This window comes from Punica granatum, chromosome 8, assembly GCF_007655135.1.
Source record: "Punica granatum isolate Tunisia-2019 chromosome 8, ASM765513v2, whole genome shotgun sequence".
NCBI classification, from domain to species: domain Eukaryota; kingdom Viridiplantae; phylum Streptophyta; class Magnoliopsida; order Myrtales; family Lythraceae; genus Punica; species Punica granatum.
The window spans coordinates 14,903,654-14,975,742 of NC_045134.1; the positions used below are offsets into that span (position 1 = coordinate 14,903,654).

The window sequence follows — 72,089 nt, forward strand, 5'->3', positions numbered from 1 at the left end:
AAAAAATCCCGGTCAAAGTCCCTAGGTCCCCCCGGGCCAACGGTCCCCGACCGATGACGACGATCCCACGATCACCCACGGGGTGAAAGGATCGCCAAAACGAATGCAAGAATGCACAAAGATCAATCAGGGGTCGAAGGACACTAAATTCCACTCCGAACGTCCAAACAGGGCAAAACCGACCCTCGAGGCGCCGAGTCGCCCGAACATCCGTCCACACGATGCACGGCGATATTAGGCTCGTTCAAATCCTCGTAGTTCAAGCATTCCAAATCTTCAAATTAATTGGACATCGGAGACCGGATACGAGCTCAATCAAGTTTCAAGTATTTTCTGGCTTTTCTCTCAATCGAATGGGACCCACAGCTCAGCCAAGCCAAGCCGTCAAGCCGCGGCTCAACCCTCGGCTCCGAATTGACGGCCCAAGCCGCGGCTCAAACCCCTCAAGGCCGGCGGCTCCATCTCCAAGAGCTTCCCTCCACCACCCATTTCAAATCTTCTTACACACTTACATCCATCCATCAACTCCCATCACTTCCTATCACTTTTTTCTTGCTTTCCCTACACACTATGTGACATTTTCCCCTCATCAATGCTCCTCTAATTTTTCGGCAGCCCTCTAAGTCAGATTCGGCAGCCCATTAACCCATAAAACCGCAATCAACTCCCCTTAATCAAGCCATTAACACATCCTATAAGTTCCCATTGATCATTAGACTTAATCACTTCTCCATTCTCCTTCTCTCTCAAGCCAATCTCTCTCCAAAAACCTCTCAAGCTCCAGCCCTCTCCCTCACTTTCGTTCAGCCCGTGCCAAGGCCAAAACCGGCTAAAATCGCCGGAAAACCACCCGGTATTCCGGTAACCACCCGACCCGACTTAAGCCAAAAATCATCAAACTTCCTAGTCTACATATTTCCCACCCCCTAAGTCCATTTCCGGGCTTAGATTTTCAATTTGAGGCCTCCAACACCCCGTTCCAGCAGTGATAACTTTCGGGTCCCGAGACTTCCCTAGCCGCGCACACCGAGCAAGCCACGTGCCATTTCTTCCCACGACTTCGGCGAGTCGTGCCATCACGTTCAAAGGGTTCCTCACAACCCTCACTCTCCCCCGTGAAGAGGTGGTCACGGTCCGAAGGGCCGATCAACCGTGCACAACCGCCATTCACCCGTTTCTCTCTAACCGGGTTTTCCTCATTTTTACCGAGTTTTCTCTCACATTTTCGGGTTTGTTCAGGCCTTGGCACGCTCGGGTCTGCCCATGGTCGTGTAGATCCGCCTCTTAGGAGTCCAACAAACCCGACCTCGCACCGTGCCGTGCCCAGAGCTCGCGTGCCGACCCATTTTTCCACGGACTGCCGCGGCTGTCCACATTCGGGTCACCCACCCATAGCCCTCTATCCGAGTCTTGTGACTCCCACGGCCACTTCCCCGACTCTTTTCCTCGTACATCGGGGCTAGGTAATGCTCCTTTACGACTTAGACAAGTTAGAATCTTTGCTCTTTACTTGTACGAAGTGTTTATGAGTTTTAAAGGTATGGAATGCTTGAAAGTTTATGTTTTTTTCTTCGGATCCATGTTTCCCATGCATTTTCATGCACGCACGTCCATCATGTCTCGTTCATACATTCCTATGATGTTTGTGCCATGAGGAGAAAGGGCTAGAATCGCGGTAGAGGAGACACTCAAGCCACGGTTAGACCATGGGAGCCCACGGCATATGCCCAAAGGAGGGGACCCGTGGGCTCTCTTGGTCCCTCCGAGGCTTGATCGGCCTCCTCTTCCCCGAAACTTGTCGGTTCCCGGGTTATTATCATTGTTTGATGCATGAGATTTATTAGCATGGCAGGAATGAGCTTAGATCGGGATCGGAGAACCTCCCTTGACCCGTGTGAGCCATGAGGACTCACGGCCACCTTTAAAAAAAAGTGGCCGAGAGTCCCGTTGGACCACACGGGTCCAAGGTGGTTTCTCCCTTTCCGAAATAAGCCGGTTCCCACATTTTTATGCTTTCCTAATGTATGAGCCGACGCCGTCTTTGTCGTTCCCGTTTAAATACCCCGTTCGTGTGTGTTTCTATCACGATCATGTGTCCATGATCGTGATAGTCTTGAGATGATTAGAACATGTACCATTAACGTGTTTAATACGTCATGCATACAAGGAATGGCCCGAACCGAGGTGGTAGACCACCCGTGACCCAAGGCGGGTCAAGGGGACCTCTCGGCTTAGTCCCTCGGAAGATGGCCGAGTGTCCCTTGACCCCTCCCGGATCTAGGGTGGCCTTCTTCGTCGTTTCGTGTTCGTTCCTTGGAGTTGAGTGCACTTATGCTCGTGTTCTACCGCTAGCCATGCATCAATTTCACGACGGATAAATTGACCTCGGGCCGTTACCCATTAAACCCATGGCACCTATAATATGAGATCACTACCATCGAATAATGTCACAAACGGGATGAACGGGACGTATTATTTGGATAATTAAATCATTTGGACTAAATAATTGGGTGAATCAATCCTCAATTTGTAAACGCATCGATGATTTACGGAACGGTGAAAATGCCCTTTTCCATTAAAAATCTCACAATTTCAAAATACCGAGATACGTAACACGAGTGGAATTGATGTCTAATGAGTACTCGCGTACCATGACTCGAGTCCGGGCCCGATTTGAGGCGGCTCGAGTCGAGATGCGCGAGTCCTCCTTAGACTCCTTCGTGTGACGTGATCTCCAATTTGCATACAAACACCAAAATTTTATTCCAAGGGCATAATTGTCATTCCGTGACTCACCGATACCCTAGGCGCTAGGGAGCCGGAAACGCCTCGATCTATGGACTGAAAGGGGCAACCCATCCGGGTACGAGTCTCATTCGTATAGCCCATTCCGTCCATTTTCGGTGTTCCTATCTTCCTATCATAGAATCGGTGGGGAGCATTTTACTTCAATTACAAAACACGAACAACCGGATTAATCGTACATTCGACTTAATCGAACCCTAGACAATGGATAGGTGGGATAATAGATCCCAATCTAGAGTCAAAACACGAGTTTGGCTAAATCGGTGAAACCGCAGTGACACTTAACTGAATAAGCGTCTTAAAGCGAACACACGCATGTAATCGGCTTAGAACCCCATTCCAATCCGCCACTTATGCTTGCCTAGGATAGATACATTGCTTGCTAATCAACCCCGGCTAATAACTGATTAAATCACGTACAGTCGGCCTAATACACAATTCGTTTGTATTCACTAACACTTATCAGTTGTTGTCAGTTGCTTTCTGTATTGTGTCAGTTATATCAGTTTTCTTCTGTTTTATTCTTGCTTTTGTTGATTTATTGCGGTTCGGACCCGAACCCATAGGTTACATGTTGCACGGGGTCCAACGCCCCAAATCACCGAACACGAGGTCCAACGCCTCTTAATTCATCGAGCGCGTGCAACCCGAGTGCGGAATGGGATCTAGCCTCGAGTCACCATCACACTCCAAATATGGCCTATGTGGAAGGCAATTTGGATTGAATGCGTGAAACGTGTTTAGATATCACCCGGGAGCTCGATCGGTCCAACGGTTACAGTAGGAACTAATCGGTTCTCCCGCAAACCGTCGGTTCGATCGGACCCGACCCCCGGCTCTTTGAGCCCGCGTTGCCTTAATTTATTTATCAGTCATTCAAAACACACGGTGAGCCGGAGCGGAATATTGGCCCAATGCAAACCGATCGGGATCCATTTACTTATTCAGTTGCACTTTGTAATTATTCGAGAGAACATCGCGAGGATTTTATTTGTATATTCATCCACTTGTAAGGATCCCCGATCGGTGAATGAGAGGTCCGAGTGTCGAATCGGTCAAGTTGGTCTATTATCACCAAGAGATGAGCAAGCTCGAATACTCGCGGTCTCGGTTCGCGCAGGGAATCGGCCATCACGGTTCGATAAACTGTAACGCTAATGAGTATATTCTTTGAGTTGCCGTACTGGTGTCACAATCTCGTTAGACATAATTTAGACGTCATGCATATTGAGAAAAACGTCTATGACAACACATCGGTACTATGCTTAATCTTGTACGGTGTAACAAAGATAACGTTAATGCCCATAAGGATCTGCAAGCCATGGACATTAAAAGTGCGCTTCATCTAAGAACTTGATGGTAAAGAATCGGCTTCTTACACATTTCAACCAAAAGAGAGAGAAATGTTTTTCTAAGTTGTCAAGTCGTTGAAAGTACCGAATGGGTATGCATATAATATCTCTCGGTGCGTGAACTTTAAAGATCTCAAATTAAACAACCTCAAGAGTCAATGACAGCCACATTCTCTTGCAAGAGATCATTTCAATATTGTTGAGAGGACTTGTAGAGAAGAGAGTGCTTGATGTTATCTCTCGAGAAAAAAAAAACGAGTTCAAGGGCTTAGCTCACCACAACAGGCTGACCTACTTGGGAAGGTCTATATAAGGTGGTTAAAGTGTCCCATCCCAATGATTATGTCCTAGAAGACAAAGAAGGCAAGATGCTAGCTCATACCTTCAAGGCAGTGCACCTCCGCAAGTGCTATTTTTGAGGTTATGATTAGGCTATGCTTATGCCTAGGTTTGCTTTTCGGTTATTAGCATTTAGTTCTTCGCTATTATGATGTATTTGGCTTCTTCATATCAATAAAGCCAACAAATTCAATCATGACACTTGGTAACAAATTAGCAATGAATTTTGAACAATGCAGAGCTTTAAGAGAATAGCACTTAGTCACGAGGGTGTAATATGTCAGAGGGGCTAGGACCCTAGAGACATTATGCTGCCCCTAAAAGGTACAAGGCCGAGCAGGCAGAGTACTTGGGGTAGATGATTATCAAGTGTAAGAGGGGTCATTCCCAAGAGGCACATGGCAGTCCCCATCGTGTGTAGGGCTTAATGAGCAGAGCACTAGTGAGGCATAGTTGTTCTAGAGCATGCAGGGCTTGATAGGCCGAACACTAAGAGCACTGGGACGTTAAGAGGTGCAAGGCTCAATGAGTGGCACACTTGGCGTGCAGGGCTCGATGAGCGAGGCACATGTGTTACGGATATGGTTTGATGGAAGGAAGTCGCCTCAGGGTCATCGATTCAATTGTCAGGATTATGATGGTCAAAGAGGCTAAGGAATGCCTTAGAGACTGGGTCGCGAGGCTTCGAAATTACGTCGCTTCGCTTGGCGCTTGTTGGTTTTGATGGTTTAGAATTTGGCTAAGTGTCATAAAGGTAAGTTAAACCTTAGAGACCTGTTCGTGTTAGTCATGCTTTGATGAACATTGCCTTCGCTCAAATATTTGAGTTAGTGCTTAATAGAGTATTTGGACTTGTTAAAGCATAAATTTGACTGTGTTTGAGAGAAAGGAAAACAAAAATTCCATTAAGTGGAGGGAACTAAGTCCGAATTTACATTTGGGTCTCCTCCTCATGAAGAGAGGTCGGATGTACAACAAGAAAAGGGTGGTGATCTCTGTCGAGATAGAGAGAGAAGGAAAATTGGTAAAACTTCGACATTTGATTGCAAGTGAGAATGGAGTGCTGAAGGCAATGGTATTTATAGGCCTTGGAAGTTGGAAGGTCAGCTTGGTTAGGGCGACGTGATGACAACAGTTATCATCATTATTACTCTAACAGCCATGAAGCCAAAGCGTCGCATGATCAAATGGCTGAGGATTTATGTCCTAGCTTTGATCTGAAGGCTGGGGGGAATCTCTATTTGTGACATGGATCGATCTCCGATCAAACGGCTAGATGAACTCGATCCAATGACACGGGCGCGGTGGCTTTGTGTTTGTTGTGACGTATGGCCCACAAATCGGACTACGACGCATGGCGATCTTATCTTCGCGCACGCGCAAAGTACGTGCCCAAGTTGGGGGGCAGTGTTAGTGTTAAGGACAGAGTTTTGGGCTCGACTCCTACTGGACCATGAGGGCCCGCGAAGCCCATGAGGGGCGAGGCTCGACTAGGCTCAACGCTGTCCAACACTATCCAGCAAAGCAAGCTGACTACTTGGGTTGGCATTGAGGCTCGGATATCTTTCCTGGTTAGTTGAGATACGATATTTGATTAATATATCGGAAATCCTATTAAATAAGGTAACGAGTATCTTTATGGTCACATATATATACCAAGGTACGTCTATCATCTACAATTTACGTATTATTACTCTCGTGAGGACCCTGATTGACTTGAGCGTCGAAGATGGAAATCGGACTACCACTCTGATCTTCCCCTTTTGCAGGTTGTTTGAGAGCATGAGGATTGCACGTGGATTCAACTTGAATCATAGGTCCGTAACTCATATATTTATATCAACTAAGAATAAAATGTGACACCGATGCTAGCCTTGGTATCATGGTTTGAAAGCATTAACCAATCAAGAGAGTGTAATTTACTCCGATGTGACACACGCGTCGCATATTTGCTTTCGAAAAATGATACCAGGTCCATAAAAAGAATGAACTGCAATTTAATAATACTAGGACAATGCCCGTGGCAATGCCGCGAGTTGGAAAAAGGTTATTTGGCAAATAGAAATGATAGGTTTGATTCAATTTTTGAAAATTTATTATAATTTAAGACACAATGTGATATGATCATAAATTTCAAGCAATTATCGAAAGAATGAGTTTTCATTAATAACATGATCTATGCTATCTAGTACATATTAGCATATATAATTTATTTTTAAAATTAAAGCATATAGGGTGCAACTTTCATCCGTTGCTGCGAGTCGAAATTTTTTCTTCAATTTTTTTGGTTTATTGTAATAGTTTATGTAATAACTAATATGAAGTATAATTAAAACCACATGACAAAATTACATTATATTGTAAAAATTATTAATTTTCAATTGATATTAAATGATCCAAAAGTACTTTTAAAAGAGTTTACTAATTTATATTTCATATGGTATATAAGCTAATATTTCGCCTTGCTAATCATAATTTGAATTTCAATAATTCTAGTTAGAAAAATAATATTGTAATATAATATGTTTTAAGTGACCCACTAATTTTAAAAGAACGAACTTTACTTATATTAGTTACTCGATATTCATTAAAAGCATCTCATCGTAACAACAAAGTCCATACACAAAAAAGAATAAGTCTTGGATTTCCTTAAAAAAATAAATTATTTCTAATATCACAAATAAAAGAGACTATCTAAATTGATATTAAATTGAAAATGCTTTTTTTTATCAAAGTGGATTGGTTATAGGGATTCAACACTTTTGACATTCTTTTATACTAAATAATTTGTCGTTGAACTTGTTCTGATTCTCAAATATGGGTCTTGAAATCCATACACTGAAGAAGTCGGTTCCCCGAAATTGTAGTGGACATGTCTTCGAAAAATACATCATTTCACTGTATCACAAGTCTTTTTATATTAATTCACCGAAAGCGATGTATAGAAAAATATTCTCTCGTAGATAACATGCATGGCTTATAGGTAAACTCACATGTCTCATTGACTTATAAGGTATTAACATTGTGAGATTAGTCAGGTGAAATCCCGAATACCCCATTATAAAAGAAAAAGTGAAACTGAAATTGAAAAAATAAAAAAGAGAGAGGCGCGAGTGGCAAAAAGCCACTCACCCGCCCTCTCCATGTAATGTAATTTAGGAAGTAAAAAATTGTGTTGTTTTTCAAATCAAATCATGGAGCAACCAATATCAGTTGTGCATGGTTGTTAGAAAAGTTAAAAGTGCCTTGTTAATATCTATCTACCTCGAAAATGACCGACAATCAAATCAAAAGAGTATATATTATTAGATTTCACTTTCAGGTGTTGAAAAGATGATATGAGATGGATAGGGTGTCGTCATCATGATTTTAATTAATACTTTAGTCGTAATACTGCCAAACGCGATCTATTCAAAGATCGAGACAAATGTTGTCACGTAATGAATTGGCCGGGAACCTCACCAGTCACCACAGCGATACATCCTGAAACGATGAAAGACAATATATATGTTACCAATCATTTCTTGGGAGTGATTTATTATTAGGAAGTTCTATAATGGAAGTTGGTTGCGACAAATGCACTGCGTGAAAATGTAACTTAAACATAGCAAAATGAGAAGAAAAGGAAAGAAGCTGCTTTTAAGAGTGGTGCTAAGTACATCACCTTTTACAATTGGAAATTAATAAGTTAAATATCAGATTTTCATTAGGATTAATAATCGAAAAAATCATGAGTTTTGCTTCCTTTTCACTTTCGTCACGAATTTTCCTTTTTGTTTTCTTGGATAAATAGAACTGCAAACTTTAATTTTCTTTCCACATATTTCATCCGTCCTATTTTCCGTCCAGTTTATTGACGTGATAAACAAGGGTGTTTACATGACAAATGCTAGTTATCAAAATTATCTAAAATAATACAAAATTAGGAAAATTATAAAAATAAAAAAATTGAATCATTGGTGTAGCATAGTACTGCACGCCATAGCATGGTAACCAAAAATGTTATAAATTTGATATTCATAGGATTGTTTATACCCCTTTATTAGTTATTAAAATTTTTATTTCATTAGAATTATGACCTCCTTTATATTTCCGAAGAAGAACTTTGGCTTTTCATCGGAGAAGGGGGTGGGGGCTTCCTAGTCAACGAGCTGGCAGGTCGTTGGCCGAGACGCCTCCCCAATTTGGGAGATCTCAGAGTTCTAGGATAAGGTACCTGGAAAAATTGCCAAGTTAGTTTTAAACATTACAATATTTCAAAAATATAATACGACTCTAGAAATCTGTTGAGACAAATATTATGCATGAAAATGAAATAAAAAAATATTTCATTTGCAACAGAGCCAGAAGAAGAAAAGAAACCAAACATGCTCTACTAAAAATAAATTAAACTTTAATTATTTATGATTTCTATTTCATTGTATTAAATTCATGCGTATGGCTTATAACCAAAAAAACATAAACATGCTCGATTAAAAATAAATCAAAGAAGAAGTTGAGAAGATAAAAAGAATTGAATATGTAACAATTTTTGCAGAGATTTGTAAGAAAGGCGGAGTGCTTTTAAATATTAATAATTTATTTTTCTCCTTTGGCTTATTCTCAACCTTCCCTTCCCCTCCTCTGCTGCTGCTGCTTCTTCTTCTTCTTCTTCTTCTTCTTCTTCGTCTTCTCTTCTTTCCTCCATATATTTATTGCTCTCCCTCCCTCCTCCTATTTTAAGCATCTCTCTCTCTCTCTCTCTCCCGCCCTCTCTCTGAGAATACCGAACCCTATGAGGAGAAGCCTGGAGGTATGCGGCATTCTCGCCATGATCCTTCCCATTGATTCTGTTTGTTCCCCTGCAAATTTTCCCCATTTAATTCTTCAGTGATGAATGAATTTAATTAATTAGCGGCCTTGCATCTTCTTGGGTGCTTCAGATTTCAATATCCGTTCAGCATTTCTCTTTTTGAAATGTAATTGTGAGGTCTCTAACGCTTGATTTTGCGGTTACAATCTCCCGTTGATTCGTTATCCCCTGTGCATTTCCGTTAATAATGATTCTTTTGTGTCCCCTCTCTCCTTTCCGGTTTATGCAGGTTGACCAAGTGTGTGCTGCAAAGGACATCCAAACCAATTAGCTGGTTTTCGGGCTCGAACCTGTGATTTGCTGGATTGGTTGTTGGGAGAATTGGTGCATTTTTGTCTCTGTTGTATGAAGATCACGTGGTTATGATGAGAAATTCGTATTCGGGCGAGTTGAGTTTTCTGGGATCAGAGGAGGCAAAAGTTAGATATAGTATTGAACAGCGTGAATCATCTGTGAGTTTCGGTGAAATTGGTTGGCGGGTTAGTTCTATTATCGTGAAATGAGCTAAGAAGTGTGCAGAAATGGAAGGAAGAGATGATGCCGAAGGACAAGAGGATCGGCCCTCGTCCCCTTACTGGGCCCTTCAGCAAATTTCTGAGGAGGCTTTCAGAGTTGCAGGTGAGGCATTGCAGAGCGTCTATAATGGCAGCCCTAGCCTCTCTCCCCTTGCACCAGGTCACAGGCGAAGTCAGAGTGAGGTCATGACTGCTGGCCACCGGAGATCAAATAGCCTCCAGAGATTGAAGGTTCAGATGCAGAAGGCTTGGCGGTGGGGGAGTAATCTGCAAGAAGAAAGTCCTCGGTCCAACTTCAATCCCGAGATTTTGGCAAACCAGAAGAGACAGTGGTATCAGCTCCACTCGAAAACTATGGTACCCTAAATCTGTTCTTATTGCTCGTGCAGTTATTTTTAAGAGATTGGGAGCTCTAAATTGGTGTGCTTGTTCGCTTACAAACTTGACGAACTTCATTCATCGCAAGTAATTGGAATGGATCCATAGAAGTGATGGTAGGTTTTCTTCTAGGGAACACAAGTAATCATCATCGCTTGATGGTTTTGTTAAGGTGCAATTACCTTGTATGTATGTCTGAGCCTAGTTAGTTCTCTCATGCAAGATTTTCCAGGAAGGAGAAAGGACCTTAGGTGTTGTTAAAGTGAATGACTGAAATTACAGTTCTGATAAGTTCTTGTCTTTGAGAAGATTAAACTTTAAAACCATGAACAAAGTGATGGAAAATGTGCTTATCTATAAAGTTACGTAAAAATGAAGCTTGTCATCTAATTCAGAAGAGGTAGCAAGTGTGGCCACGAAACTCAGAATTTTTCAACAAGTGTTCATAGTAGTTTGTATACTTTGTTTGCTTGGAGCTCAATCTGTAACGTCTCTTATTTCTAGAGCATTTGAACATCTTTCTTGATATCATCAATCATCTTTAATGGCTGCCATCACTTTCTTCTTGGTTGGTGACCCAATTTTGCCCATATATGCTCAATATACTGCCATTAGTTTTTGCTTATTGATTGCTCATTAAGCTTTGTTCACCCTAATACAGCGTCAACTTCCTTTTAAAAAGTTAGAGCCCTTTTCTTAGGGAAGTCTTTAAGGGGAAGTCGAGAGTCACATAGCAGTGCCAACTTGCTTGTCCATATCATTGGCCTGTATTCATCTAATGGGCAATGCGATAATCAAATGCCTACATCAAATATTTAAGATTGTCTTAGAGGTCCTTTTTTTCAGCAAATATAGTTGTTCCGGTTTCATTAGCCTTTCTTCAATCAAATGCTTTTACATATTTCGATTTCGAACTATCAAAAGAGACATGAGCATTCTGTCTCGTCAGCTGAGTGTCAGACTCAGATTTTATTTGTCTTTCTTCGAAGTTCACTTCCACTTGGTGAGATTGGAGCAATTATTTATTCAGCATTTAAGGCCTCCCCTAACATGCACTCTAGGATGGATTAACGTATCGAGCTTCCCTTGTCAAGTTAAGTTTGCTGGAGGACAGAGACATTTTTTGGGGTATTTTTGTTAATGTTGGACCAACAATGAATTTTATTCTCTGTGCTCTTCAAAATAATCTTGTGATGGTAAATGGATTTCTTGGAGTTTGACAAATCATTTTTCAGGCTATAGTGCCTAATAATATGTGGAACTCGTTTCAACATGAACATCTCATCGTTTTGTGATATGTGAGATTTGTTATGCTGTCCCTTTACATTGTTTTTTTCTTTTATTTTTATGCATTTACATTTTACCTTTCAAACAAGTTTAGCTGTTGACATGCTTTCGTTATTTATTTATTATGTGATGGACCATGCTTTTTCTCTTTAAATGCCTTTGTCATTTGATATTATTGTTTGCCTTATATTTTTATTTGGGAGTTATCTAGTAAGCTTATCTCAACAGGAATATTTATCGTCTGCCTGCTTTAGTGATTTATGCCTGGATGTTCTTGTAGGATAACAGTAAATTTAAGGAGCCCACCTCTTTATTTGAACATTTTATTATCGCCGGTCTGCAATCGGACACAAATCTAGAAGTTGTGGAGGATGCATTTGCTAGAAGGAAAAGGTGGGAGTCAGAGATGGCAAAATCCGAAACACTAGACTTCGGGCTTTCGCAGTATCGAGGGCCCTCTCCACCTGCATTGGAACCTCAGGTTAGTTATGCAAGCCTATAATCAGCTGAATTGTCGTTCTTGCTTTTCTCTTGTCCCACTTTAATGCACCATCATGCTTCATGGGTTAAACATCCTCTTTGAAGTTGGACCATTTTTCTTGTCCTTATTACAAGGGACTTGAGGAAGTAGCAAGGCAGCTGTCTCAGAATTACCTTTTGTGTTTCTTGATTAATTATGATTTACACAAATTACTTATCCTTAAAATATAGTCCTTGCAACTTCTAAATGCTTTATTTGTCTTTTTCCTTAATTGTCTTTACGAAAAGATGGTCTTTCTCAGTGCTGGATAATACTCAACAATGCTGCGTAACAGCATACGTACAGTTTGGGCAGATATTTAGTCATGTGTGGATCTTTAATAGATTGTTTACTCCCATGAGCTAATTTTGCCTCTCTATTGCTTCTTGACCATTTGGTATCATTTCCTTATTTCTGATGCATAGATACTTTTTAAGTATCCTCCTACGAAGAGGTTGCCAATGCGTTTGAAGGATTTAGCAGCATTTTGTTTTCCTGGAGGTGTTCAGGTGCGACATGACAGATCATTTTGTAATATTATATTTATTTGTTGGTTTATTTTTATTTTAACTAAAAGTGTACATTTAAGAAGAGAGGTTCTTCTAAAGATATACTGTTTTGTTGCACAATGAAACTGACTTGGCTCAAATTTCCTGTGTACGTCTCGGCCAAGTTGATGCTACACAAATATGCAAATGATGTATGTATGAATATAATTATTAAATGGCTTAGCTGGCACAGAAGAACTGATGGCCATTATTATATCGAGGATTTGGACAACCTACCTTTCACGTGGAGATTCTTTGTTTAATACCTTTGTCTGAACAGGCTTCAAAGTTTGAAACTTATGTGCAGCTGATTTTGTTTTGCTTGTCGAAATACATGCAGTATAATGTGGGATAGATGATATGAGATACTGTCTTCAAAGTTTAATAATTTTGCCTGGTTGTTTCATATAATGTCCAGTAATTTAATGATTGTCTGTAATGGTCCAGGCGCGATTGCTGGAGAGGACTCCATCTCTTAGTGATCTAAACGAACTTGTCTATGGGCAGGTAATCTTTAATTTTTGACCATCTTATATTCAGTCTAGTTCTAGCCTGCTGAGGTTTCTATAAGAACTATTTTGACCTATTGGGTTGAGCTTTGCAAGGAACTAGAACCCTTTGAATCTTCAATGCTCATTAAACTTCACATGCTTGTTTTTGGATAAGTAAGTGATCATGTTATACTTAATAAGGCAAATCTTTTTTTTTTTTTGTCATCTTAATATTTACGGAGAATCTCAGGAGATTTATTACAAATATATGTTTGACATATGTTTTATTGTCCTTTTGAACTGTAGTAGGGTTGACTTAGGGTATCAATAATAACACAATGGTACTATCGAGAACGTTTATCGTTTCAACTAGGGGCTTCGTCACATATGCAGCATAATAAATGGTTGGAGTAAAATAAATGTCTTGTAGCTGATTCGTGGAGGATTAATGATCTTTTCCAAGAAGCTTCACTTTAAGGCGCTTAAATATGGTGGGTTTTTTAAAGTTTGTTTATGAAGGTAACTAATACTTTCACTGCTTAGCATCTGGTTCTTCTATGTGGTGCATTTGATAGCCCCCCTGCAATATTTTCAGTCTAATATCTCTCAAGCGTGTTCATTCAAAAACTTTAATGTAAACATGTTTAGTAATTAGATGTTTTGTATTAACTGAAAATAAAACTATATACAAGCCTTTGCCCACAGGTCAAAGAAACCCAACCTCCAATGGGAAAATTCACTTTCTCTCACTAACATGTACAGGATCATGCATCCCCAACTCGCTGTTCATTTGCAGGCTTCTACCTTATGAACAAGAATATCAATAGTAACTAATCTAGATTTCACCTTCTCAAGATTCTGCCTGGAGTTGCAAATACTTGAAATACTTGAATATTTCTTTTTCTCCAGTAGTGGGGATAGCATTTCTCTTCTGCATGTCCATGGAGTATTGAAAATTCCAAACATCTCAGAGATAGATGGAGAGGTAGGAATTTATCAAACGAACTGACCACAGAAGTTTAAGAATCAAAACTTCAAGCCTTGTTCCTCTCCAAGAGAAAGCCCAGAGGAATTCTTGACCCCAGCCTTTGACTGTCTTCTACACATCAGTGATTATACATATACTAAGAGCAGACTTGCAGATTGGGAGTACATACTAAGGCATCACTTGTTTCTGTCCTGTCCTTTGAGAGGAAAAAAAGGGGCAAAATATTTCTCTGGAAGTCTCAGACCAAGTTAAATGCAGTTCTAATGTTACTTTTCTTTACTTTTATGGAGTTATTATTAAAAAGTGTGATCCTGAGTTCTGGTGAGGACATACCATTTCTCTCACTTTGTAAAAATCTTAAACAGGAACATTTGGGCAGGGATGACTTATCCTTCATTTTCTCATTTAAGGTGAGATTCTTGCCATTGATAATCTTATCTGATTAGCATATCTATGTGGCTTAAGTTTGCACATTTATTAGATTCTTAGCATTGCTGATGTTACTTGGTTCACTAATTGGCATTTTCCTAACATAATTATTTCTAATTTCTATTACTAACATAAGTATGTTTTTTACATGGTTTCTCTTTCCTTCTCAACTTAATTGTTAATTATTGAAATTGCAGAACATAGTTTGTGCATTCTTTTCTTTAATTGTATATCCTCAGTGAATCCTTGTACATGCCAGTGGTCTGCTTTTACTGAAACAAAAAACTGATCTGTTTTCTGCTGCTGAGTAATCATCAAAGGTATACCTCAAGCTGCTAAGAGGCTGAGAGACAAATTTTATCTTGTTATTGTTTAATAAATCTGACAGGGAGTCTAATGATTAAATCAAAATACTGTTTTGTTCTTTTTATTGAAGTAACTAACTACAGGCATTATTACACATTCTGAAGCTTTTGTTTACCTTGATAACAGTCACAAAATGCAATACAATGATCACTGTTTAGTGGATACTATAAAACCTTTCTAACAATCTCTTGAAGTCTGAACTAGTCAAGGGTACTCTGTAATTGTCATTGCTGCTAGCATGACTACCTGAAAGTTAGTATTGTAAAGCAGTATGATGATTTCAAGGTGTTCCAGATGGAATGAACAAAACTCCAATTTTCCTCCCTTTGGGTTAATTTTCCCTCTCCCTCAATTTTTCTATTCCATTCTTCTCTCTCTGATATCTGTCCTAAATTGGGCCTCTATCTCTGAGCAGATGGCTGATGGTTCAACTCTTTATGGGGTTTGCTTACATGCACCTGAAATCGTCCAAAGGCCCCCTGGAATTTTCGGAAACTCATCTCCCCTTCCCATGTCTTCAAGTGGATGCCGTTTTTTAGTGTCTGCTCCCCGCTGTTACTGCGTCTTAACAAGAGTTCCTTTCTTTGAGTTACATTATGAGATGCTGAACAGGTTAGCTTTGACCCTGTCTCCTTTTATCTTTTGTTAAAGTAACTAGTGTCCCCTGAACTGTGAGGCGATTGCTTCAGCTTCTGGAGTTTGTTTTGAGACGTTTCCCTGGTACTTCAGTAATAGGACAATCCCCTGTCAAATTTCCTGTCAGAATAGTCAAGATAAATTTTGGCTATTCTCCAGATCTTATATATTTTGTAATACACCCTCGACCTCTTGAGGTAATCCTGAATTCAACCACAATCTAGCTGACCCTGGCCGTAGTCATGGCCTCATTAGGAGCTCCTTGAGATCATATTGGACTCAAGGGAGTCCAAGCTTGACCCTCTCAAGGCCATCCCGATCCTGTCAGGCAAGACCATAAAATCAGCCAAGCATTATGCTCCAGATTATGGTCAGTGATGCCCACATCTGCCTCACAAGGTCCAGCTTTGGGCTCATAAGTCGAGCATGGTTTCACATGGTCAAGTTTTGAGATATTGATGGAAGATGAGGTTATTCTTGATTCTTGAAAACATAACAGGATATTCATTATTTTTCTTAGAAGGTTTTTCTTTGTGGTGTCTCGGAAAACCAAGTTTGAGGGGTTAATTGTCCTATACAAAGTTTAGCATGCAAGAATCTTACCCACCTCAAAGTTCTGGGCAATAGGGTATGTTCCCCTTAATTTTTGGCCTCGTGTGGTCGTGTCTCTTGCTTGTTTTTGCAGAAAACTCTTTGATTAGGTGCCATCTTTTACTTACTTTCATGCAGTATTATTGCACAGGAGCGCCTGAACAGGATAACACAGTTTGTCAATGAGATGGCCTTAACAACTTACATCCCGTCTGACTCGAACTCTCACGAAGAAGTCAACGAGAATGCTTCTTACTCTCCTGATAGTAGTGAGAGCCAGGCTGATTGGACAACCTCCGCCATACCCCTTCATTCTGCCATCGCCCTCACAGCAGCTGCTGCTGGACTCGTGCCCGATGATGGAGTCACATCCCCGTCGTTGAAGAACTGGGAACCTCAGTCCCCTGAGAGTGTTACTACGAGTGAGACTTCAGAGTTAAGTCACTCAAGGGAATCTGATCGCGATGGTGCTAAGAGTTCGCTGTATATTGATGATAATACCTCCGAGGCCTCAGAGTCTCGGTTCAACTCTTCAGGTAGAATGAATGGGTGCTATGGGAACGGCCATGCTTCCCCTGATGTTGGGGCTTTTTTTAACTTGAGGAGCCGAACTATGGAGCGGCTTGGGAGTCCCGATTCACTTTTCAGGTGGCTGATTAATTTAGCTCTGGCCTTAGCTGTATATGAATTATAATGTCTATACACATAATAGTATGGAGTCTGGGGACATCTCATGACTAGAGTTCGGCAACCTCTTTTCTTACAGTCACCAGCACTTTTGTGGCGTTTCTTTTTCAAATTTCAGCATTTCGTTTTCAGCTACTCTAGTGACACTCTATTATATATGGCAGTCCAGTTAGAAGTTTAGCTTCAGAGGATGAGGACGATGACCTTTTCACAAATTCCGACAAGGATGTGGGGGATGACGTAATAATGGACTGGGCAAGGGTTTGTTATTTGCCCTCTTTTGCAATCATACTCGGTGTTTTATTTGGATTGTGCTGATTATATAGTCGTACTTATCATATCTTTTCTATTATCTGTGTCTAGGAACATAAGAATGATTTACTACAGATAGTTTGTAGTTATCATGCCCTGCCTCTTCCGTCGCGAGGAAACATGATAGTCTTTCGGCCACTCGAACATTTACAGGCAATTGAATACCATAGACCACCAGTTTCTGCTCTAGGATTGCCTGAAGTTTGTTTAGATTTGCTCGAACCAGCTGAGGTTTTCCGTTCCTCTGTTCTATTTCCAATTGTACTTTTCTGGTTGTTAGTATGATGAGCCTTTAACTCAAATTAGTGCATTCACTGAAAGGTCAACGCAAAGATGGCTGCTGCCGAGGAAGCTCTTGCACTATCTATATGGACAACTGCAACAACTTGTAGAGTTCTCTCCCTTGAAAGTGTAAACTCCTCAAAGAAGCTTCTTAGTAGTTCTGTGAGAAATATTGCAGATCTAATTTATTCCTCTTCATATAAGAAATGTTTTGTTGGTACCATTGTCGGGGATATTTCTATGGTTGGTAAGCTGCACTAGCTATGGAAAGGTCTAACAAAAGATTACCTTTAGGATGATCCTATTATTGATGTTACTGATTCTGGATATATTTGCATGGAAGCATCTGAATAGTTGATTTTGTATTAATGCCTTTTGCTTAGTGTTTGTAGCTTTCTTCTTCTTCTTCTTCTTCTTCTTCTTATTCTTATGGTGGTTATTCCCTTTTAGTGTACCTGTTTCATTTGTTGTCTCATGTGGAACTGTGGTGCCTAGAAAGAGCTCACATATGCATCTCATAATTTCCAAGCCTCACCTGTCAAATATTTCTTTTCCAAAAAGAATTTTGAGGATGTATTGAAGTTTTGGAATAGGTTTTTGTTGCAATGGAGTGGACATCCTTATAGCAGACAGGGGAGTCTTCACACGAATCGTTTTGTTTCCGTTGTTAGATAGCTCAGTTTTGAGATACTCTTATTTTCTGTCAAATTAATTTAAAGGCGTTCATTATGTTAAGCTTGCGTTTGATCTAATCGTCTTGTTCACAGATTTTGGCTGTGTTTGCTGGAGTATTATTGGAGAAGCAGGTGGTACTGACGTGCCCGAATCTGGTTAGTTCATTTATCTTACTGGAGGGTCATTAGGAGTTGTTGGTTAGCTCCTCCTGCCCCCTTGTTTATAATGTTGTCACCACCAATGGGCTTTGTGGAAAGGCCTATGACTTTCCCAGATCTGTGGGCTTGTGTGATGTTTACGTGCCCAGACTTGTCCCATAAGAAGTCCTTGTTCCCCCGAAAAAGAAAGTGGTAAATTATATGAAATTATGTGGTTCTCTCATTTTTCCCAAGAGAGAATAAGTTAAAAAATTTGAATATTGTTTCATTCCCCCTGAGAATCAAGCTAATCCATCTAATTTTGCCATTAAATGCTTATGTGGCATCGCTCCATCCCACAAGATACTGTCGACCAACGGCAATGGGTCGTGGCCAGCAACCTCTTAGTGTTGCAGCTGGAAAACCCATGACTGAGTCCAGATCTTGGTCCCATGAGATCTAGGTTCGACTGAGGCTAGCGGCTGTGGATTGAGCCCAGGAGACTTGCTGGAGGCTGGGCTGGTGTCGCCTCTGGGACCCCCAGCAGCTGGCGAGCTTGTTGGGCTTGATCGTGGCAGAAAAGTCCATGACCAGATCTAGACTTGCTGCAGGCCACCCCATTGCCATTGCTGGCCAGTGGTTGCCGTGGGGCCAGTGGCTGCCCAGCCACTGCACGAGGGTTCTTTTTTTCAATTTTTAGATTCTCTTCTTTCAACAAGGTGCCGCTGTTCAAAAAGAATTTCATGTGGGACATGCCATGTAAGTTTTTAATGACAATACTGACGGATTGGCTTGACCTTTGAGAAATATACGAATTTGATTTTAATTTTCAGATTTTATACTCTTTTTTTTTCTTCCTTTCTTGGGGAAAATGGGCAAACCACAAGATTTTATATTTAATTTACTCGAAATTAATATTAATAAAAGAAGAAAAAATAAAATAGAAGAAGAAGAAAAATGATTATAGTGTTGCACTTTGGACTTTGTTCTTGGCTTTGATCTGATCCAGCCACAACTGATGCAGGGTGTTTTATCGGCTACAGTACTCTCTCTTATTCCCATTATACGTCCATTTGAATGGCAGTGTTTGTTAATACCTGTAAGTCTAATCACATAAGCCTCTTCATGCCTTTCTTGAATTATGCAATCTTCTTGTTGCCTCAGGTTTTCTAGTTTTGTGATTTGTTTCACTTCATTTTGAGATGGAAAGTTTTGAGCAAACCTGTTTGCTTTTGTCGTTTGAAATGTGGTTGAACTCTGTTGTTATTAATGCAGTTAAGTTTGATTGTGCTTATGCTTGATGTTTCCCTGGAAAGAAAAGTGTAATTTGTTTTAGATTTCTTTAATGGAAAATTATTTTTTTTTCTTTTTTTTTGTTTTAGATTTCATGTTTATAATGTTGCTTCCTAACTTAGTTCCTTTCAAGCTTTGAAATTCCTATTCCCTTTTCCAATAGTCTTGAAAGATGAATATGATATTTGCAGCCATTATTTTTACCTTCTGTTTCCGATTTTCTATATTAGTTTTTCCCTGCAAAATACGTATAGATGCCACCATGTTCTTTTCAGTAACTGAGATTAAGCACATGTTCATTGTTTACAGGTTCTACCGGGGAGGATGCTTGATTTTCTTGAGGCACCAGTTCCTTTCATAGTGAGTTCCTATTTTCCTATTGAGAAAAGCAGTTTCTTTACAATATAATTATATAAAGTACAAGGGATAGAAGCTCTGAAATATCTGTGCGGCTATGCCATTTGGTTGTTACTATGGATTGTTAATTATACAATAAAATATTAGATAGACATCGTTAGCATTGTCATTCCAGCATTACATGCATTAAAACGTTCCAATTTGTTACGTAGATTGCTACAAAAGCGGTGGCTGTTGATTTAGATTGCTGAGACAATTAAGTTGCAATTTAACATTATATTTTATTCTAGTCTTACTATAATATTATCCTTCAACTCCACCGAAAAGAGGAACACAAGAGGAAAAAAGAAAGGAAAACTGTGTTGTACTCCCATGCTTCAAAGGGAAGTTCTACTTAATTCTACCATTTTCTTTGTATGGTTTTACAGGTGGGAGTACAACAAAAGCCGGCTGATTTTAAGATAAAAACCTCCAATCTTGTTCATGTGAATGTGCTTAAGGACCAGGTATGTTTGTTCATCATTGTGTGGTCCTTTATCAAGACTTTATGCCATGTTTAATATGAAGTAATGGAATAATCCCTTAAAGGAATCATCATTATATAATATTGTTTCAGGTATTGATTCTGTTATATTCCCTTTTTTAACTTCACAAAAACAGGGTGTTTTCATATGAAACTTGGTCATAAGCCCCATGTCACTACCAGGTCTATGACTAGACGCAATTGGTTCATATATTGGCAAAATGGAACACTGGATAGACTTTGTTTCTTAATTTGGTTGCTATGCCTTGTGGATATGATGCTTCACCTTGTTGAATATTACTTTAGTTGAACTGGTAGATGGGACCTCCATTAGGGGAACTGGGGTTGGAGCAAGAGAAGTTCAACAGTTTGGAGTTATTTAGAGGTATACCAGAGGGACCTTCATTCCCAAGTTATCTAACTTTGGAAGAATTATGCCTTGAGGGTCGAGGAGCTCTATGCTTTCTATGTGGTTACTCTTCTAGGAGGGCAAGGGAACTGGAAAAAGCATATCTGCATTTTGTTTCCCCTCAACTTGTGAATCATTTCAGTGTCCAAATTAATGGAAACGAGGTTCTGCGTTGATTATTTAATAACTTTTCCTTTTCCTCTCCGTTTCCATCCAAATTTCCTTCTCTCCTCCCCTCTCCTTTGCAAGAACTTCTGAGCAAGGATGTCTAATTTTCTCTTGCCCTTTCTTTTCATGCATCTGAACAAACTGTAGAGAATCGGATAGCATACCTTCTTACCGCTTTGTACTTTTTTCCCACTTGTTTTCATTCCTCAGGTGAAGATGTGTCACTTACCAACTCTACCTCAGTATAGAGAGCTTATTTCTCAACTAAGACCTATCCATGCGCGACTCTCCTGTGAAAACTCCATAGCCAGAAGGCACCCTGTATATCGCTGCAATGAAGTGCAGGTACTGGAGGCATATTTTATTGTCAGAAGCACTGAAAGTGTCAGCATCTTTGAATCGTGATTTCTTCTATAAAATTTTCATGCCGGGAAAGGGGAAAAAGAAGCAATCACACATATGAAGGAGCAGAGAAAAGAAATCTGATTATCTTTCGTAACTCCCATTAGTCCGGAAAAGATGACATGATCTTGCAACTTCTATTTCACTGTTTTACCTTTAAATTCTGGTTATTAAACTTTAATACACATTTTGCGAGAGGAGAAGAGAAAGGAATTCTGATTAACCTTTTTTACTTCCCTGAATTAAGAAAACATCATGTGCCGAGGGGAAAATTTTCCAATCATCCAAATGTGAGATCGTAAAAAATGCATAATTCCAATTTTATACTTGATACTCAATGTCAAACTTTACGAATTTGCAAGTTAGCTTGTTTTTAGAAGTTGTAAACCAGTTCTAAAACCTTTTGTAGTGCTACAATTTTGATCCTTAGAGGTTGGCTGTTCTGGTGTTTGTTTCTTTCTGGATTTCCCCTTTCTGGTGATTCCAAGGTTTCTATGGAGCGGATAGACTCCTAAGTCTTGGTTCACCTGAGGGGAGGATACTGGTTTTTGTCTGCACATCAAGTACAATTCGAACATGAAGATGTCTCTTAAACCACACCACCACACCGAGACATGTTATTCTTGCTCCTTCATGTAGGCTTTAAGTTTTTATAATATAGGGGACACTGTAAAAGAACATCTTTTGTCATGTTGCGTCCTCAGTGAAAACTATACTGCTACATGTGCAGGCTGAAGCTGCTGCTCGATTTTTGACCGTAATGAGGAACTACCTAGAGTCACTTTGTTCTGAACTGAGGTCTCATACTATAACCAGTGTGCAATCAAATAATGACAGGGTTAGTCGAAAAACTTTAACCTGGAAAGAAATAAATAAATAAATACAGCTAAATCATACTTGAGTATAGTCCTGCAACAAACGATGATGCTTCTCGTCATTTCAGGTGTCATTACTTCTGAAGGATAGCTTTATTGATTCGTTCCCCAACTGTGACCGAGCATTCATTAAGGTGACTCCCTACTTCGGCACTTGCAAATTATTCAGACCGTATCGCTCCTTTATTGTCCATGTTATACCATCGTCTTTTAGGACACCGGATTCCACCTATGGATCAACTTATAAGTTCTCTTAGTGACTTGTTTAATTCTTCTCCTAGACTGGTTCTCTTCTCTCAGCTTTTATTTTGTGTTTCTGCAGCTACTTGTTGACACGCAGATGTTTAGTGCTCTCTCGGACGCTCGCTTATCAACCTACGAGAGTATGCGATTCTAACTTCAATCTTGACGGAGGTTTGGTTCATTGGGTCCTTCCAGATATTTCTCGGGTTTAAGTGATGGTATAGATGTAGAGCAGTTTAAAGGTCAAGGGCACACAAAATATATATATATATATTTTTTTTTTTTTTGATTGCCACTAGAAATCTTTTAGAATAAATTTTCTAATTATAATCCACGTGTCATTTATCCCAGTCTTTTAATTGGGATAATTAATGGCTATTCATCTGGCCTCTAGTATCCTGTAAATTATTACCCTATTACTTAAATCAATGATTAATCAAAATAGTTGGTTCATTATTGCATTGCGCGAGAATATTACTTAAATTAATACATTTATTACTTGATTTCCATATATACCGATGAATACATAGTTTTTAGTTATGAAGTCCCATCAGTTATGGACATGAAAGTCCCAGGATCCTTCAATTTTTGGAAGTTGAAAAATCTTATATATAAATAATCTACATATCCATATATATATAATAATTAACTCCCTAGTTCGCATCTTAGTTAGTCACCTCATCAAAATTGAAATTGTGAATTGTACCTCCCACTTGCCACGTCAAAAAGAATTTTAACTCCTCTTATATCAACACATTAATATGTTATACTTTATAAATTTTTAAGAACTTAGATATAAATTGTATATATAGTATCCTATTAGAATAGGGCTAGCATTACTTTTAACATTGACAATATTTTTTACACAAATATCTTGCATATAGTCAGTAAATAATTGCCCCATAAGATTGTGAATATTTAATTGAACAATTTGAGTTATTTGTAAATATAATTGATTATGATACCCTTTTTTTTTCATTGTGTACCATAATATTTAGAAGTCAATGGGTCCTGATTAATTTAATTCGAGTCTGGTTAATTCATTAAGGAGTAAAGCTCTCTCAATTAAAAAAAATTTCCATCCACAAGACTCTAATTATTGTACACTTTATGCAACTATACATAGAATATTTCGGTAATACACATAGTACGACAAGGTGTATTATTACATATATAAGAGGAAGATATAATTCATATTAATTGTATTATCACGTGTGGTATTTTCACAAAAAAGTATATATATTATTACGCGCACACATATATATATAAGAGGAAAGTTTTTTAATATTCAAAGGAACATGCATTATATATATATATATATTGAATATACGTCAAAATAGGATTGTACATGCTAATAAGAATTATTTGAAACATTATTGTGACTTAACATAATTAAAAAATTTGTCCATGCATTTGCACGAGTTTTTGTCTACTTTCTTTTAGAAAAGAAAACGAAGCAATCCATTATACACGCCCTCAAGCAAAAAGAATTTAAAAAAAAAAGGAAAAAACAAAAAATATCTACTAAAGAGCTACAACGCCGTCAAACCACATGTAAGAGAGAAAAAAAAGAACTCTTTAAACCAATAAGGATTCTGTATTTAGCGAGCGGCCACAAAGTGATGCAGTTTCTATTTATCATTTCCAATGTGAAAATGGCCGTTCATTCAGTTCGTAATAAAAGCGAAAAATCGGATCAAATAGAGGAGCATACAGTTATATTGACGAAAAAGCACCAGCTACCCTCATTCTGATGCCCTATCCATCCATCCATCCATAAATAAAACTAAAACTCTTACTTGAATGGGACACATGTCAAGCTAATAAATTTTTGTTTTTTATTTTTTATTTTTTAGGACAAATTACATAAAAAAACCTAAATTTTGTAAAACATCTCAGTTTTGTCCTAAATTTTATTTTGTAACAAAAAAACCATATGTTTTGAGAATCGTCTCAGATTTGACCTCCCGTTACCATTATGTTAAGTTTGCCATCTATTTGCCTACGTGAACTTCACGGGACCCACAAAATTTACACATCATCTTATCATCTTCTATTTTCTTTACAAAAATAATCTAAATTTTCAGAAATATCTCAGTTTTGTTCCAAATTTTGATTTGTAATTTAAAAAATACATATTTTAAAATTTTCTCAAAAATGGTTCATGAGAGGAGATGCTAGCCGAGGCTGACTTTAGGAGCAAAAACATATGATTTTTTTCATTACAAACCAAATTTATGATGAAATTAAGACTTTTTTGAAAATTTGAATTTTTTTATTTAACCTATCTTATTCGTTTATTGATATATGTCTGAAGTTAACAGTCCACGTATACAAAATTGACGGAATTTATAACGGAGGTCATTTTTGAGACAATTTAGAAAACTTATGGCTTGTTTTGTTACAAAACAAAATTTATGACAAAACTGAGACGTTTTACAAAATTTAAGTTTTTTTTGTGTAATTTGCCCTATTTTTTATATTAGTTTATAAAATCTCATCTAAGGCTTATTATATATATTTTAATTTATTTATCTAGATATAAAATTTTTATTTTAAGTCACCACCAATTTTCGGTGAAATACAAAATTACTCCAGCCTATTAAGAATCCTCGCTTGGATTGTTCATGGTCGTAAGATCTTTAAATGAATTTTGAATACCACTTAAAATTAGCGGGGTTCTCAATGATGAATTTTCAATTAAATTTGTACTTAATAATAATTATAATATTTCATATTTATAGGTTTATTGTATTGTTATAGTATGATGCGTATTTTTAAAATGTATAATGCACCCGATATTTTTTTTGCTTTTCATTACTGAAGAAGAGAATCCTCGTAATTTTACATAAAAATAAAGAATTCTCATAATATTTGAGTAGATTCTAGCATAATATCATGTGTCGAAAAGATATCGGGATCAAATGAAATATATTGTAGTAAGACAAGTTACAATAATAAGATATAAAAAAAAATATGAGATACTTAATGCAAAGGAATTAAGTAGAATTGTATGTTAATAAATATAGTGGCAATTCTATGACTAATACAAATAGATATGGTATAGTTATATCTACAAACTATGAATTAATATTTTAATTTTATAAAATTAATTATATATCTATATTTAATATTTCATATAAACTTTTTCAATTTTATACTTTCTTATCATGTTATCTAATGAAATTTCTCATTTTTTTTTCTTAACGTCTATAGGTTTTTTAAACGAACACAATTTCGAGTTTAGAATCTTATATCAATTTTAACTAATTGTGTTACTGAAATCCAAAAATTCCTCTTACGTAGGCCAACTTGTCGAAGGTTATGAATGAGTAAAATGTGAATGTGCTACCAATGGAAGAATCTATTCCTTGGACATGAGAGCGGGGAGATTTTTGTGGCAAAGAAGAAGTAATTCTTTTCTAAATTAATGGTGTTTATCACCATATTGGTTCATTTCATTTTTAATTTATAATTTTTTATTAGGGAACGTGTCTGCGCTTCACCTCGGGTACAAAAGTTGATGCAAATCGTAGCACGACTTCAAGAGATCTAGTTCAAGTTCCAATTGGACCGGTTACTGAGCACGAGCAAAGAAGTTTAAAAATGAATTCAACGGCCTGATTCAAAAGGTTTGGACTCAAGCAAATTCGTGGAGGCCCATTGGACATGAACCACGTGATCAACAAAGATGCATCAACATGATTCAAGTTCTAGAAGATTCCAATCACATCTATGATGTAGATGATTAATCCCATGATAATGCCATTTTCTAGAAGTTTATAGAATATTTGTTGAAAATTAAGAGAAGATATTATCAGATTTGTTTAAAGTTTAAATCTGATGGAGATATTCTAGGAATATTTAGATTTCATATCTTTATAAATTAAGTCATATCTTTATAGATACTTTAGATTTTATTTTCCTTACTTTACGAGGAGACATGGCTAGATTAAGATTAGTTTTGGTCTATATATACTTATCTTGTCAACTTGTAAGAAAAAGGAACATTCAGAAAATCGTGAGAGTATTCTCTTTGGTTCTTGAAGAACTAATTCGAACTTATCGGAAATTTCCGTGGCGTTCATCGTCGACTTATCAAATGACTTTCCACCATCGTTTGTGGCATCTTTCTATACCGAGATTTTTATTTCGCAATAAACAACAGATTGAGGTCAGTTATACCAAGGTTCTTGTTTATGTTGTAAACAATGGGTCGAAGGTTTGTCAATCAATTCTGATCATAGAACGATCTTGGGATCCTTTTTGTTGTCGGGTCTTGTCATTCTTGGTGGGAATCGCATCATTTGGTATCAAAGCACCAGGCTCCAAATTAGGTTTATCCTATCCTTTTCGTTTCAATTTGCCGAATTTCATTCCATTTGGTTTGGCCTTTGTGGATTGTTAGTAGCAAAAAATAAATAAAAAAATAACAAATTTCGGCCAAAAAAAATAGAGCTGAAGAAAAAAACAAGATCAAAAGAAAAGAAAGAACTTGTTATTTCCCTTTCTTTTTTTATCTACATTGATTATGTTCCCAGAATTACATAATATCCTTTCTTGCATATTTCCTTCCCTCCATATCTTTCCATCCATATAACATTCTAATATATTTCATTCCTTATAGTAGTTGCTTTCTCTCTTGTTTCCTTTCTTCCTTAAATTTCCATTGACCATTAATTTTCCTTAATAAGTTTTTGGTGAATTGCTGCTGGAAATTTTGGAGAATTGTTTGTTTATTTTCAAAAGAACTGAAAAAGAATTATCGAGTGGAAAAATGCAAGAGTTGTGAGAACATTAGAGGGTTAAAAAGCCACATATGTTTTTGAGTGAAAACACGAGTGTAAAGTGATTCACATTCTTGAGTGTAAACACGTAAGGGAGTGAATTGTGATGTCCTTTCTTTCTAACTTTGTTTTACAGTAACTATGTCTCGCAACTGTGCTAAGAGTATTGCCGAAGTTGCGACGAAATATTTAGCCCTTGATTCATTGGCATTGGTGGCAAAGAGAGCATTGAGTTTGCAAATGAAAGGAATTGAGGAAGTGCAGCGGGAGAACATATTTCATACTAAGTGCTACATTAAAGACAAGTTATGTAATGTGATTATTAATGGTGGTAGTTGTACTAATCAAGGTTTTCAGAATCGCAATTCTACCTAGAATCGGTCAAGAGTCGTAAAATCGTGAATCGTAAGATTCTATCTGTAATTAAAAAAAATAGCATGCATACATATATATATATATATATATGTAGCATACTTTCTTGAGCAAAAAAAATCAATCCTTATTCATTCAAATAAAAACCACAAACTAACAAATCAACAATAAGTCATAAAATGAAAAAAACACAAAATATCGTTACAAATTATCGAAATTCAAGGTCCAAAATTCCAAATCATAACTCAAACTCCCGAAATAAAAAGTTAACAACATAACTCATAACTCATAACATAAAATGAACAAGCAGTTCAAATCTCATCCAAATATTCATCATCATCATACAAAATATCAAACTCATCTTCTTCATAAAGCTCCAAGTCATCAATTGTGCCATGCTCTTGTGTGCGCATATTTTTTGCATGTTCAGCGCCAATTTGAATACCTCCACTTTCTTCATCACCATCATCCCCACGACCAAGAGAACGCAAGTTAAAATTATGGCTTAAAGTTGCGATATTCTCTGTCTCATTTTCGACAATCCATTCATCATCGGAAGAAATGTCCTCCACTTGAAGATCAACTTGCTTCCTGATCTTCTTATCTTTCAACTTCAAATTATACATCACAAATACTAAATCATTCATCTTCTTTTGATGCAACCGATTTCTTTTCTTTGTGTGTACCTAAGCAAAACAAAATAGTTAGTAGATATATTAAAATGAATTATGATAAGGTAACGGAATCCATATTCATAAAATACCATTTCAAAAGCACTCCAATTACGCTCACATCCCGAAAAGCTACAAGTCAAACTCAATATCCTTATACTAAATCTTTGCAACTCTGGGGTATCGGAACCATATGATTCCCACTAATCTGCTAGTGTCTTCTTGAATCTCAGACTTTGCAAATGAGAATCCAAAGAGCCATCTTTCATGTTTGAATTCCTCTAGCTGCAAATCAACCTTATCCCTCTCTTAATCATCCAGCATCCAATCCATAACTTTATATAATTCAGGCATAACTTTTCTATTAGCTCTAAATTTAGAAAAAAAATGCAACTGGGGATTCAGGTAATAAGCAGCAGCATGTAGAGGCTTATGAAGTTGAACCTCTCATCTCTCATCAATAACCTTCCAAATAGGATCATAACTAAAAGCATGAAACAAGCCATTATTAGATACTTACAAATTTCAAATATAATGATGAATAATAAGTAAGTAAAGACTAAGCATATAGCAGTTTATAAATAATTTTACCTCTTCCGATCATCCTTGAAGTTTGTTTTGATCTTCTGCTTAGCTTTCTCCATCTCACTATAAATAAAGCCCATCGCAGGCTTTTCATCCGAATCCACCATGCGAAGGACCTTAATGAGAGGATATGTAGCCTTCAAATATGTATTAACATTACTCCAAACTTTGTTATCCATAATAACACGTTCTGCATACTTTCCACCTTCTAACTTCGCAAATCGACTCACTTTCCATTGCTTGGATGCAAACATAGTCCTTAGAGCATTTCTATTGTCGAAAAGGCATCCCAAAGTCAAATAAGCAGTGGCAAAGCGAGTCATAGCCGGTTTAATCAAATCTTTGCCCTTGGTGAAATACTTCAGCATCGTGATGAGGAGTGTTCTCGAGTAAATGAAAGTTGTAATCTTCCTACCCTTCATTATCATCAGCTCATGTACCTTAATCTTCTTCTCCAAATCTTTTAACATAAGATCTATGCAATGAGCTACACAAGAAGTCCAAAATAACTTATTTCGTTTCTCCATTAACATCTCACATGCCGCATTGTAATTGACAGCATTATCCGTGACAATTTGAACTACGTTCTCTTCCCCAACTTGCTCCACTATATCATCTATCATCTCAAATACTTTCACTGCAGTCTTGGAGATGTCTGATGTGTCATTGGAAGTCAAAAAAATTGTTCCCTTAGGGCTATTCACTAGGAAATTGCATATGGATCTCTTCTTCTTATCAGTCCAACCATCTAACATTATAGAACTCATCGACTTTCTCCACATAACTTTATGCTCCTCAAGCAATGACATAGTATTATCAACCTCTTTTCTCAAATATTTATTACTAATCTCATGATAAGACGGCGGTTTCAATCCAATACCATACTTCCCAATCAAATGACACATCTTCTCAAACTCAGGATTCTTGACACAATTAAATGGTATTGCACTTGTATAGAAAAAACGAGCAATTTGCATGCAAACATCCTCTCTCAAATCTTTCTTCATCATCTGATTAATTGTTAGTTGTTTTTGCTTACTTTGAATGTCCAAACTTCTCTTATTAAAGAAACTAGAAATTTTAATTGTTTCATTTCCCTTTCCCTTTGTATCAACCCCTTCATCTTCATCATCATTATCAACATCTACAACATCATCACCTTCTAAACCACAACTACTAGCTTGTTTTTTCTTTGCTGAAAGATCCTCTAAACGCATAGAAATAGTGCACATATTATTCTTAACATCATTAGGAACAACTGGACAAGGTGTCACGTTAATCTTGGTACATCCCAAGTGATGCTTCAACCTATAGGGACCTCCAGAAACTATCTTGTCACAATATTTACATTTAATCTTCAGCCTCTCTCCTAGAACTTCATAATCGTGTGCCCATGCTGGATCATCTCTAACTCCAGTTGCATTTTTCCAAGATTTGGCTACTGCCCTGGTATTACGACCCGATACACTCCCAAATCTACTTGCAGAAGCCATCTCTCTTCAACCCAAACTCAATAATCACTCACTCAACAAATCTAACATAAACTCAATAGGAAATTACATCAGAATGCGGGAAAAAAATTAGCACAATTTCAGTACAATTACATCAGCAATTCCATCAGCATTATTAGATACAACGCAATTTCATCAGCACAATTAGCCCAATTTCATCAGCACAATTACATAGAACACAACAATAATTTTCATCAGAGGGTAGAATTTTCATCAGTAGTTCAGCACAATTTTGGTCTTCCGAATTTGATACAAGTTCACCTGTTAAGTGTTACCAAATTGATTTAGAAATCAATTTGGTCTTCCGACCAAGAAAGTGCAGCACGAGTTAAAGTGTATTTGTCTTTCTCTGGTTCTCTCTTTCTTTGTGCCTTCCTGTCTTACTTTATCCCTCACGCTACAACTTCAAGACCAAACCTTTGAAAGACTAACCAGTTTTTTGGGCAAGAGATCTCTGAAGGCTAGCTTTGCTATGCTATGTCACAGGCGAGCAGAATTCACACACGGTTTATTTAATTTTGCAAGAATAATGAGAGCTGGACCACCTTGCCGAGGAGAATCTCGTTGGTCTGAGGAGGCCGTAGACTGTCGGGTGGATCGAGCCGTCGAGGAAGGTGATGTCGCTGGGCTTTGAGTCGGTGATGGCAATCGAAGCTCGGGCACTGGGCAGAGGCAGAGGCAGAGGCGCAGCCACGCAAAGCAAGCAACTGCTGAAGCAGAAGTCGGACTCGAAAGAGTCGGAATAACGGACTCACGGTCACAGAGCTTCAAGCTCGTCAGAGACTCAAAACTACGAACTCACTGGCAGAACAAGAAGAAAACAAGAAGAAATGGTGAATCGCGATAGGACAGATCGTCGGAGATAGGAGAAATCAGAGACGAGGTTAGGTTTGCTTAGGGCACAGACATGTCGGGGAGAAAGGGAGTGCTGGAGAGTGGAGAAGAAAGGGAAAAGGAAGGGGAAAAAAAAAAAGAAGCTGTCGGGCTCAGGCTTAGGCTTCGCCCAAATCAGGCCTGGGCTGAATCTGAAATCGCAGAATCGGCCCGATTCCATGATTCCGCGATTCAACTCCCGATTCACATGCGATTCTAGAATTTTCGACTCAACCCCTTAACTCGGAATCATATGCCCCTCCTTGAATCGTAGAATCGTACGATTCTACGATTCGAATCACGATTCTGAAAACCATGGTACTAATGTCGCAAGCACAACAATGATGGAAAAATTGGGACTACCCATGTTGAAGCACCATCAGCCGTACAAGTTGCAATGATCGAATGATAGTGGTGAGGTAAGGGTAAAGAAGCAAGTGTTATTGCAATTCGAATTGGTAAATACGAAGATGAAGTGTTGTGTGATGTAGTACCGATGCAAGCATGACACTTGTTACTAGGGCGTCCATGGCAGTTTGATAGGCATGTGAAGCATGATGGCTTTACAAACAAATACTCCTTTGTACTGAACCAACGATCAATCACTCTTGTACCATTGACACCGCAGCAAGTATATGAGGATCAAGTGAGATTGTAAAAAGAAAGTGATCAAAAGAAAGAGAGTGAACAGAAGAAAAAGAGTGAAAATCAAAGAGAGGCCGAGAAAAATAAGAGAAAAAAGGAAAATCAAAATTCGGCCATTGAGAGAAAATCAGAGAGAAAACAAAATAATTTCTATGCAAAAATGAGTGAAATTAAGCGAGCAATGTTTTCAAATCAGCCGATGATTGTACTTTTGTACAAAGAGGCATTTTTCAACACTAACGAACTTGACCTCGCTCTACCTAGTTCAGTTGTTTCTCTTTTGCAAGAGTATGAGGATGTCTTTCCCGAAGAAACACCATATGGGTTACCTCCAATCTGAGGAATTGAACATCAAATTGATTTTGTTCCCGATGCGACAATTCCAAACCGACCAGCCTATATGAGCAATCATGATGGGACAAAGGAGCTTCAATGGCAAGTATGTGAGTTGTTGGAAAAAGGGTATGTGAGGGAGAGCATGAGCCCAATCATCGTTTCAGTTATACTTGTACCTAAGAAGGATGGGACTTCGAGAATGTGCGTTGATTGCCGAGCAATCAACAACATAACGGTAAAGTATCGTCATCTTATTCCTCGCTTAGATGATATGTTGATGAGTTGCATGGTTCTTGTGTATTTTTTAAAATTGATTTAAAGAGTGGTCATCAGATTAGAATGAAAGAAGGAGATGGATGGAAAACTGCCTTTAAAACAAAATATGGTTTGTATGAATGGTTAATTATGCCTTTTGGTTTGACTAATGCTCCAAGCAGTTTTATGAGACTTATGAATCATGTTTTGCGTGCATTTATAGGTAGATTTGTTGTTGTCTACTTTGATAATATACTCGTGTATTTCAAAAACTTACATGATCATAAGGTACATTTGAAATCTGTTTTAGATGTGCTTGTATTTTTGGGATTTGTTGTTAGTGCACAAGGTATACGGGTTGATGAAAAGAAGGTACGTGCAATCTAAAAGAAGTGTAGGTAATGTTCGTAACTTTCATGGACTTGCTAGTTTTTACCGGGGGTTCGTGAATGACTTTAGTGGCATAGCCGCACTACTTACTGAAGTGATCAAGAAGAACATTGGATTTAGATGGGAAGATGAACAAGAGAAGGTGTTTCAGCTAATCAAAGAGAAGCTGACCAATGCTCCTTTATTGTCTTTACCTAATTTTTTAAAAACTTTTGAGATTGAATGTAATACTTCAAGTATTGGTATAGGTGCAATTCTTACGCAGGAAGGACGACCAATTGCTTACTTTAGCGAAAAACTAAGTGGGGCAGCCTTAAACTACCCAACTTATGATAAGGAGTTGTATGCATTAGTTCGAGCTTTAGAGACGTGACAACACTACCTATGGCCTAAAGAGTTCGAGATCCACACCGATCACGAGTCCTTGAAACACTTGAAAGGCCAACACAAGCTAAACAAAAGACATGCTCGATGGGTGGAATTCATTGAGACGTTTCCATACGTCATTCGATATAAGCAAGGTAAGGAGAATGTAGTCGCCGATGCACTTTCTCGCAGGTATGCATTACTCTCCACAATAGATTCAAAATTGATTGGTTTTGAGCACATTAAAAATTTATATGCTGATGACCATGAATTTTGTGATGAATATCGGGCTTGTGAGGAAACCCATTGTGGTAAGTTCTTTAGGCATGATGGGTTCCTATTTCAAGAGAATAAGTTATGCATGCCTAATTGTTCCTTGAGTGAGTTATTAGTGCATGAATCTCATGGTGAGGGATTAATGAGACATTTTGGAGTTGAAAAGACTTTAGTTATTTTGCAAGAACACTTCTATTGACCACATATGAAAAGAGATGTTGAAAGAATTTGTGGTAGATGTGTCACATATAGGCAAGCTAAATCCAGAGTACAGCCCAACGGTTTGTATATTCCTTTACCTATTCTTAGTGAGCCTTGGATTGATATTTCAATGGACTTTGTGTCAGGATTACTTAGGACTAAACGTGGGAGATATTCAATTTTTGTGATTGTTGATAGATTTTCTAAGATGACACACTTTATTCCATGTTACAAAACGTATGATACTTCGCATGTTGCTGATTTGTTCTTTAGGGAGATTGTAAGATTACATGGCATGCCTAGAACAATTGTTTCGGATAGAGATGCTAAGTTCTTGAGCTATTTTTGGAAGACTTCGTGGTGTAAGTTAGGTATTAAGCCATTTTTTTTCGCTACTTGTCACCCACAAACTGATGGTCAAACTGAAATAGTAAATAGGACTTTGTCTACTTTATTGAGGGCAATCATTAAAAAGAACATCAAAACATGGGAAGAGTGTTTACCACATGTTAAGTTTGCTTATAACATATCTGTTTATTTTGCTACTAAATTTTCACCATTTGAAATTATTTATGGATTTAATCCTTTAACTCCATTGGATTTATCTCCTTTACCTTTGACTGAGCATGTTAATTTAGATGACAAAAAGAAAGCTGAATTTGTCAAGCAGATTCAAGAGAAAGCAAGACTCAACATTGAGCAAAAAACGAAGCAATATGCAAAACACGTCAACAAGGGGCTCCATAAGCTGATTTTTGAACCCGAAGATTGGGTTTGGTTGCATATGAGGAAAGAAAGATTTTCAGCGTAAAGACATTTCAAATTGCTTCTAAGAGGGGATGGTCATTTTCAAGTCCTAAAGCGCATCAATGACAACGCTTACAAACTAAACTTACCTGGTGAGTACAATGTAAGTACTACTTTTAATGTTGTTGATTTGCTTCCTTTTGATGTAGGTGGTGATTTGAGGGCAAATCCTTTTCAAGAGGAGGGAGGGGAATGAAGCAAATCGTAGCACGACTTCAAGAGATTTAGTTCAAGTTCCAATTGGACCGGTTACGCGGGCACAAGTAAAGAAGTTTAAAGATGAACTCAATGGCCTAATTCAAGAGTTTTGGCCTCAAGAAAATTCGTGGAGGCCTATTGAACATGAACCACGTGATCAACAAAGATGCATCAACATGATTCAAGTTCTAGAAGATTCCAGTCACGTCTATGATGCAGATGATTAATCCCATGATAATACCATTTTCTAAAAGTTTCTAGAATATTTGTTGAAAATCAAAAGAATATATTATCAGATTTTTTTAAAGTTTAAATCTGATGGAGATATTCTAGAAATATTTAGATTTCATATCTTTATAGATTATGTCATATCTCTATAGATACTTTAGATTTTATTTTCCTTACTTTACGAGGAGACATGGCTAGATTAGGATTAGTTTTGATCTATATATACTTATCTTGTCAACTTTTAAGAAAAATGAACATTCAGAAAATTGTGAGAGTATTTTCTTTGGTTCTTGAAAAACTAATTCGAACTTATCGGAAATTTCTGTGGCGTTCATCATCGACTTATCAAATGGCTTTCCACCACCGTTTGTGGCATCTTCCTATACCGAGGTTCTTGTTTCGCAGTAAACAACGAGTTGATGTCAGTTATAACAAGGTTCTTGTTTATGTCGTAAATAACGGGTTGAAGGTTTGTCAATCAATTCTAATTGTAGAACGATCTTGGGATCCTTTTTGCTGTCGGATCTCGTCATTCTTGGCGTGAATCGCATCAAAAGTTCCCTCAAATAACTTGTTAGATAGATACAATATTAAGAAATTATTATTTGTAGTACCACTTATTTATATATGATTCTAATATCCGAAAATAATAGATTTGGAATGTTTACGAGTCTTCTCGTATTGATAAAGGGAAAAATATTATGTGTAATTCAAAAAGTATGTGTATAATAGCTCTTTATACTTTGTCTAATGCTTTGTCTAAAATTTATTTATAATAGTTATAAAGCTATGTTCTATTTTATTAGGTAATTTTCTCAATCAATATTTGTTAGGATGTTGAAATATTTTAAAAGAATTTATTTTATACTTTTAATAAGAAAATTATTATGATATATCGGGACTTATTATATAACCAGGGTATACACAGAAAAATATATGGTACTACTCTAAATTATTTTTGAACAAATGTTACTATTATAAAAGTATTAAATGAATTATAAAAAAAGTTTCATTATATTAAAAACCTTATTAACTCTCAAGAAACTACTTATATAATCAATTTAATTAATTAATTTTCCAAAAAAAATAAGAAAGTCCTCTCTTAACACCCACATTAGCATAGAACATATATTTCGATAAGAAAAGTGAAAAAAATACTTGAAATAAACCCCTTAGTGAGCCACTTTTCTTTCTATAAACATATAACTTAATTTTACTTATTATAATATATCATTACAAATTTATCCATTCGTCAAATTAATCGTTATTATTGTTTCAAAAAAAAATATTATCATGATATATTATTCTTTAATGATTTTTTATATTACCACGCACGATACGTTTAACCTCGAGTGTGAGTCTTGTGATTAGGGAATATTCATGATCGGAAGAGATTTATTCCTAAGTGGGTCATCCTCACTCAAATCTAGATTAAAAATAAAGCGTGGAACCGGAAAATACAACGTGGATTGGTTACATAGGATTTAAGTGAGTTGTATCCTTAGGTAAGGCACCAAGTGCAAGTTTTGTGATTGGAGAATATTCACGAGCGGGAGAGTTTTATCCTTTAGTGGATCGATCTCACGTGAATTTAAATTAATTGAATCTAGTAAACTTCGGAATAGCAAGTGGTACACACCAAAGGAGAAAGGGGAAAAGAGAAATATGTATAATTAAATTTAATAAAAATAATAAATAATAAATCTAATAAGAAAAAGAGGAATGGGGTGCGGGTGGGAAAAACCCACCCACTCGCCTCCTCAATGCTATAGACATCATTTCTTATTATATAATTATTTAGGTGGCATTTGATAATGGAGTAGAGTATGAATCTACTTAACTTCGTGGAATGGAGATAAAAATAGTTGGGGAAATTTATTATTAAAAAATCAATTGTAATAATGGTTAAGAAAAAATATATGCGAGAATTTATTATTAAATTGAAGAATAAGATAAAAAAAATTATTAATTGTGTTGTTAAATTGAATTAAAAGTAATAAATAGTTGAGAAAATTTAATATTAAAAAATTATTTGTAATAATGTTAAGAAAAATTATGTGAGAGAATTTATTATTAAATTGAAGCAAAAGATAAAAAAAAATAATGATTGTGCTGTTGAATTGAAAAAAAAAAAAGTAAAGTGGAGTGAAATGAAGTAGAGTATTACTATGTAAACAAACTATTTTTCTATATAAGGTTGGAGTAGCATAACAATAAGGGAATATAAATGTGCTAAAATTACTCAAAGCTGTTGCACACAGTCCGTATCGGCTGATCTCATTTATGATAGTGCTATTTAGGTATCAGTTTTATTGAATAAATTTATTAATTTGCTCACAGTTTGTTGTTAGGCCAGCCCTACTTCGTCCTGGATGGACTTGAAACCCGATACGGCGTCAACATCAGGGAGAATCGGTCGAATTATCTTTGAAAGAGCTGACTAATTGCGTTAGTGAAATTCAAAACCTCCTATTAGGTAGGCCCAATTGTTGAAGGTTATGAATTAGTAAAATATAATGGGCTATTAATGGAAGAATCTATTCATTGGACAAGAGAGCGTAGGGACTGTGTGCCAAAGAAGTAATTCTTTTCTAAGAAAATGGTTTTTATCACTAGATTGTTCATTTCAGTTTCAGGTTTGCTAATTTTTTGATTATTTAATATATTTTTCTATATAGGCTTGAAGTGGCGTAAAAAAAGAGGAATATAAACGTGTTAAAATTGCTGAAAGCAATTGCATGTGGTCCCATATAGGCTGGTCTAATATATGACAGTGCTATTTATGTATCAATTTTACTGAATGAATTTATTGATTTCACAGTTTGTTGTTGCCCTACTCCGTCGTGGATGGACTTGAAGCCCAATATCGATGCCAACATCAAGGAGAATCGTTCGAATTATCTTTGCAAGAGCTGACTAATTGTGATAGTGAAATCCAAAACCTCATCTTAGGTAGGCCCACTTGTTGAAGGCTATGAATGAGTAAAATAATGGGCTACCAACGGAAGAATCTATTCGTTGGACAAGAGAGCATGGAGACTTTGTACCAAAGAAGAAATAATTATTTTCTAAGTTAGTGATTTTTATCTTCGGATTCATTCATATCATTTTTCGATTTATAATTTTTAATTATTTAATATATTTTTCTATATAGGGTTAAGAGTGGCATAACAATAGGCGAATACAAACGTGTTAAAATTGCTAAAAGCAGTTATACGCAGTCCCGTATTGATTGGTCTCATATATGACAGTGTTATTTAAGTATCATATATAACAATGCTATTTAGGTATTAATTTTACCGAATGAATTCATTGATTTGTTCATAGTTTGTTGTTAGGCCTACTCTATCGTGGATGGACTTGAAGCCCAATATAGACGCCGAGATCTGGGAGAATCGGTCGAATTATTTTTGGAAAGAGGTGACTAATGGTGTTAGTGAAATCCAAAACCTCCTCTTATGTAGGCCCACTTGTTGATGGTTATTAATGAGTAAAATGTAAACCCACGAAAGAATCTATTCATTGGACCGGAGAGCGTGCAGACCGTGTGCCAAAGAAGAAGTAATTCTTTTCTAAGTTAACGGGTTTTATCACCGGATTTGATTCATTTCATTTTTAGGTTTATAATTTTTAATTATTTAATATATTTTTCTATATAGGGTTGGAGTGGCATAATAATGGGGCAATACAAACATGTTAAAATTGTTCAAAGCAGTTGTACGCAATCCTCTATCGGCTGGTCTCATATATAACAATGCTATTAAAAAATCTTCGAAAGCTACGCCACAAATCCATTTGTCCAAAGACTTCAGTGATTAGGATCTTAGCAAAATCTCGGCCAACTCAAGCAGACACTCGGTCTCACATATAACAGTTCTATTGAAAAATCTTTGAAAGCTACGCTCGAAATCCATTTCTTCAAAGACTTCGGTGATTAGGATCTTAGCAAAATCTTGGCCAACTCAAGCTGACGCTAACCAACTTATCAGTGCACGAACTTTTAGATATTTTAATAGAAGGTCGATTCCCTCTATCGAGTTGGGGAATGTGGATGGTTTGGGCTTCATAACTTAAAACCGTTTAACCTGGTCTACCTGTGCTTATTAACTTAATATATTTTATTGCGCTTAACAAATGAACTGAGTGAGTCTCACACGCCAGCTCGCTCCAACTCATTCCTTTTTGTTTTTCTTCTTAAATCCCCCATCGTTCGAAATGCATTAGATGAATTGTCAGAGACCCTTTTAGCAAGTTCCATGTTCGCTAAGGATATAGTGAGGATAAATGAAACATTTTGCCTTTGATCTTTGTAAAAAAGGGAGTTTTATGTTATATATCCAACGATTTTATCATTTTTTTCAAATTTATTTCATACTTTAAAAATTATTCAAAAATGCCTAAGGTTTACATATTGTTTCAATTCTATCATAACGTTAATTTTTCCGTCAATAAAATATAAGTGTGTCCCAAATCTATCCCATGATTTTAATTTTTTTCTCAAATATATTCCGGGTAAAGGATCACAGTGACAAGAATGGGCTCACTGATGTTTCACATCAGTAACACCGTAAAAATTGATGGACAAATTGATGCCGGAATAGATTTGGAACAACATGTAAATGATGAATTTTCTTCAATAATTTTTAAAACATGATATAGATTTGAGAAAATGATCAAATCATGGAATATATGGAATTAAAACCTATTCTAGAAATTCATTTTTATCGGATCCTACGTAGATCTCATTTGGATTTGAAAGCTTGGAACTTGTATAGGTATTAATGTTGAATCAGACGAAGAAGACACGAGTTTTGGACAGAAATTATCGAAGCGACGTGTGTACGAGCTGTATAGGCTTGTAGAGGGACGTGTGTACGAGCTGTTTTTAAGGAGAGGCGGTGCTACTCAGCTGAGGCTAAGCGATTCAGGGATGTTTTAACCAAATAATATTTTGGTGGCAAAAACTCATAATGCGGCGGAACAAGAACTATTCAATATTTTCAATACTACAAATAATGTAATCAGGGGAACTATTCAATATTTCCAATATTTGTATTGATTACGAGTACATGGCTAATAACGTCATTCTGAATATTAGTGCCACGACCACTGATCAAAGTTGCCACATCTCACCGACGTATGACAGAGAAATAATTTCGCAATAATTGCCGTGAAACTTTGTTAGTATTGACCGGATAAATACGTGGCTGATAACATGTTCGTGTTACAATTCGTGGATATTAGTGGTGTAGCAGTTGTTATTAACATAAACCAAAGACAATTTGAAAACAATTGAAGGACCGGGGGTGGGGAACAGTGGTGTGCACCGTTATTATGATAGCGAATAAAAAGACGGTTAATGAAATGAATTTTGTACAGTATTTAAGGAGAATGTAGCACATTAAACTTGAAGTATATCACGTATTTCGATGAATTATTTTCAATCATTGAGAAAACTTTAAATTTTTCAAAAATAATTTTATTATGTATTATTATATTCAAATAATATAGATAATTTTTTAACATTTGATGGATATAACATCAATAAAATATAACATAAGTTCATTTAACTAAAAATAAAATGTCAATTAACGTGGAGTTGAGAATTATCAACTGGAATAATTCGAGCAATCGATGACATCTTAATAAGAGATGATAGTTATCAAATGGAGTTCTTATATTTTGTACTTTGGCTTTTATATATTATATATTGATTGCCATTAAGAGTATTTATGATACCAATCTTGTTCTTACTTTCCCAAACTATTTATTGATTTCCCATACTATCTCAAACGATATTGTCCTAAAGAATATGAATATATATATATATATATAAATAAAAAGTTGCATCCGACCTATTAAAATAGGGTTAGAATAATAAATATCAAATTAAAGTTTAAGTTAATTTTATTAAAAAATTATAAAGAAAAGACAAATTTATATTTGTCTCCCACCCTATTATATAGGATTAGAATATTTATATAAATTGGGTTAGAATAGTAAATATCAAATTAAAGTTTAAGTTAATTTTATTAAAAAATTAAAAAGAAAAGATAATTTATATTTGTCTCCTATCTTATTAAATAGAGTTAGAATAGTAAATAAAGTTATCTTTCACCCTAGTAAATAGGGTTAGAATAGTAAAGAATAAAATAATTTTTATTTTTATTTTTATTAACAAGTTAAAAAGAAAAGAAAATTTTATATTTTCTCCCCCTTATTAAATGGGATTGAATAGTAAATATTAAGATAAAGTTTAGGTTCATTTTTTATTAAAATATTAAAAATAATAAAAAATTAATATTTCTATTAAAATAAAGCTTTTGTTAAAATTTACTATTAACAAAACACACTAAATAAAATGTACTAACTAAAAACCCGTGCATGGCACAAACCTAATAATCTAGTCTTAATACATAGGCGATTGTTACTATGACATCTCCAACTATACTCTTCTCTTGCAAAGCCACGTTATGGGATCAATTTTAATTGAACATATATACATATATCTTTGTATTGATTATGTAAACTTTATCTATATGTCTCTCTCTAATTAATCGATGAAAATAATCACGGCGTTTTTAATTAAAGTCAAATTTTAATACTAGTATCCTATTGTTAACACCACATTTTAAAAAAAATATTTAGTATAAAATACATTCCCCACCCTTGAGATTTTACTTAATGACACTCTACCCCATTTTTAAAGAAAATAAGCACTCCACCATTCTTTATAGAAACTTGCACTCCATTAACCGTGTTGACCGAACAGAGAAAATTCTTTTGATCTTTATTACCCTTAGGTGACATAATTTATTGACATGCAATTTTTTGAAATAAAATGGAAAATATAAGAAAGAAATAAATAGAATCCTTGTAGCTATTCTGTTAGATATTATCAATGATCATTAAGGTTTTCAGTAATTTACGGTAAAGGTATTTGCAGTAGGTAATGCTCCGTCCGTAATATCAATATCCTAAATTAAGACTTCTAAAATCTCAGTATTGGATATGAAGACTTTATTGACAATCACACCATCGCCCAAAATAAATCATGAAAAATAGTCGTCTCTAATTTCATTGCAATATTGGTAGCATTTACCACTGAAATCGAGTTTCACATTTAAATTTGCTACCGTGCAATTTTTTATGAATATTATAATATCTAAAAATTTATAAATAAAAAAGGAAACACCCACAAGGAGTCGATACTGCTACCACCTCGGTACATCGCGAGGCCACTTGCTAACAATGACCTATGGGAGTGCGATGGGAGGCTAGGGGCGGGTATAAGGGCAGCACGCCCTTCCCAAAATCTCCTGGGACTTCAAAAAACAGTGGTAGTTGTTAACTTTAGCCGGGCTGCCTACCCTATTGTCCTATTTCATAATTTTATTTTTAAAATTTATTTTTCATAAAAACATTATTCAGTAACATGCGTGGAGTTGTATCGCAATTTGACACCTCATCCAATTTTCCCTCCCTTTCTTTCCTTTCCCTCCAGTTTCCTCAATCCCATTAGTGTCAAATGAAGCAGATTCAGATATAATTCTTGACCTCACTCTAGTTCGTTGAGAACCTCAATAGTTATTGACAGGTTATTCTCTTTTATTTTTTATTTTCAAAAAAAAATTATTCTTATAAATTTTGCACATTAATAGGTCTATCGAAAATTGAAATAGTAAAACCGATAGTGAATAAACCGTGTAATTTTGAAGGTGAGAATAATTAAAATTAAAATAAAAAAAGGATGAAAAGGGAAAGTAAATACAGATTGATAAAAAATATATATATTATTAAGTTAACAAGATTAATCGGATGGAATGTCTATTTTACTAGAACGTTATTGGTCAAAGAGGTATATTTTACTCATATATATATATATATATATCAATCATCCCTTAGAATCATCTTTAGAATCCACCGTATATATGTAATATCGTACTACTTTGAATTAAATAAAGCATTATCCTTTCTTTACTATGCAATTTACATGATCGCATTGATCGGTGATGAAAAAAATAATTGCAGACATTTAAGAAATTTTTTCTGAATTTCCGTATTTTTTATTTGACAAAAATTTTACAATTTCAATTTTTCAATACTTTTGCATACCGGTTGGGTTCTGATTATAAATTTTTTTATTACAAAAAAAACTTGATTGAGGATATAAATGATTAAAATCTCTCCCTGTGCAATTCTTTTCACTTGCCCGAACTTGAAATTCTTAGTGTGATAGATATTAATTTAAAAAAAGCTTTAAAAGTTAATTTTCAGTAACCTAATTTATATAATTTAAGGTTAATAATAAAAAAAAAGCACAAACTTTTTACATTTTAATAATTATAGTACAAAATTTTTTCTTAACCTAAAAATACACAAACTTTCGATTTGATAATAACTCTAGTACGGCGTCAACTTTTCCGTTAATTTAGACGGAAATTGTTGACGTATAGATCGAATGGGATCAAAAAATAAAAAAGCAATTAAAAAAAAGGCAAAAATCAAAATCGGGGAGGAGGGGAGGTGAGGGCTTCGTCGCTGGCCACCACCCCCGGATTGGGGTCGTTGGTGACCACGAAAGACGCCACTCAACCTACACGTCAGCAGTTTCTATCCAAATTCACAAAAAAGTTGACAACGTACTAGAATTGTTATAAAATCGAAAGTTTGTGCATTTTTAGGTTAAGAAAAAAAAACTTCGCGTTAGAATTGTTAAAATATAAAAAATTTGTATTTTTTTAGTTATTAACCCATATATAGATATATATCGATGAAACTTGAAATACGATTTTTTCTAATAATACTGTAATGGCAACTTAATCAACAAATACCTAACAAGACTTCCGACATAGATGACGCTTTTGGATTGGCATATGTCAACCTCCCCTTTTCTCTTCAGATTATTTCTTCGAGTACGCAATCATTTTTGTCCCTAATGTTTCAGCCAACCATCAAATTTATTTCGAAAACTAAAAAGCCATCAATCGGTTCCCTACAGTTGGAAAAACTCCATCATTTTGGTCCTTTTATAGGTAGTCCTTCTATAGGGACCCAATAGGTTTTTCAAACTACAGGGACCCAATAGGTTTTTCAAGCTATAAGAACCCGATTGATGGCTGGCCGAAACATTAGGGACAAAAATGATAGTTTATTTCTTCACTTCCTTTTCTCACTCACACTCTTGTCAATTGTTTCTAAGTCACACGACTCACACCCTTCTTTCCTTCTCACCCTTAAAAAACTTTTCTTTCATTTTAAATTCAAACTAATCCAATAACTGTACTATCATACCGCGCAGCATATGCCAAAGTCCAACTCCAGTATATTAAATAAGAGAGCCAGAGAGACGAGTTGCAAATCTAGGAGTGCGTTTGAATTTAGAGTCAAGTTGATTTGAATTTTGATTTTAATTTGTTTGTAATGATTGTATTGTTGAATTATGAGAAAAAATGTGAAAAAATAATAAATAATTGAGAGAAAGTAATGATTAAGTAATGATTGTGTTGTTAAATTGTAAAAAAATAATGAATAGTTGAGAGAATTTAATATTAAAAATTGAATTGAATGGTTAAAAAAATTTAAAAAATAAAAAAAGTAATGATTGTGATATTGAATTGAAGATAAGTGAAGTTGAGTTGAAAATTTTTTAAAAAATAAACACACCCTAGATATTTCACTATATCGAACAAAGAATCCTGTAACAAACTGATACTGCTTTTATCTAAGGGAGACCCCTGCCTGATGTGCAAAACAGATAAGGGGAGAGAGAATCTACGACTATGGAGGGTCATATATAAATGACAGGAGAGATTCTCATTTCTCAGGAACTCAGCACCCGGCGAATACCTCGTGTACCATTTTGGCACTTGATTGATGGAACGTCAGTTCCACAGCCCAACGAGCTGAAGCGCTAGTGCCATCATTTATCTTCCTCTTCCGAATCAGACTTGGCAAAAACTGGTTCAGGTTGAGTCTGTGCATAGGCTGGAGCTATGAACTTTGGATCTTTCGCAGCGACATCTGCGTATTTCAGTATAGCCTCTCTTGGATCTTCCTCCATCCATGTTTCCTTAATCAGGCCCCCTTGCTGCAATAAAGTAGGAAATTGCATTTTTTAAGTTGCAAATTTAAATATACAAAATAGGATGGACAGGCAGTATATGCATTGGATAGCCCAAACATGACCGAGAGCATTCAATAGTTGAAAAAAAATGAATATCATCTTAACAATTATATGTTAGGAGTCGAGACCAGTCAGAATGAGCTCTTTAGCTTAGACAGGTGCCCTATCCTTAGACAGGGAAGCATACCCCCCTTGTCTCCTCCTGTGTATCCGGCAAATGCCTGGACAGGGCACCTGTTGAACATAAGGCCGGAGAATGGTAGGAATGAGTCCTGTAAGAGAACAGCCATAGATTTTCCTAATCTATAATGGCGCATTTAGTCGACTGGATATAACACCGGATTGGATTTCTCAAATCCTTATCTGGTGTTTGGTGACGACTAGGATAGGAAATCGGAGAGGATTGGACAAGATAACTCTTTAAGACCCAAATCCGGCCCAGGGGCTGGGTTGAAACCGGATTAGGATTAAAAACTGTGTAAAGACAAAAACACCCTTGCACTCCTTCAAATTCTCAAAAAGTGCCATTAACAGTAGCCCTAGCAAAACCTTTCCCTGTGACTGCGAAGCCATGTCCCACAGGAGGGAGAGACTGTCCTGAAGTCTCTGTTACTAAGATTAAGCTCTGCAAGAACCCCATGTCCCTCTGCCTCTTCCAATGCCATGTCTCTGATACTTTTTTTTTTTTTGGATCCCCCCTTTCTTCTCGGAGAGAGAGAGAGGGAGAGGGTCAGTGGTCGCCTCTCTCTCTCTCTCTCTTCAAGAAGAGAGGGGAGCACGAATCGGGGGTGGTGGAGGCTCGACGGCAGCCACCACCACAAGGAATGTAAAAACAAAAAAAGATTTTAGGATACCCATGTCATTTCACCCTTATATCCTAATCCTAAACCTTCACATGCACCAAACATTTTATTAAGATATTTTTAATCCTTAGGATTTGAATCCTCTCCCATCCTCCTCTTATATCCTATCTTCTCCGGTCGACCAAACGTAGCATAAGTGCCCCTGAACAGTTTATGCAATTCCCATAATCTCCTATCCACCTATCTAGCTCTGACCCAGAGGCATGACTAGAAGGCCATGTCATGTCAGACAGTTATGGCCTCCCAACCTCTCTAAGGGGGCCTGAAACCCAAACTTCAACACGATACCGGAAATCAAAGTGGAAATCTATCATTTCTTGATCGTTTAATATTCTAGCATCCTGTAGTAATTGTTAAAAGGCCAAGTGTAGCAAATAGAAACAAGATAAATAGAAAAAATTTCTTCATATTGATCTTTTTCAGGTTTTGCTGCTCTTACCTTAAGGAGGTACTGGGTCAATAAACTCCCCTTGGTTGTACCAACCCTTCCTCCATGTCCTGGCCCTGTTATGGGAAGTTCCGGTTTATGGGATTTCAATGGGTCCTTCAGGACCTTCTCTCGTTGCCGCTTACGACTTGGCTGGTCTCTGAACAGAGGAAGAGCATGGGGATTGTGGATCACAGGTTTCACCTCGAAATCATCGACAGATTTCCTCCTCGGGGCACGCCCAGCACAAACTAAAGCTCCCCTCTCACTGAGAGTAGGGTCGTACAATATGTGAGTCCCTCCTTGGCTTTTATCCCCAGCAGTGGCAAAGACCTTCACAAACAGAAACATGAAAGCATAAGCATATTATTCTCAAAATTAAAATCACAAGCCTGTTAATAGAGGCAAGAGTAAAGCAGGTCATATATAATTGTTAGGAGTCCCTACTGATCCATATGAAAGCTTAAGATTTTTCAACAGAAACTAAAGAAATTATACAAGAAATGATCATTAGAGAACAACCCCAGGTTAACTCCCACTATCCATACTAACAGGAAAAGATAAAAGCAAAACATCATTTGATATCACAGTCCAACAAGAAAAATAACTTCCAAATATTACTTGTGTTTACCTGGTTTATCCTTGGGTGCCAGGCACACTGCACGACACTGCAAGTCGGTGAAATCCCAATCCTTGATACAAGTTCAAGTTTTTCTCGATCAAAGAAGCACAGTAAACCTCCCGTAGTACTATCCCTTTCGACAGAAGTTCCAGTCAAGAAGAGCTGCTCGTCGGGACTAAAAGCGATGTTTGTTTGAGCATAATGATTGGGAAGATCCTCAAAAACTTTCAGAGGCTCTTTCATCTTTCGCAAGTCCCAAACCTACAACAGATTCGACAAATAAAGTTAGCAAAATGGAAGTCAATTAAGAGAGTAATTTTACGGTATCTCATCTTGAATGTGTATTCATTTACCTTAAGTGAACCATCAAAGCTTCGAGATAGTAGTAATTTCCCATCACTGGAAAACTTAAGCCCACTTATATCATCGGAATGACTCTTCTCAACAAAAATATCCGGCCTGCTTCCCCAACCAGGCTTAAGGTTCCAAACCTGTAAAGTATTGATATCAAGCACCAGTTATGTACTGTTCAAATTGCAAAGAAGAATTATTGGGAAGAAAGAAAAGAATTCAGTATTGTGTGTGTTTCATCTTAATATAAGGATGTGCAGGAATTTACCTGTATAGAACCATCACCAACTGCACCAGCGATGCATTTTCCCTCACAATCCCAAGTGCATGTAGTAACTGGGACCCTCCCAGGTCTTGCAAGCTTTGGCTTTATAACCTGCACCATCATAGAATTGTAGCGTATGATTTATTGTCTCATCATTAATATTTGTGAAACTAGAGCAAGTATCAAACTTACACAGAAATTCGTCAACATTAGAGAAAGCCTAGGAATGAACCCAAGCAAGAGACGGATATATCATCATAATAAATTCCCATCAGCCTTGTACAACAAATATGTTTTTGTATCTCCTTAGTCCAGACAAGATTTGCTAAAACCAGGGGAAGAAATCATGTCAAAACCAAGAGGCAACTGCTTTGCATGATCATATAATTAATGTCCACAGGAAATTGTTTTAGCATTCAAATTTATCATAAACCAAAAAAAAGATGAACCACAGATACAAACTGATACGTACAACATACCTGTGGCTGTCGCCTCTTGAAAACTTTTCATTGAAGGAACAACAACTACATAGGTTGCAATCTAGTTGAAAAGATACATTCTTAAGACATGGTTTAAATGACTTTCGCAGGAAACAGCATGGAAAGAGAAAAGAATACAAAGGCACATCTATTCACCAGCATTAATTTCAAATTACAATGGTGTCAGCAAATAAGGGAGAGAAATAGAAAACCTGCTTCTGGCTTTTGAAATCATTGACATCCCATATGCGAAGAGATCCATCTTCTGATGATGTCAAAATTGTCTCTTTGGTTTTTGGATGCCACTCTCCCCATGTCAAACCAGATATATGCCCCTTTGTATTTTTCAAATCACGAATATACATGTCTCCCTTTACAAATTCACCAAGAGTGAGCCCATCCCGGTCATAAATCTGCAGGTGACGATCAAATTTTCAGCATTTTTAAGAATGAAAATCATACTATTATGCAAAATAAAGAGCACGCAACATGCCTTTGCTTGAGCTGACCCAGTAACACACAAGAAGCGGTCTGCTGAAGGGCTCCAGCTCAAATTACGAACTTGGTGGCCTTCAAATGGTTCCAATTGTCTAAACGATGCCAAACGGGAATTCATTCCTTGAAAGTCATACATGCGTACTGTGTAGTCATAGCTTCCAGTAAGAACTCTAGATCCTGAATGATCAATAGCCAGCGCTGATACCACCTGAAAGAGAAAACGCAAAGGAATCATTAAGGTGCAAACTCAGGTTCCATAACTAAACATAGCAATGACATATCAGCTTCAATGCAATTAGATGATTGTAGTCATTCACAAACAGTTCATCTATGAAATCTCCCACTGGAAATGCAGAAAATAGAACGCTCAGATCCCTTGACGAAGGTTGTAATTTAATGAATCCCCTTAGGAGTACATTCAAACCATCAACATAACAAATATCCTACAGAAACCACCTGATCAAAGCCCACAAACATGAGTGCCTTTCCTAGAGAAGGACCCAGAAACTGATTTGCAAAATATATATATATATATATCATTTAATGTCGGTCTCTGCTCTCCTGCCTCAGCTTTGTCATATTTCACAAAAATTTCCTAACATTTCATCTTTATGCCCATCTCTACTTTTCTTTCATAAAAGGTCAACCTCCTCAGCCTTAACCTTCTCTGAGTGTCTCTATAGAGAACCCAATCAACTAATGCTAGCTACATTCCATGAACTATCCACGGGAGAACAGCCGATGTAACTAGCTTGCATATGGACATCTATAACAGAGAAACAACGCATTCATGTCATGGGCTTTCAATAAAGAGTTCCCGCTTCATGTTGCCATGAAAATGTAAAGCAAAAACATTTCTTCTATTAGTTTAGCGACTGGAAGCATACAATATAAAACACAGATGCTTAGATGGAATTGCCACCATTTATCAAAAACAAGAACATTCGGAAGCTAAACATAATGCAATCTATGAGGCATCATCTCCATCTTCTGAGGCACTATGGCCTGGATTATAACAATCACAGGAAAGATGGCGACACGAATCAAACATGTTCTTTCAATTCCCTCCAAAATCTCTAGCATCAAACAACCTAAGACGAGTTCTTTCTGTACAATAATAAGAATAAAGGAGTGGCATAAGTTAGTGTTTACCTTAGTGTGACCCTTAAGCACGATCTCATTACTGAGAGGAATCCGATACCGATTCTCCTCCTCGTCCGACTGCAAATTCCGCGGAGGCGGAGGCCCAATCATTACGGCATCGTCCTCATCCTCATCTTCATCGCCATCACGCCCTGAACTCGGGGGTGGTGGAGGAGGACCCACCATCACCCCATCATCTTCGTCGGAGCCCAACCCAGCCGGTGCACGGGGCGGCCCTATCACGACGTCAGCATCGCTATCAGCAGGCTCAGGGGCGGAGCCGCCGTCGCGGCTGGTGGAGTTTATTCCACTGCTAGGGTTAGGGTTACGGTTTCGGGGATGGAGGGAGTTGAGCCACGCCTGGGAGGAAGAGGAAAGAGAAGGGAGATCATTGCCCTTGCTGGGGGTTGAAGAAGAGGTGCCGGAGAGATTCTGATCGGAGCGGCGGGTGGAGTTATGGACGGCTTCGAGCGGGGTCTGTGACGCCGACTGCTTGCCGAAGGTGAGAGGGAACTGAGCTCTGATCCCGTCGTACATCTCCGCCTCGTCCTCCATCGTCGCTCGTTAAAGCTTCGGCAGATGGACGATGCCGGCGGCCGGAGCTTGTGACCGAATTGGAGATGGGGTTAACTTTGCAGGTATAAGTTAATACAACTACGAGTGTTCTGCCGCCATGGAAGGCGAGCTCCGGAGATCACATACGGCCAAGGGCGGCCTAAAGCGGATATCTATTCTAATATTTCGACTGTAATTTATAAATTTCAATAAAATTAATATTAACTAGACAATAATCCGGCCTTTGTGCGGGCAAATTCTTATTGTTTGAATAATTATAATATTTAATTTAAAGCTTATAAAATGCATATAAAATCCAATGTTATTGCATATCTAAAATATAATGGTGTGTTTGGTTTTAGAGTTAAATAGAGTTGAGTTTTGATTTTAATTAGTTTGTAATGATTGTGCTGTTGAATTATGAGAAAAAGTGTGAAAACGTAATGAATAGTTGAAAGAAAATAATGATTGTATTGTTGAATTATGAAAAAATGAATGAATAGTTTAGATAATTTATTATTAAAAATTAAATTGAATGATTAAAAAAATTGAAGAAATGGGAAAAAGTAATAATTGTGTTATTGATTTTTATTGTGCAGTAAGTAGAGTTAAAGTTAGAGTTACAATTTTAAAAATATAACTCACAAATCAAACACAATTCACTGTAATGCTCACAGTGATTATTCTTTTTACAAAATATAAATTTCCAAACAGGACAATGGGTATTACCTCATATAGATTGGACTTTAGGGAGATCGAAAATCGGACCATGGCAATACCACCACAGCCATGGAGGGGGAGAGGGGGTCACTGGCATTTGGAGGACCGAGGCTTGTGGACACGTGACGAAATTATGTAATTAAATGACTCTCACGCATGACGAAATCCAACATGGGAGTTTGGACATATGACGACATATGACAGAAGATAGAGAAATCAAATATAACAAATGTGAATCCCATAAAGGGTTATAGCCATTATATATTATATATAGAAATTTTAGAAAATAAAAATTTTCAAAACAATATAACAATAGATATTATTTTATCCGGAGACATCGAGGAGATTAAGGTTAATGGAGACTTTAGACTTTAGAGAGATCGCGCAGTCGCTGTGGAGGGGGAGAGGGGGCGCCTGAGGTTTACCACGCGTTGAGGGACACGGTCAACAAAGGTGTGAGGGAGAGATCCATGTATTTTTTTTCTTTTTGAAATAACAATTATATATTTGGATACATGGCAGAATCCAGGTGGGAATTTGGACATATGGTCACAATTGGCAAAACATGGCGAAAGCTACAGATGCTAAAGATTATTTGTGTCATAATTCGAATAATTGTTTCAGAAATTATATATTACTTATAGATATATTGATATATAGACTAGAAGTTGACTCGGGCATAGATGTTGTACTTGTCATTGAAACTGCTGATTGAAGTGAATGTATATAAAAACTTGAAAAATAATAGAAATATTTTGATTTAATAAAATAAAGAAAAACTTAGGATGAAATCGTAGAATTGAGAAGTTGAAGTATTCTATTTCAAAAAAAAATTTATGTTATTTCAATGCTTTTTTTCACGTTGTCTTCACAAAGAGAGTAAAGAGGAGAAAACATTATTGTGTTTGGTTTTAGAGTTGAGTTAAGTCGAGTTTTGATTTTAATTGGTTTGTAATGATTGTGTTGTTGAATTATGATAAAAAAATGAAAAAGTAATGGATAGTTGAGGGAAAGTAATAATTGTATTATGATTGTATTGTTGAATTGTGGAAAAAGTAATGAATAGTTAAGAGAATTTAGTATTAAAAATTGAATTGAGTAGTTAAAAAAATTGAAGAAAAATGAAAAAGTAATAATTATGTTATTTAATTAAAGATAAGTTGAGTTAAAAAAAATTTTGGATCCTAACAAACTATCATTTAGTCCTCCAAAGATCGTTTTACCAACAATTTGGTCCTCTAAAGATTTTGTCACTAATATGGTCATCCAATGATCATTTTGTTGAACAAATTAGTCCTCCGTTAAGAAAGACATAAGGTTGTAATTAACATCATTACGTTAATAATTTTTTAAGATTAGAAAAATATAAAAAAGTGCTTTTTTTGTAACAAGGGAAGAGGAAGATCTGGGGGTGGTGGGGTTTTGACTAGCCCCAAGGGAAATCGCCGGAGGCTACTGGTGTCTCTAGCAACCCCCCACCCCAGTAGGGGTAAGCGCCCAGTGGGTGGCCCTCATTGGAAGTTCTCCCCCCTTTGTCTCTCTCGAACCATTTCTCTTGAGTCGAAAAGGAAAAAAAATTTCTTCTCCTTCAAAACAGTTCCCCTTCCTTCTCCATGTGCATCTCCCTTTCTTCACAAGCATCCGTACATCCATTTGTCGTTGTTTGTTTCCACCTTCAGAGTAGCCGCCATAACTATATTTTCCTCTCCTAGATAGGGCCCACCGAGCTTCTCCGACCCTTTCGCTACCCCAGCTCTTCTAGATGGTGGGTAGGGGGCGCAGGGGGGGTTTATTCCTTTTTATTCTATAGCTCCATCTTCCTTGCTCATTGGGGGTTTACAGGAATTTCCTGATTTTCTTGGTTCGATTATGAGAGAGGTGAGATCATATATGTTCGACCCTAGGGTTGACATGGACTCAGACTACCCTCAACCCTTCAATGGCAACTTCAGCTTCGCCTTCAACAACGACAACTTCTATGATTAGATGCTCTGAATCGATACCGTTGGCAGGCCCTCCGACTGTAAGTCCGACAGCAAGGGCGCTTGTACCAACATCGCTGGTTAGGCTTGCCTCAAGAAGTGCTGGAGTTTTGTTTTGTATTTATAAAAACAAAAGACATTTTTTTTGGAAATTATTTGACAACATTAACGAAAGACTAATTTGTTAGACAGAATAATCATTGGAGGATCATATTAGTGGCAAAAATATTTGAAGGACCAAATTGAATGTTCTCTCTAAAGAGAAGGAAGACAAAATAATGTCGATTTGGAAGGAGATGAGAGAAACAAGGGAGAGAAAAATGGGGGGAGTGTTGTTGTTTTACTTATTATGGAATAGGTGGTTACTTTCGAATTTACTATATTTATTATAATATGTAAAAACTAATCAACGCTGTTGTGAGAGCTCTGTTGGCTAGTCTTCAACTCGTGATTGATCGTCCTTTCGATTGTTCGGAGACTTTAATTCTAAATCAAAGATTCATGTATTTGTCCATTTTTATAGTAATACATTGTCTCTAATCTACGTATGTAGAATATCGAGAAGATATTTTCTTTGTTTAATGTATGAAGAATATCAAGAAGACTTGATACAATTTCCAGAGTAAGCGTGTAATGGTAGAAAAGGATAAAAGCACCGTACCTAAATTGCCTAAACCTCAGCTCCACATTGAATTTACCTATCAATTCTAATTCAATGAATTTTACTATATTTTATTTGTGTCAAATTTAATGTAATTTAGTTATTCGTCCATATTATTTGTATTATTGTATATGATAACATCTAATTAATTTTTCAAAAAAAAATTAAAAAATTTCTTGGTAATATGAAAAATGTCCTCGAGATATGTGACATTGTCCAAATTCAATGTTACAAATACCCTATAAATATGAAACAAAAAATTCATTTCTTTTCCATCCTAAATGGGATTAATCGTTCGACCATACAAACTGTTGGGATCCGAAAAAGCCGATTCTAATCACCCGGAAGCTCTAGGCGACTCACATGCAAGCCACAGGCCTAGAGCTTCCACGATTGACCTGCAAAAAGGGGAAGAATATGAGGGAATCTCGATTTCCATGTCCGATGCTTAAATGATAAAGTGTACATGAAAAATAGAGAGAATGGAACTTCGAGTTTAGGGGTACCAGGATAAGTATTTATTGAGGTTCGTGAGAGATCGATATTAGTATATCGGTAGCTATACCAAATATCTGATTACATATAATAGGAAGATGTACTTGTAGGTATAAGGTTAGAGATATAAAATATATTGTAATGATATCATATATTTTTTGGGAGCATATTGAAGAGATAATATCGAGATATGGAGAGATAATTATAGAGGGAAGATATACTTTAGAGATTGTTACCAATTAGTTGTATTGAGGCAGGCCAAAATGATAAGTAAGGTTAGCAAGTCCGGCTAATGTTTTGGTCCCTAACACAAACCATTTCTATTGTGATCATATACAGGACTCTATTTACATATAAATTTTACATATATCATTCGCATTTCATTATGACTAGATTACTCATTTATTTATCATCATAAATTTATTTTTCACATTTCATAATATTTTGTGATATTTATTGTATGTACTCAACAAAAAGTATATATTTTCTTTTATGTCTATATTTTAGTTGGTACTCATTGTTAATTATCTAATTTTGATGATATGAAAATTGATAAATATTGCTTAACCCACAGGTGTCGACTGATTATTCTTAATTGTAATTTGAAAAATAAATAGACTGGGGCTATTTCTACCCATCTATACCTACTGCACTCCATTTGTTGTTCATCTTACAAAAAATGCCCCCAATACCATATTAATTACTTTACCTAATATGAATAGAACGTTATATCACTCTCCTACTTTATTTATTGATATATGCTAATATTTATTTCCATTTGAATATTGTTCTTCTCTTTATTGTAAATATCCACTACTCGAAAATTACTTTTAGCAAAAAGTATGTTTATCCTTTGTAAAATAAATGAGAGCAAATATAATGTTAGTCAAGGAACCCATTTTTTTTCTTTTTTGCGGTTCATTACTCATTTAAAAATCTTGATGACGAAAAGCAAAAGAACCCAAACTCCATATTCAAATAAAATTATTTTCACGAGAAAAATAAAAGGCAATATCACCTAATTAATAAACGAAGATATTAAAACTTTTATTAAATGAATTGCGAATTTTTTATTTTCATTGACAATTATGTTTCCTTTTTTTAAATGCATACAAGTAATGGGCTTTTCTTTTTTCAAATAGATTTACACAGTTGTACACGTATATTCATACTTTGAATTTTTTTTTCATTTATTTAGACCATAATCTTTTTAAGTTATAATACATCACTTTTAATAATATTCATGAAGTTTGTAATTCTAAAAATCAATGCATGCTAAATTAGATGATCCCGGTCGGTAAGCGCGAGGTTTGAGAGTCGAAATCGATCGAGTCAGTTTGCGGGTCCCCGAGACGAGCAGGACCACATGAGTCACGAGCCTGGTCCACGCGTTGAACCGGCCATCATGGTCTGGTTAGTCGAGACGCGAGGACGATGGACCGATCCCTTTACTCAAGGATCCGTTCATCCTTCGGCCTCTTAATATGAATCAATTGTTTTCATGAATTTACGGTGTCAAATCGAGTAAGACGAGCGAAACCTAATCATGAGATAAATAAAGTAAAAACAACAAACCCAAGACGAATCATAATACCGATAGAGCATACGGGATGTAGGCCCGCATGAACATAACCCTCGAACTTGGAACCCTCTGTTCCATAGACCATATGCCTTAGCAAATTAGGTGTACCCATTATCCGTAGACCCGGGCAGCTCACATGCCCTTGACCTCCAGGTCATAAATAGGTAGTGGTGACTCATTCTCACGCGTGTCCGTCACGCCTTCCTAGGAACGTGAACACTCTCAAGCCATGCGATTGCGCGCACGTATGCTGACACCGACGAGACGAAATTCGAGTGTACACAGCTATGAGAATAGCCACCTAAGAAACCTCCATATCCACCTCTACTGTTGTGTCCTCTCCCTTGTCCTCTATTTCCTTTTCCTTTGCCTTTCCCTTTTTTGTTCTTGTGTTGGCGTCCGTCCGTGTAATGTATCTCGAGAGGTGTTGATCCGAGAAGGCCGGGGAGAGGAGCCTATTGTTGTTGTTGTTGTTGAGCCGACGCGACTACATATGAGCCACGAGACTCATGGCTGAGGAGAAGAACAATCAGCTTTTCAGTGGTTGAGGTTGTGAATGACTCAAGCCGAGCAAGAATGGGAGGCTCCCACTCAAGGCTGAGACAGGTAAGAATTCTCCGATTAACTTGACCTGGAGTCTTTGGATTTTTGATCTAGGCAAATTGAGTGGCTAGACATTTGGCTGAAGTAATGTAACTCTCCATGTCTAAAACATTAATATACTAAGTACCTATACTCAACAACACAAAAATCATTCCTCCTAATCGTCATGAGAGAAACCAATACTTACCAAATCGAATCACGGTAGATAACCATCATGCCATGAAGCCAAAGACAACTCAACTAATCATAAACATGTACATATGCAAGACTACATAGCTAACCCCACCGATATACGCAAATGGATAACGAATACAAATGGCTAGTAGACAAATCCACTTTTCAAGACACACAGAATACTCCAAATGAGGACATTAATCAGAATACCTAAGCCGACTAAAGCTCTATTATCTTTGATTTAATCATACTTACATAGTTAACCCTGTCGATAGACACAAACGGATAACAAATACCAGCTAGCCAATGGTTTTACCTATCCCTTTTGGGTTCCCACTAACTCCCCAAGTGGGGCACAATTCGAATGATATGCACATGGGCAACTTAAGCCACATCGACTTGCATAACACATATAACATATGTACATATCGGTGATCAAACCAATTATCTCATCGAATGAGCAACAAACGCAGAAGTGCCATGCCAATGATTTAGCAACTGAGACTAAATATGACATGCATTTATAAGCACATCAAATTATGCCATGTAATCAAATCAAATACACAGCTCACAACAAGATCCATTAATCCAACAATGGGTTAAGAAAAGCATAAATTTCATAAATGACCAACTATTCTCAAGGTTCAAGAAGAATAACTCCAACATAATTTTACCCAACTCTCGACAATTTTTGAACTTAACTAATTGATTGCAAGGTAACCTTAATCTAAAGAAACTAAGAAATAGCTCACTTCATCAACTAAGCTTAAACAACTAATCGGACCTTAAGTTGAGCTGAGCTAAACATATTGGCTAAGTCGAGTGTAAAATGAACATCTAAGATATGATTAACTAATTGCAGCAAATTCTAATACGTTTTCCCTAACAAACTCATCCTTAAGTTGTGTTCAAATTACACATAAACCGAGCAAATACTAATGTCTAAGCCATGGAAAATCAACTTACAAGTCGAAAATTGAAATATGCTCTTGGTTATGAACTTCCTCTTCTCGGATTTGAGCTCCATGTTTCAGTTTTCCCTCTACAGTTCAGTTTGTGAAGGAGAAAGAACAGAGCTTTTGTTCTATCTAGATGTTGGCCAAAACTTAAAAGATGATGGGGGAGGTCGATTTAAATAATTGCAAATGGATCCTTAACGCGTTCAAAAGTGTGAGAGTGGTCCCTAACTATTAAGAACTTCTGAACAGGTCCTTGAAGAAAAATAACTTACTTACATGAATAACTTAAGACATTACATGTAAATAAGACAGTATCCACCATTTGGATTCAAATAAAAAATTAGAAAAATTAAATTTCGATTGAATCATAAGTCAAATTTCCAGTCAAAGAGCAAAAACAAGATTTCTGCACTTTCGTCAAATTTCAAATGTGAATTTACCAAAGCAAAACTTGTTGTATCATTAAGAATCATTTTTTAGGTCTAATACTATGAGGGAACAATTACTGAGAAATAGTTTCTCGAAATTCGATTGTTTTCAGAAATCCCAAAATAAGCTCAACCCTTCTAGACTTAGGCAAATTTCAGTTTCTTGCGAGCACACTGATCTTACGAGCCTAAACTTAATCAAGAGACACCTAAATGCACACAAATCGATCAATAAATCTATAACTAATCCTAGTCTCACGAGTTTTAGTCACTGATGTTATACTCCAAACACTTAGGGCCTATTTGGATTCCCAAACACCAAATTTTAACTTTAACTTTAACTTTAATTCAATACACTACGTAACAAAAATACACATTTCCCAAGTCAAAATTTTTAACTTTAACTTTAACTCAACACACTACACAACAAAAACACACGTTTCCCAAGTCAAATTTATAATCACATCTCATTTATCATTTTCCACAATCAAAATCAAAATCAAAATTAAAGTTACTTTAACTCTGAATCCAAATGCACTATTATTTTTTAAGGTCAATGCATTTTTGCTGTTTCTAACAAGTTTCCAATGTAGAGCTTCCCGCCTCTTTGTGGCTCAGCCCTCGCAAGGCATATTTGCTTGTATGAACCGCTTTCACTAATGATTCTGAGCACAACATGACGTGAGTTCCCCAAGTGTGAGTGGGAGATGAAGGACATTTGGTCCTCCCAGGAGGAACCCAATCCTATTCGACTGGAGTTCAGACCAGACTCTCTCTCTTGTGGATTAAATTTGGAATTGACTAATGATCAATTGCTGGTTATAAGAGTTTGGTAACTCCCGTAGTCACTCCTTGTAATAACCCATTAGTTGGGTCAAGTGCTGCACTTATAATATCGGCATAAGGCTGATATGTACAAGATGGTATGCTTATGTATGCATGTGTGTGCGCCAGGTTAAGACTGTATTAGATATATACACTCTTGGAGAGAAAATGCAAGCTTGCCAGTGAGAGTTTTTGTGGCAGAGTATGCATGCTCGGATGTTTGCAAGAAACACAAGAAAGAGATATAATTAAAGAGATGTGATTGTGCTCCTATTAGAGATTGTGAGTCGGTACTTATGCTGTCGAATATGATTGGTTCCCGCTCGATTACGTAGTGGGAATCCATCACCGATGCCATTTGTATTCGTTCTTGCAGGTTATTCGGTACATGATCAACTCCATTCAACGATCTCCTGAAACTCGGTAAAAGCTCTAAGTGGTAATTCAAATCTATTCTTGGATTAATTATATCGGCTTATTGACATTTGGGTCATGTTTCCCAACATTGGTATCATAGCTATAGGGGTTGTGCCCATATTGTGCTAGAATGACGCGAGTTGATCGTCTTAATTTTCGGTTTTGTGTTGCATGTTGGATTGTCGATATTGATATTTCTCTGTGTTATTTTTTATATCATTGAATTCCTTGTATCGAGATGATTCCAACGATATATTATAAGTCTCGTTTTGATATCGCATTGCAAAGTTATAAGCGATTGTAAATTTTGATCAAAATAAAGCCATCAACTTTGCATTTCTGGGTTTGCCTAGCAGCATGAATAGCAAGAACACTCACCCACTCTCGAACGCTTTTGGATAAGCGCGTGAGGCATGACCACAGGTCTGATTGATCAATCGATGGCGGTGTCCGACTCCAGTCGCCAGCACACGCGCCAAAGGGATCGAGGAAAGGAAGCGCGTGAAATAGAAAAAGGGCGCTGCTACCAGCAGCGCTGCCACACACGCACGACAATGCTTGTCGGCGTGTGCTGGCAGCCTAAGCCTCTAATGGCCGCGCCGCTGCTTTCACCATTTGGTTAGAAATTTGATTTCCTATTTCGTGAATATTTTTTCAGATTTTTAGAAGTCTATAAAAGAATATAAGTTATTTTAAGTTGCAGAGAAATAAAAACATTTGCATTGTTTTTAGTTTATGATATATAGACAGTATATCATCCATAACCAATTCTTAGTTCATATTTTGCATGATCTGATCATGCTTTAATAAGTCTGTAACGATATTCTTATCGTAATAGTATTTTGGCGGATTGTGAAAAATTCAAGTTAAAAAATAAATATAAAAAGTTAATTTTTGTTGTTTTTAGTTGATAATTACATAGACATAAATCACCCACAACTATTTCTTAATTCATGTTTTGTATGATTTGAACATGTTTTAATAATGAGTCTGTAAAAATATTTTTATTGAAATTGTGTTTTAGCGGATTGTTAAAAATTCAAACAACCGTCAGTACTCACGCAACGTGCGGATTTCGATATTAGTTTTATTAAAAATGATTTTTAATTTAAAAAGCACGTACTATTAAAAAAATTCTCGAATCTAGGACGAACTTTTAAAATTTTCTTTAAAAACACAAAGTCTGAAAATCTTCTCTTACCTAGCATGCCGTCTCCTTCCGTTCAAACTCCCTAGTTATATGCCTACGTGGCCGTTACTTTAAAATTTTTTTTCTAAAAATGCACATCGTTTCAAATCTTTCCCAAATTTAGGACACCATCACCATCCGTCCATTCTCCGTCATGAATTGCCTGGTCTCTCCCTATACATGTTCATCCTATGGTTGTATATGTCATCTCACAAAACTCATTTAGAACTCACTTTGTTAAATAGCCGGTCCTGACTTACTAGGGCAACAATTTGAGTTATATTTGATAGGATCGATCGAGCTCTCTCCCTAAGTAGAGCTCGTGGAAAACCTGACCCGCCCTTCCATATTTTGTGCACATATCGTATCCTGATCACGAGGAAATGAAAAAAAAAACAGAGAAAGGGCAAAGTGTCCCCCATATCACATCCATAATTCGAATTCTGATCATATTAACTTCCATAAGGATTAGTAAATACGGTATGAGGAACAAACTAAACTATGCTCTACCAAGTAATTAGCATGCCTAACTTCAATATGTATAGTACTATTGTGTGAATGAGGTAATGTCGAACTGAAAGAAGAGTTAAGGAATGTAACTGGACTGACCAATATTTATACCAATGAAGTGTGGTATCAGCTCCGAAATTTGGGATGATGGGACTTTAGTTTCTTCTGGCCTTGCGGTAGAAGGAAAGCGTCCCTAGGTAGGACCAAAACGGACTGCAATGAAAATACAAGTGAACAAGCTTTTATTGTCGCCATACATAAAGTATATCATGCGAATTCTATTCTTTAGCCATTGGACATGCATAAGCGCTACTCGAGACCAATATTAGGAGAACAAAAGATAAGAAAATCCAAAGCTCAGATGCAAAAGAATGACAATGGACACACATGCTGCAGCTCGAACAAAATGCAAAATCATACAATAGCGGATGCGGGACTAGTCCATGGACCAGAGGATGCATACAAAACTGAAACATCATTGATTAGAAATCAATTATCCAACACATACTTCAATTACTTGCTCCTATCAACCATAGAGTAAAGCCTTAAAACCGATTGAAACATCGATGCATCATATGATTCCTGTATTATCTTAAGGTATGTTCAACAGTGAACCTTCTCCTTGGAAAGTTGACCATCAAGAAAACAAGGCAAGACTTTAATGTTGTCGGAAACACCAATTGAATTGTGCACAAGCTTTGACTATGCATCCCATTGTTTCTGCTTTGAGTTTAGTTCCTCAGAGAATTCGATTATCGAAGCTTGGATTGAAGAGAATGGACGGAAGATGACGACGTGCTAGATTTGGAAAAAATTTGAAACGATTTGTATTTTTAGAAATTTTTTTAAAGTACATGCTAGATCAAAGAATTTGTAAATATTACGAGTAGGATAACGACAAATGCAACGGCCACGTAGGCATTTGACGAAGGAGTTTGGACGGAAGGAGACGGCATACTAAATAAGGGAAGATTTTTAAATTTTGTGTTTTTTTTAAAAATTTTAAAAATTTATGTTAGATTAGAAAATTTTTAAATAATACGTATTTTTTTAGATTAAAAACCCTATTAAAAAAAAATAGAATCCTTTCGTCTCTCACCTGGATCACCTGGAAAGAAAGAGTGGTGACACGAGGCGGCGGGGCGTGAATTGGGATTATCTTTTAAAAATTATTAGAAAAATAATTTTAGTTTTGTCCATTAGATATTGTCCACTGCGCCTCCCGACTCCTTTCCCTCTTCACATCCCTCGACCATATTCATTGTAACAATGCAGCAGAGCCAGTGAAGACGAATCCCCCACCACCCCTCCATCTTCGTTCTCTCCGTCTTCCTCTCATCCTACCGAAGCAGCATCCGAGGAATGTGAGTATCTGGTCTCTCCCTCCATCTGCCAAGTGCCCTGTTTTTGCTGATGACTCAACGCTGCTCTCTCAATGGCTGTTTGCCATCTCATTTGACAGGGAGAGAGGCGAGTTGAAGCCGATGGATGCGGAACAACTGAGGGAGTATGGGCACAGGATGGTGGATTTCATCGCTGACTACTACAAGACCATCGAGGACTTCCCTGTCCTCAGCCAAGTTCAGGTTATTCTTGGAATTCATATATATATATATATATATATATTTGAGTGTGTAGAGATGTGGAATCTGTTTATATATCTGTCGTTGCGATTGGTGCTTGGCAAGTGATACAAGTCAAAAGAGCAAAACTTAGTTTCAGCTGTTGTGAAGATTTGACGTAGAAATCAAACTGGGAGAAGCATGTGGATGGGCTTACGGTGTTAAATGTTATGATTCATTTGCAACGTAGACTTTGTAGAGACATCGTTTTGCATCTTGCATTCGGTAGTGCTTGCGTGTTGATCCGCCTTGATGTTCAAGACATGCGTCCGAGGCTTTGTCCGCTTCTTTAACTACTTGTATAATTCATTGGGGTACGAAAGCATAGGGTTGCGTTTCATACTGAATTAAACATGCCATCGATAGACTTAATTCGAACTCAAAATGCCAATATGAACTTCTACTTCTTTGAGTACAAGGTCAACTATATCTTGCTTCTTGAATGCAGCCAGGGTATTTACGCAAACTTCTTCCCAGCTCTGCTCCTGTTGACCCCGAATCATTGGACCAGGTCCTTAAAGGTGAAAGCAATCTACTTGTATTCCATTTTCTTGTTTGCTGAGAACATATCTCACTCCTTTGTTTCTGCTTATCTCTTACTTTTTGATAAACCTTGAACATGATCAGTAACTCAGGAGCGACATCTCGTACTGTCCATCTCTTACTTTAGTCTAAGTATTGTCAAAACTAAAGAAACTGACGGGATATCTTAACTAGCTTTTGGAAGTAGCAATTACTAAACATTGATGTTTTCTTGTTACTGCAGATGTCCAGACAAATATATTACCTGGGGTAACCCATTGGCAAAGCCCAAATTATTTTGCATATTACCCTTCGAATAGCAGCATTGCTGGTTTCATGGGAGAAATGCTCAGTGCTGGTCTCAATATTGTGGGTTTCAGCTGGATAACTTCCCCAGCTGCAACTGAACTTGAAATGATTGTTTTGGATTGGCTTTCAAAATTGCTTAAGCTTCCTGATGAGTTCCTTTCAACAGGTAATATAACTTAGCTGGACAAAAATTTGAGTTTAATCTGCAATGAACACTTCACTGTATGCACACCAAAATAAAATAGAACTTTTGGGTTTTCCTAAATGTTTGTCCTTCACTAGGATGGGATAGCAGGGAAGAAAATTTTAGGCACCCAGGAGGGTTGTTAGAGAAGTAACAGTGCGAGCAGTTGCTATCAATGTATTCCAATGACAATTGATGGTCTTCGCCCAAGCTGTCACCATATCATGGATTTAGATGTTTATGATTGAAACTTTGCAGCTAATTTTACTAAGCATTGGAATTAAAATGTCTATATGTCAGGCATCACAGATTGCTTGAATGTGTCTCCTTTCATTGCAAAGTTAATAGACATCATGGTTAGCGGATTCAATGTAAAGCTGAATTACTAATTGAGTTGTACTAATCATTTGGTCCGTGTATCGTGCATGGCATTATATATGGAGGGCAACACTAGTCCTAAACTACATGATTTGGTCTGAATTCAGGACTTTTGGACTCACAGCTTCACTGTCCAATTCCTTGCTCTTGCTCGGACAAGTTTGCTGGTGGCTGGCTTCAAAGCCCAGCCACCAGCCAGTGTATGAATGGCCATAATGGAGGCACCAAAAGCCTCAACCCAGTACCATTATAGTGGATGCCTAGTTTTGACATATGCAAAACATGGTTACCCTGTAAGCAAAGATCTGCAACTGCAGCTTAGTCAATTTCTTATTTCCACTTTTCTATCCGTTGCATTAGAGAACTAACCCTCTTTCGACCAGACTTTTCTCTCTCTCTCTCTCTCCCTCTCTCTCTCTCTCTCTCTCTAATTAATGTGCCAGCTGTTGATTAAGAAAATGTCGCACCGCCAATTCCAGTCTAAACCTTTGGTTGTTACTAAGATTTTCAGTCTCATACTTCTTTCATTCACTCAACATTGGAGTCGACACGTGAAAGGTTGCTGATAACAGACTGACCTCTGCGTTTACATTGCTTAGTTTTCTGGACAACTAATTAGTGAATATTGACAAGAGAATCTGTTTGGATAAGATTATACCAACTAATAATCATATCATGCTGATTCTTGCCTGTGATTATTGCAGGACAAGGTGGGGGAGTAATACAGGGCACTGCAAGTGAAGCTGTCTTGGTGGTACTCTTGGCTGCTCGTGATAAATTTCTCCATCGGGTTGGGAAGAATGCTCTCAACAAGCTTGTTGTTTATGCATCTGATCAAACACACTCTGCTTTGCAAAAGGCATGCCAGGTAATAATTGGACTGGCCATTCTCTTATAGTGCCTTTTAATGTGCTTCTGAAGTAGAACAGACTGAAGCAGGAATGAGATGAGTCCTTCATGCATGTAAATTCATAAATCTTTGTTTTGACTGGTGCATGCTTCTTCATGGAATTAACAGAGTCAAGCATTTCATGAGGCAATAGGATGCTTAACTGATGTGCAGCTACAGCTTTTGAAGTTGTGCATATTGTTTTGGATTTTACCGATCAGCCGAGCACCCAAGACAGGCATTAGTTAGGTTCCTATCGTATTCAAATGCAATCCTGTGTTATGTGATAGCTAGCCTCTCCCATCTGCATTTAACGTAGGATTGAGATTCGACAGTGAAAATTTCTTCCATGCACTGCACCATATTTGCTTGGAGCTAATTGTGGCTATATTACATCAAAATTAATTACCTACCTTTTAGCAAATTAATAAAGGTGAAAAGTTCTTATCCTGGGAGCGAAGCTTTATGTGTCTTTCATGTTCATGGTTTTCTTATATATACTCGTGGAAACTAGAAAGCACATTGCTGTTACTGATTTGTTTTATTGGACATGGGACCTGAACACTGATTGTAACAATCTTAGTATCATCATATGCAATATAAGCATTTATTACCGACACTGCATTCAATTACTATGTGCATAAGAAGGGTATATATATTGAGAGGGTGTTTTTTATGGTTCATTGCAAAAATACTACATTTATTTTCTAGATGTATAACTAATAACTGCACCATTTACTAAAATCCACTGCATAGAGAGGGCATTCATTTTCTTTTTCTTTTTGTAATAACTCAGATATCCTTGTTAAGATTTTGCTATTTATGACAGATAGGTGGGATTTACCCCGAAAATTGCAGGATGCTGAAGGCAGATGCTTCAACTAATTATGCTCTCTCTCCTGATGCACTAACAGAGGCGATTTCACATGACATTTCCAACGGATTGATCCCCTTCTTTTTATGTGCTACTGTAAGAAACAGCTACTCTGTATCATATCTTGCAATGAAAGTTAAAAATATAAGGCGATCGACTAACCTTTCCTTGTGATTTTAGGTAGGCACTACTTCATCGACAGCCATTGATCCCCTTCTTTTGCTGGGAAGAATTGCTAAGGTAAATAATTTAGTTGACAAATGAAAAGTTATAGAAGTTTTTCTCTTTCACATTATTAATGCCTGGTATTCAGACTTGATCAGTCTTGAAAATACTTTCGACTATTCCGAAAATTTGTGCATTCGATAACCTTTTCTACTTCATGCTCTGGTTCTTTCCATTCTGATTATCCAACTTTTTGGGAGGAACTTGTATATTAGACCATGCATGATGCATACTGTCAACATACCTTACTCTGAGCTTTAGCTTTTAGGTAACATAGTTACTGATTTGGAGTCCCAATAAAACCCTATTCCGGTTCAATATTTTCATCTTTTTTTTTTTAAAACTCTGAAACATGTCAAATCTAGGTTTCACAGAAGTTATTACAGTTGGAGCACCTTTGGACAGGCCTAAGCTTTCAGAAAAACAAGTTGGTGAACATAATCAGTTTATGTTAAAAATATTTTGTGCAGTGCTCAAGTGACCTATGCATCATATTTAGACCATATTGCTCTTCTCATTTTATGAACTAGGTTTTCATAATACCAACGTAGGGAAAAAATAAGTTAGCATTACTCGTCTAGAGTGAAACAGCTATACCGAAGTTGACCTTGAGGTACCACATTAAGATGGACAATACTGCGTAGCACGATTGGGGAACTTCAAAATAGATCTTACTATAAACATAGCCAACCATCAAATTTGTCACTAATCTTGCAGTCTAATGGTAAAAATCATTTTTTCCATCGACAAAAACCTTGGGAAGGTTTCACTGATTTAGACTTTGCCCGATTGGGATGTGGTAATTCAGTTTGGATCTTCGTTTTTTATTTTTATTGGGGTTGGGCATTCAAGTAATCTTTTCGCTGGTGAAGGTACAATGTTATAGGTCAAAAAAGATCCAAAATGTGTCAGAAGTCAATCTCTCTTATGTGTATGATAAGTTTTCGTGCAGGAAAATGGACTTTGGTTTCACGTAGATGCTGCCTATGCTGGAAGTGCTTGTATCTGTCCTGAATATCGTCCCTATATTAATGGTGTTGAAGAAGCCGACTCCTTTAACATGAACGCTCATAAGTGGTTCCTCACGAATTTTGATTGTTCAGCGCTTTGGGTTAAGGTATAGATCCTGCATGGTTATAGGCATGGTCACTTGTGAAGTATGTTAGTCTTTCAATTACTGCAGTTTATTCTGCTCATGCTCATTCTTTGACTGAAACGGGAATGGAGATCTCTGGTCTAAGCATGATGGTGCAAGTTGATTATTAACATGTTGCATTTAATCTCCATTTCTTGTTTTTCCTTAAAACAGAACATAGAGGCCATCATAGAAACTTCAAATTGGCGAAAAGTTCTCTTGTTTGTGCATGGCTTTTATGATGGAGCGGAAATCAAAGAGGAATAAGATTTCATGCTTTGACCAAGGTGTTCAATGAGTCTGAGGACATGTGCAAATTCATAAATTAAGAAGAATTGAACCAGCTTAACATTAAACTGTCAGTTTAGTATACTTGCTTTTTTGAAAATATTAGGTTCAGAATTATTGGAATAATTTCTTATGGAGGAAGGAGTTGTTCTTTCTTCGATCTTCCCAAGAGCTTCGCTAACATTATATAGAGGGCAGATTTGGTATTTGGATAGTCATCGTATCATGATTGGTTATGAGATTAGATAAGGGTAGATTATATTTAAATGATGAAGAGATAACAAAGAAATTCATTCATTTTTATTAATAAATGTTCATTTGCAAGAGTAAGGGTTGATTAACCGAGTGCTCAATTTTTGTTAGAGCTCCTGAGTAGGGAAGTTTTAGATCTATATATAGAGGGAAAGCCCCTGTGAAAGGTAAAACGAAAGCACATTTTGAGGAGTTTTTCTTCTTTTTACTCTTAATTATTTTAACAAATAATCTACTCTGTCTGACTAGTTCGGGGTTGGACTCCTAGGTGCCCATTATAATCATGGTCCTGTTGATGGTTCCAAGGGGTAATTCAATCTTTTTGATGAACTGGACGGCCTGGAAATCTAGTTTGCAGTCCGACCAGTCTGATAGGCCAGCCCACATCTGGTCTTCAGATCCATGCATCTGTCAGGGCAGCATTGCATTGAAAAGAACTATAATGATTTGATAGAGCTGAATATATAACTTGAATCATAGACTTAAAAATCATATGGAGATTAAATATCGAAGTCTGCTTTAAGGATTTATAGACACCTGCAACAATGTACATGTGAGGACAATGCCTGATGCTATAGTAGGATTGCTCAATGATGCTGGAATGTTCAAGGCATGGAAACAAGCTCTCCATTAAATGAAAATGCAGCTTAATTACATTAACAAGGGTTCCTCAAGGTGATAGGTCAAATTTGCATGTACTGAATCTTGGAAGAATATTATGTCTGTCATCTGATCGCTGAATTTCTTATGCATACTTATATTCTATTTTGCTATGGATTGATAGACAAGGATGGACATGAAGCTCAAGCATGTTGAATGGGTCAAACAAACTTCTTGTCTTCTTTTTGGCTGAAATGTTACATGATATTTGTGACCAGGACAGGAATGCTTTGGTGCAGTCCCTATCTACGAATCCTGAATTCCTGAAGAACAAGGTAGAGTTACATTCTTGTCATATGATTACATACTCTGTGTTAAATTATGCTAGCCAAAGGGGTGATCAAACAAATGCTACATACCCTCATCCATGTAAAATTTTGATTTCTCTTGGTGAAGATCTATTTATGCATCCTCTTGAGGTGCTCCTGTATATACTCTAGAACATAATATTGTAAACTAAACAGCTAAATTAGTAATTTGTTTTTGGCCAAAAAGCTGAAGTTATTTATATAAAAACTGTTAATTAGCAATATATATATATATAAAAGAACGTTTAAAATCTGCCAGAGTTGCTGGTATAGCCCATCAGATTCTTCATGCAAGAAATTCTTTACTAGCAGAATCCATTAGTTTCGAAAGGAGTAACATCAGAACAAAGAGAGGAACCAGTCGATATCTATCAGAGGGCAAAGATATTGAAGAGAAATAATTTGTCACAAGCTAACTTCATCAATTAATTATTATTCCTTTTCCGTGCTCCCTGTTGCATGAAGTGGACCTGCAATTAAGTTTTCCTTATTGTTTCAGGCGTCACAAACAAACATGGTTGTAGATTACAAAGATTGGCAGATACCTCTTGGGCGTCGTTTTAGGTCAGCTTTGAACTCTTGTTTCCATTAATTTCTGGGTGATCAAGGAATAACAAATTCTTAAGGGAAAAGGATTGGTTATGGAGTTAGAATTTGATTCTTCTAAGTTGCTTTCATATCAATGTACTTGTATATTCTTGACTAATTCATGGTGACTCCAGATCGCTGAAACTGTGGATGGTTTTACGACTATATGGATCACAAAACCTTCAGGATTACATAAGAAGTCATATTAATCTGGCAAAGCATTTTGAAGGGCTTGTTGCTCAAGATCCAAGGTTTGAGGTAACTGTTCTCGTTCCGCTCACAATTGTTAAGACCTCTGCATATTTCTTAAAATTATATGTTAATAGCATCTGCCATTAGGATCTCCATGTGCGTGCTAGATAACGAGGCTGAAGCACTAGCTATTACTAGGGCCTCATGCAATGTAGAAAGAACCTCCTTCAATTGTTCGTCTTGATACCATTTTCATATGTGTGAGAATGGGAATGTGAACAGGTGGTCACTCCACGATTGTTTGCATTGGTTTGTTTCCGCCTTGTGCCATTCCAATCTGACCTGGATTTGGCAAATAAGCTGAACCATGAGCTACTAGATGCTGTAAACTCGACTGGAAAGATTTTCATTTCTCACACTGTAAGTTTGCCCTTTTTTTCTTTAATCTATGTTCTTCTGGCTAGCAACTGGACTATCTTTTAGAGCTTGAGATTTCTTTTAAATGCTGTTTGTACTGTAAAGTAAACGTTTCACCACTTTGGCCCCCTGACGTTTGAGTTTGGGTTCGCTATGCACAAAACTTGTGATGATGATGATAGATCGCTGGAGAAAATCATCCTGCCTTGCAAGCTGCGAAATCTACCGATTCAGAGAGTAACAGCGGGATTTAGTGTGCGTCATAGAGTAATAACTAGTCACTTATTTTTACGAAGTGATCTTAATGACCACGCACTAATAAAAACCAAAACCTGAGAAAAACTTAATTACCACGTTAATTGCCGCGTGGGTTGCGGGTTGGTTGTGTGGTTAAAGGCAAAATGAGTATACGTAGCAACAAGTTGTAAGTTTGATGCATCTCAGCCTCATATGTCCTCAAAAAAAGGCTCCTTATGGAAAAGGTTCGGTTACTTAGCATCTGATTCTCATGGACCCGTGTGGTGCCTGTGGAGCAGTTTTAAGGATTATCCTATGATATATATGTGTAATAATAATAATAGTATAAATTTTGTATATTAAATATATTTTTATGATATAATTTTTGACAGGCTCTGTCGGGTAAGTACATATTAAGGTTTGCAGTTGGAGCTCCAATGACAGAAGAGAGGCATGTGAATGAAGCTTGGAAGCTTATCCAAGGACAGGCTTCCCTCCTTTTGGATAGCCTTAGCACATAATTTTAATTTTCAAGTACGTACTATTATTTGATGGCGAAACATCAACTTTTTCAATCGTCGACATACATTAATTAATTTCTAACATTGGAAATAAAAGAAGAAACCAAAACTATTTTCTTTCCAGCAAAAGAAAAAAAAAACTATGTTCATTGTGGTTCCTATTCACTATCTATTTGTTTATCTGTTCATTTATTTATTTTGGGTCATAATTAAAGTTGTTTGCTTGGCGCCATTATAAATAATCTTGACATAAGAGAAAATATTTCTAAAACTAGTAATGTGGCCCCACAATGCGTGGCGTTCGCATATTATATTTTTAATTAATATTTTAGAAATGAAACTTATGAAAATAATAGGTTAAAAATTAAGAACTAAAACTGAAGAGTCGTCAAAAGATAAGGAGTTCTGATGATACTTGCAGTTATCGTTGTGTGAAAATATGAAAATTTTCGACTCTTACTAGAAATTAGCATAAAGGAACATCACAACAGGGTATAAGTCAAATTAGCTATAAAAGCTTTTCAATTTGCTCTTGCAAGACATGAAGAAAGGATGAGAGAGAGCAAGAGAGGGAGTAGTAGGCTTGGTTTGGGAGTGTTATTGCTAATATAATAGATGAAAAATATATACTAATTCTAGAATGAGTTCAAGTGTTTGAAAAATAATAATTAGAACTATTGAAATTAGAATTAATATTTCAAATAAAAAATAAGCAAAAGTATTTTTCAAAAGAATCTATCAGCATGCTAAAGAAAAACACATATTAAAACTATGGTTTTAAAATATTTTATCATACACTATTTGCATTTAAGAGAAACACTTATTAAACCAAGACGTATTGAAGATAAAGAGAAGTTTCTCCTTCTCTAATCTAGTGAATCTATAATTTATAATTTATAATACATATAGTAAAGTAGAAGTGCATTATATATATATATATATCAATATAACTAATTAGTTTTATTTTTGTAATAAGCTAATCAAATTCTAATTTGTTCTCTAAAAAATAATTCATACAAAAGAATGCTGAAATTTGTCTACATCAAATGAATGTAAGTTTTTGTAATAGAAGTTTAGTCTCTAAAGTATTTTTAAAAGATATTGTATGTACGTTTTCTGCTCTTATTTATGTTGTAGCAATTTAAGTTATTTATATATATGCTTTGACTTTTGATAATGTAATAATTAAGAAATTTAAAAGGATTATAATTTATTTAATTTAATCATTATCATCATAGAGAATTTAAAACGTTAATAATTTTTTAAAAGCAAATTTATATATGAGAGATTATTCGAATATTGATTTAGTATTCATTATAATTTCCAATAAGGATCTCTAATTTTCTAAAGATTACATATTTATAAATATTATTGTAACTGTAATAATTGATTAGAAGAAACTATTTCAGAAAATTTTATTATGTAGATTTATTTATTTAGTCATTATGATATTTATCTAAAAATTAAAACAGAGCAATTTATTTAATAACTTATTTAATTATACAAACATGTCTGATTTCCAATTATTTAGTAAAAAATTACAAGTAATTTTACTATATTGTGTCTTATGTACGTCAATTATAAGAGCTTAAATTACACGAAAATTTTTATTTTTATTAAAAAATTGAAATACATGTTTATAATAAAAAGGAA

At 36.5% G+C, this 72,089-nt stretch overlaps 4 protein-coding genes across 10 annotated transcripts; 2 read left to right on the top strand and 2 right to left on the bottom strand.

The window, feature by feature from the left end:
* Window positions 1-9,120: 9,120 nt before the first annotated feature.
* Window positions 9,121-22,921, top strand: LOC116188080. Of its 5 annotated transcripts, XM_031517211.1 has the most exons (19): window positions 9,124-9,288; window positions 9,578-10,220; window positions 11,809-12,009; window positions 12,474-12,557; window positions 13,044-13,103; window positions 14,441-14,485; window positions 15,286-15,482; window positions 16,236-16,745; window positions 16,949-17,045; window positions 17,148-17,327; window positions 17,418-17,507; window positions 18,146-18,208; window positions 19,215-19,289; window positions 19,793-19,843; window positions 20,269-20,346; window positions 21,151-21,285; window positions 22,073-22,180; window positions 22,286-22,351; window positions 22,540-22,921. In XM_031517211.1, the coding sequence occupies exons 2-19, from the start codon at window positions 9,870-9,872 to the stop codon at window positions 22,612-22,614; spliced, it is 2,466 nt and encodes an 821-aa protein (XP_031373071.1). In that variant the 5' UTR covers window positions 9,124-9,288; window positions 9,578-9,869; the 3' UTR covers window positions 22,615-22,921. The 5 variants fall into 5 exon arrangements, 3 of the variants coding, with proteins under 3 accessions (XP_031373071.1, XP_031373072.1, XP_031373073.1); XR_004152187.1 differs by lacking the exons at window positions 22,286-22,351; window positions 22,540-22,921 and adding an exon at window positions 20,682-20,748 and having other exon boundaries at window positions 9,121-9,288; XM_031517212.1 differs by lacking the exon at window positions 12,474-12,557.
* Window positions 22,922-27,930: 5,009 nt separating this feature from the next.
* On the bottom strand, window positions 27,931-30,368 carry LOC116188771. The gene is made up of 3 exons (XM_031518243.1): window positions 28,882-30,368; window positions 28,756-28,774; window positions 27,931-28,230 (listed from the first exon to the last, which is right to left on the bottom strand). Exons 1-3 carry the CDS (start codon window positions 30,366-30,368, stop codon window positions 27,931-27,933), a joined length of 1,806 nt encoding a protein of 601 aa, XP_031374103.1.
* Window positions 30,369-44,555: 14,187 nt separating this feature from the next.
* On the bottom strand, window positions 44,556-50,471 carry LOC116188355 (WD repeat-containing protein 70). The gene is made up of 8 exons (XM_031517653.1): window positions 49,745-50,471; window positions 48,588-48,800; window positions 48,307-48,507; window positions 47,619-47,726; window positions 47,353-47,490; window positions 47,009-47,260; window positions 46,390-46,710; window positions 44,556-45,051 (listed from the first exon to the last, which is right to left on the bottom strand). The coding sequence occupies exons 1-8, from the start codon at window positions 50,288-50,290 to the stop codon at window positions 44,884-44,886; spliced, it is 1,947 nt and encodes a 648-aa protein (XP_031373513.1). The 5' UTR covers window positions 50,291-50,471; the 3' UTR covers window positions 44,556-44,883.
* An 11,554-nt stretch (window positions 50,472-62,025) lies between these two features.
* LOC116188484 (tyrosine decarboxylase 1) lies at window positions 62,026-70,579 on the top strand. Of its 3 annotated transcripts, none has more exons than XM_031517873.1 (13): window positions 62,026-62,199; window positions 62,298-62,421; window positions 62,906-62,978; window positions 63,224-63,454; window positions 64,555-64,718; window positions 65,569-65,709; window positions 65,794-65,853; window positions 66,791-66,955; window positions 68,392-68,448; window positions 68,981-69,045; window positions 69,204-69,327; window positions 69,544-69,681; window positions 69,861-70,306. In XM_031517873.1, coding segments are annotated over exons 1-13 (1,416 nt in total). In that variant the 5' UTR covers window positions 62,026-62,197; the 3' UTR covers window positions 69,933-70,306. The 3 variants fall into 3 exon arrangements, with proteins under 3 accessions (XP_031373733.1, XP_031373734.1, XP_031373732.1); XM_031517872.1 differs by lacking the exon at window positions 69,861-70,306 and adding an exon at window positions 70,308-70,579 and having other exon boundaries at window positions 62,028-62,199; XM_031517874.1 differs by lacking the exons at window positions 63,224-63,454; window positions 69,861-70,306 and adding an exon at window positions 70,308-70,579 and having other exon boundaries at window positions 62,027-62,199.
* The last annotated feature ends 1,510 nt before the right edge of the window (window positions 70,580-72,089 follow it).

Excerpts from the sequence above, each read along its gene's own strand:
- LOC116188080 (XM_031517211.1), top strand. The coding sequence starts at position 9,870 with ATGGAAGGAAGAGATGATGCCGAAGGACAAGAGGATCGGCCCTCGTCC. Across the intron at positions 13,104-14,440 it reads ACGAACTTGTCTATGGGCAG|GAACATTTGGGCAGGGATGA; the intron begins GTAATCTTTAAT and ends AATCTTAAACAG. Across the intron at positions 17,046-17,147 it reads TAATAATGGACTGGGCAAGG|GAACATAAGAATGATTTACT; the intron begins GTTTGTTATTTG and ends ATCTGTGTCTAG.
- LOC116188484 (XM_031517872.1), top strand. Across the intron at positions 65,710-65,793 it reads CCTTCTTTTTATGTGCTACT|GTAGGCACTACTTCATCGAC; the intron begins GTAAGAAACAGC and ends TTGTGATTTTAG. Across the intron at positions 66,956-68,391 it reads GTTCAGCGCTTTGGGTTAAG|GACAGGAATGCTTTGGTGCA; the intron begins GTATAGATCCTG and ends ATTTGTGACCAG.
- LOC116188355 (XM_031517653.1), bottom strand. The coding sequence starts at position 50,290 with ATGGAGGACGAGGCGGAGATGTACGACGGGATCAGAGCTCAGTTCCCT. Across the intron at positions 48,801-49,744 it reads TGCTTAAGGGTCACACTAAG|GTGGTATCAGCGCTGGCTAT; the intron begins GTAAACACTAAC and ends TTTCTCTTTCAG. Across the intron at positions 47,727-48,306 it reads ATTTCAAAAGCCAGAAGCAG|GTTATAAAGCCAAAGCTTGC; the intron begins GTTTTCTATTTC and ends ATGATGGTGCAG.
- LOC116188771 (XM_031518243.1), bottom strand. The coding sequence starts at position 30,368 with ATGGCTTCTGCAAGTAGATTTGGGAGTGTATCGGGTCGTAATACCAGG.